The sequence below is a fragment of the Thermobia domestica genome, chromosome 14, assembly GCF_964235325.1.
Source record: "Thermobia domestica chromosome 14, izTheDome1.hap1.1, whole genome shotgun sequence".
Taxonomy (NCBI): Eukaryota; Metazoa; Arthropoda; class Insecta; order Zygentoma; family Lepismatidae; genus Thermobia; species Thermobia domestica.
In genome coordinates, this window is record NC_137467.1 from 27,154,928 (window position 1) to 27,227,016 (window position 72,089).

General features: G+C 36.4%; 1 protein-coding gene across 2 annotated transcripts; it reads left to right on the top strand.

Annotated features, from left to right (window-relative positions):
- Window positions 1-29,192: 29,192 nt before the first annotated feature.
- LOC145670583 (uncharacterized) lies at window positions 29,193-43,830 on the top strand. Of its 2 annotated transcripts, none has more exons than XM_081739382.1 (2): window positions 29,193-29,478; window positions 42,238-43,830. In XM_081739382.1, the coding sequence occupies exon 2, from the start codon at window positions 42,276-42,278 to the stop codon at window positions 43,752-43,754; it is 1,479 nt and encodes a 492-aa protein (XP_081595508.1). In that variant the 5' UTR covers window positions 29,193-29,478; window positions 42,238-42,275; the 3' UTR covers window positions 43,755-43,830. The 2 variants fall into 2 exon arrangements, with proteins under 2 accessions (XP_081595508.1, XP_081595507.1); XM_081739381.1 differs by lacking the exon at window positions 29,193-29,478 and adding an exon at window positions 35,520-35,613.
- Window positions 43,831-72,089: the final 28,259 nt, after the last annotated feature.

Sequence of the window (72,089 nt, forward strand, 5' to 3'; positions counted from 1 at the left end):
TATAAACGGATTGAATTCAGAATTCTTTTTTAAAGTCGGTTGAGAATTTTCAGGAATATTGTTTTACTTCACTTTCATTTGTTATATTTATAACATAAATTTTAAACATTTTTTTTTTACATTTTCTACTGGAATGAGTTTAAATAAAATTTCCTGTATCGATTATTTTTCGTTTCTTTGTTTGTTTTGTTTTATTCACGTACGCTTTGAACATCAATATAATTTTTGACGGATGATTCGTCAAACAGACAAATACTCAATTCAGTACAGATTTGGCCAACCAGTGTTTTTTTTTTTTTTTTTTTTTAATCTTTTACAACCACTGCTATTCGAGCTCCTGTAAATAAGTGGGGGGGAAGGGATCGTTCATCCGTCTCACCCTCCGTTTCCCTTTGTATTTAGACTAGTAATGAACCCATTAATTCATGCATTTATGCACCACTGACTTTAATTAATATTAGTTGCTACTCGCTACATACACAGAGAAACATAGTACAAACGATCTCTTCTCCAATGAAACATTCCTACATAAACGCTTCATCGTACGTAGATAAACGCAGTATCGTATGACGTACGCATATGCGTAAAGAGAGCGAGAGAGAGGCTCTTACGATCGGAGCTTACTCTATTTAACTCTCTAAACAGTACAGATGGAGCCAAAGAAACAACACAGTATACGTGCGGTCTGCAGATTTAGCCTACTTACTCCTATGATTTGCAATAGTTTCTGAACTGCAGTTACTTTACTTTCTTCAATTTGGTTATAGGTCTATCATTTATAACATTTATTCTTAACTTTTTTAACTCTTTTTTTCTACATTTATAACAACAATTTATACATAATACAACACAGGGCCGGCCCTAAGCAATTTGTCTCCCCCCTCCCCGAATTTCCCCAGAAAGAACAAATTTTAAAAGCTACCATTTTAAGTATGCTACCCCAACATGAACAACGAAGGGGAGAGAAAACACACTCGCACTTTGAAAGGCCTAAACACTACAAATACAATTTCGTCATGTCTATTTTTTTCTTTAAATAATAATAATCTTATTACTTTAGTAGAAGATAAAGCAAACATACCTGCAGAGGAAAGATGGTATATATAATTCAATATCGAGCTTCAGTTTCAATATCAGTTTGCAATTCCAGTGCAACTTGCTCTTTTATCTTTATTTCTTGATTTTCTTTCTACACCTGTTTAAAAAAAAAAAAAAACTTGTTTCTTCCACCTTCAATGATAAGTAGGGCAACCAACTTTATACAGCTGTATATTATGCTTTATTTTTCCTTACATTATGCTTTATTATGCTTTTTCCTAAATTATGCCTTAATATGCTGTTCCTTGAATTATACTTCATTTCTAAGGATTTCTATTAAAAAGTATATGAAACTATTAATTTTTCCTGCTAAAATTACATCAATAAGTACTATATTTTGTGTAGTTTTCCTTAAGCGATGTTTCCAAGAAGAAACCTGTAGCTGCACAGTAGACTTCTCATATTTAATGAATTCAGAACAAAGAGTACAAAGTAGATTACCGCCTTGTACTTTGAAATTGTCAGTTGGGAATTCTCTTACTCTGAGATTGCATAAACTCTTGATTTTGGCATCTTGGAATAAGCACAACCAGTCTTGCCTGCCTTTTAACACAAAGTGAGGAAACAAAAAATCCTTTTGAGAGGAAGGTGCACAGAGAGAGGAATTCAAAGTTCCCATTGTTACGTGTAAAGGCAATTGGCAATTGATTCCCATTGTTCAAAACATTGATAACAGTCTTTATTGATCATGTTTTTTCCTTTGGTACAAAATATATTAACATATTTTTTTTTATTGTACACATACACTGGGTTCTAGAATAAAAAGCATTAAGCATTATGCTTTATGCTTTATTGCTGTAAATTATACTTTATTATGCTTATAAAATTAGCAAATTTGGATATGTAAAGCAGTCAAAATCACAGATATGGTACCAACTATACGTGAAAAATTCCATTATGCTTTTACTGCTTTTTATGTTTTATGGTTGTCCTAATGATAAACAAGGGCGTCGATTTCTCTGTAAATTTGGGGGGCCCACTCAGGCGCAGAAGGTATATATATATGAGAATGTTAAGACAAATTGCATTAAATTATGACAAATATTGTATATTCATAAATACACTAGGGGGCCCACATGAGCTTTGGGGGGCCGGGCCCCCGGCGCCCTTGATGATAAGGAACTTGTTAGTGACAAAGATGAGACTACTTTTCATATCAAAACTATGATAACTAAATGGAAGTTTTTTTTTTTTTTTTTTAAGTGTTTGAGAATTGAGATCTTGTATTTGACAACTAAGCAATTCATGCTGGGATTTTTTTTACCATTTGCTAGATTGTGCATGTGGTCTTAAACTAATGCGAACTAAACACGATTTTTAAAAGTAGTATTCAAATAGAAGGTCAGCTTATTAAATTTAACTACCATCATCATGAAATCTGTTTCCAACAAAAAGTATTTATATTAAATAATATAATTATGACAGATTTTGCCGCCCCTCGAAGCTTGTAGCCCCGTGCAAATGCACGTGTTGCACATGGGAGTAGAGCCGGCCCTGATATAACATTCACTGCACATCATTCTGTGGCAATTGCCTGTATGAACAACTTCATTTTCTGATCGCGGATAATGTCCTGTAATTAACCCTACAACGGACGGGTGAAAAAATGTTACTTGAACGGACGGGTTGGGTCTACGGGACCCAGAAAAAATTATTTACACATACATACACAGTTAAATTTATTTATTTATTGAACTGAACTGTACATTGTACTTTTCTTTTTCCCAAAATGATATATAAAATAATTTTAAGCTGAGAGTTATTGTTTATATCGTAAATTTACAAACACTTAGGTATGTGACGTAATGTTTCCCATTATTACAAATATCTAGAAAATTCTAAAAAGTATACAGGAATTTCTGACCTAATGAATTTCAGAATTTTCTTACTTAAATTTATACTGTATTCTGTGTTTTAGTTTTTAAGTTCAACACATTTTCCATATAAAATCTGTGTGTTTCAGACATACCCATACTTTGCAATATTTGCAAAAATATTTAGTTTTGCTGTCTCGACACTTGTAACGTCCCCTTTTTGGGGATCATAAGTTTCACTTGCGTGTCTGATGTTAACACATGCACCACTAATCCTTCAGGCCAATTCCCTAATATGCATTGGCAGTCTTTCATGTTGAGCCCTTGTCGCCATTTGAGTTCTAATTAACAGCAATGCAAGTTCTTTGATGAATTTACGACGTGTGACTTACTCAGGATCCAGTGCTTTGTTTGCTTTCAAAACGACGTATGCATGCAAATGAGTGACAATATTGTGATTTCTGGTTCGACAATTCATAGGTAAAACTATTTTGTTCCATTTTTTCGTTTATCTCATCCAATATATTTTGCTGCTGAATCACAGCTCTCAAAACCGACTTGATTTTCACCATCACTAACATGCAACATTTGTCCAGGCGAAGAAAAATATTACGACTATCAGATAACACTTCAACAGAATCATCTTCTAAATCACTATCCGTGTTATGTTCAATCTCCAACTGGAAATCTAGATTTGCATCACTCATCGAATTCACTATATTCTCTTTCCAATTCGTGTTGTTTTTCATCATTTGCAAGAACTTCAGCCATTTTCAAACAATCAAATACGTTGCAAACAATATCCACATACAGATTTTTTTTGTGAAAGGCGAAGAGAGAAATGGCTTCTTATAAGGATGATGTTTTTCAAAAAATGTATTACTTCTCCAGCCTCTCAGAGGGTTACGCCCTCTCTTTGGCATGTGGTTCTCTAAACAAAAATACAATTTGGAAAATAATTTGTTGGGCTAAGGGAAGTTTGGGTAATGTCATCAGTTGAGAAAGGAGGTTATATCATCATTTTGTTTTCCTTAAATTATGTTAATTAAACATAGCTTTATTATAAGGTACACAAGAAGAGTCAGTGCAATAAAGGTGCGAAAAGTGAAATATAATGAATTATAAATATAAGGTAAGAAAAGGATAAATACTGTATTATATGATAACTTGTCATGTGAAGAGACATATAAATTGAAAAATAAGTGCAAATGTGCGATAAGACAAAAACTGTGAGATAATTGTGGCGGTGAGCAAAAACAAAAGATAATAATGATGTAATATGAGATGAAATGCCATCACATCACAAACACAAAGAAGTTAGTCAGACAGATGTAGGTTAAATCTTCTGTCCCGGGGCGACTCGGGACTAATGATCACAAGGGGAAGCCCTTGTTAGTTGTGAGGATATCTGTGCTAAGATGGAAAAACATGAGGAATATGAGCATGAATGATATAAATTGCATAGATGTCGCGTTATGCTACTGTGAGGTTTGCATGGTGGACATATAAGGAAATGGGTATATTCAAAGGGGTATGCTTGTAACGATATGCGGCATCAGTGAGAGCATCAGTTCGAAGAATATCCAAGAAAAGTGGATGACCCATTTCAATGCGAGATGTAATGTACCGATTACGAAGTTGTGCAATGTGCTCTGTGATCTTCGGAAAGTTGATGTATTCATACGTGAGCCACGTAGGATACGGAAGTTTAAGTTGGTGGGCTAGTCGAATAGCGTGACGCTCCAATATACAAAGTTTTTCGTAGAAGGAAACAGAGGCATTGCACCAGGCAGTATGTCCAAAGGTGAGAATAGGACGGAGAAACATCTTGTAAGTATGGAGTAGAACATCGGGTTGGAGGTCCCACGTAGTGCCTGTGAGACGACGTAAAAGATTTAAACGAGTAGTCGCCTTAGTTTTGAGTTTTTGCAGGTGTGCACTCCAAGTTAGTTTGGAATCAAAAACAACGCCCAAGTACGTAGCAGTGGTGGTAGTGCATATTTGGTATCTATCAACAGTTATTCGTAACAGTTTCGGGTTACGGTAGACTCTGGAACGTCTATTAGGTGGTATGAAAACCAGTGCTTGCGTTTTGTCGTTGTTAATGGTTAAATGCCATTTCTTGCACCAGGTGATGAAATTAGCCAGAGTTGCTTGTAGTAAAGCGCTGATTTGATGGATAGTGTTACCAAGTGCAAGAAAAGCTGTGTCGTCTGCATATTGGAAAGTAAAGACATTACGTGGTACTGATGGAATGTCAGAAGCATAAAGAATATACAATAATGGACTTAGGGCTGACCCCTGTGGAACTCCAGTAAGCGGAAATATTGGCCAGGAGAGTGCTTTACCAACTGTGACATATCCAATGCGATTTGTAATGAACGAGTAAATGAGCCTGAGATAGCATGTGGGAAATTTGAATGATTGTAGTTTTGTAATAAGACCATAGTGCCATACCTTATCGAAAGCCTTTTCCAAATCCATAAGAATGAGGCATGATGGAAACCCTTTGTTAAACTGATTTGTAAGTATGGTGCTGAGACGAAGAAGCTGGTCATTTATGGAGAATCGAGGCCGAAAACCTGCTTGGTGAATAGGCAGTAGAATAGTAGTTTCAAGATACTTATGAAGTCGAGATACAAGAATTTTTTCCAGAATCTTGCTTAATACTTATGTAAGTTGGATTGGTCTGTAAAAGCAAACAGAATGAGCAGGCTTATTTGGTTTAGGAAACACAAATTTTAGAGACTTTCCAGTCAGAAGGATAGAATCCAGTTTGAAGTATGAAATTATATATTGTTGCCAGTATCAGTAGAAATGAGTATGGTGCTTCTTTGATATGCCTATAAGAGATGTTGTCAATCCCAGGTGTTGTGTTCCTTTTCCGTTTCAGAGCCAATTGGAGTTCGTTGGTAGTAATAGGTGCAGTGAGTGGGTGTTCCGGGTCAATCACATGTTCTGTGGAAGGTTGTAGAACAGGAATACAAGACAGATCTTTCCGTTCAGAGCGTTTCGAGGCAGCTGTTGGCGTAAAAACGATCTGTAGTTGTGTAGCAAAGGCGTTGGCTTTTTCTTCGTCAGAAAACAGAGGAATGTCATCTGCAACTAACGGGTAGGTTATCGTGGTGGTCTTGCCAGTAAGTTGATGAAATCGCTTCCAGTAGCGAGAAGAATGTGCTTCCTCGGATAAGATGTTACAGGTCTTGATCCAATTACGGCGTTTATAAGCGACAAGATAGTTATGAACAGCTCTTTGCCATTGGCGATGTTGATGAAGACATGCATCATTCCCGGTTCGATAATATTCTCGAAGATGCTGTCGGGCTTTCTGGATGAGCGTAAGATATGTCGGTGGTAAAGCCGGTTTGTGGGAATGCACTTGTTGCATCGGGATATTCTGATGGGCACTGGTTTGAATTGCCGTAGTAATAGCTGTAAGACAGGTAGTAAGTTCGGCTTCAGTATTTGGAGGCGTAATGCTAGAAAGCGAATGTTCCGGGTCTTCCCGAAAATGAGCCCAGTTCGCCTTATCGTACCTCGGAACCCGACGAGGTGTAAGTATAGGACGTGGGTGTTTTCCTCGAGTTAATGTTAATTTAACTGAATGGTGATCACTACCAATGGAATCTAGAACTGCAAACTGACAGTCATTAAGAAGATTGATAGAGGTGATGACGACATCTTGTGTAGTCTGGCTGATAGGTCTGGTATGTGCAGGAAGAACATGAAGATAAAGCTGAAGATTATTAGTTATGTACTCCTGAAACTCTGTTTTTTCGCGATCAGTACGACTATGGATATTAATATCCGCCATGATGAGAATATTTCGATGGTTAGTGGCTATGTATCGAAAATATTCTAATGGTATAGGTTGTCGTGGTCGAATGTATATCGTACTGAAATTGATTATGATCGATGGAAAGTATAAAGTGACTAACAGGTATTCCGGGAGATGCCCTAAGGCTTGCGGAGTATATGTACGAACTGGATATTTTGGATAATATCCGATTGCAACTCCCCCTTGGGCACGAGCACCTTGATCTTGAAAGTCGCAGCGTTGTAATTGATATCCAGTAATACGAGCACATATATTCGGTTTCAAGGCGGTTTCATTTAGAGCAAAAGCACTAATATGCTCCTCTAATAACAGAGTTTCAAAAAATAGTTTATGTTGCTTAAAGCATCGAATATTGACAAATAGAAAACTAATCCCCATTATAAAGAAGACGGTGTATATGGTTTTAAACCGTGGTTTCCAGCGATCCAATATGAAAATGAACATAACTTTAGAATAAGTGGCATGAAGATTAATGTTAAAAAGTGATTTGGCTGCAGAAATTATATGTTGTATGACATGAGCTCGCTGAAACGGAAATATGTTTTGTAACACTAGACTAACATAGCGTATGAGATCTTCAACTGTGAGCGAGGGTAATACTGATTGTGTAGGTGGTGTAGTTTTGTCTGCTGTTTTCAATGGAACAGTAAGTTCTGGATGCTCAGGCGTAGGTGCTGATTTAGCCTTACACCGATAGCTATATGTGGGGTGAAGCCCACTGCCACATGTGTTGCATTTAGGTGGTCCTTTTAAGTTGGGGCAAGTTTTGGTTTCATGAAGGCCGGAGCAGTAACCACATTTAGGTTGATTACGACAATTGCCCGTAATGTGGTCGTTGTACAGCTGACACTTTTCGCAACGGATTGGTAGCAGACCCTGAGTTTTAGATGGTTCGACGCGATAAATTTTCTTATAGATAGGTGCCCCAAATCTGAGAAGATAGTCGATAGTATCTTGCCGTTGCGATAGAATTCTTACCATATATGTAGGACCAGTATTATTGCGAATGCGAATACATTTGTCCACTGGAATGCCTTCTTGTGCTAATTCCTCTTGGATTTCGGCATCAGTTAGATCGGGAGAGACACTTCTGATGACTACCGACAGAAACGGCGGTTTTCTAGGAGGTAGCTGTTGTTTCGGTCGCTTGTCCGTGAGTTTCGTGAGTTTCGCGTTCTTACCAAAAATTTCATAAGAAGCTTTATTACGGATTGTAATTCCAAAATTTATATCATTAGATTTTAAGATGTAACCATTTTTGGTTTTAACGATTTGAACTAGGGTGTCTCGAACCCGAGTAACATATTTAGCAATTTTTAGAAATATCATTTTAGGGTTTGTGTACTTAGTGTCATAATCAGTAAGTATGAAATGGAAGAGAGAAGCGTGATTTGATGAAACTGCAGAATTTTGTCGTTCAACCTCGATATCCATGGATGTTATTGGTGAGCGAGACCGTATGCGTTTCGCGGATTGCGTAGATTCGCTTGATGGGTGTCTATCTCTAGATGCACTTATCGGATCATGGCCCCAAGAAAAATGTCGGGTGCGAGTGGATGGTTATGCTACTGAAGTGCTGGGGATTGAAGGAGATAAAGATGGTAAGCCCGAATGTCTGCCAAGATTTATATGTCCAGTGGTGTTGCCTGAGTCCGCCATCGTTGGCACGTAGTCTAGGGCCGAAGCCCAAATGAAGATAAAGATGAAAGGAAGTATGGTAAGATGAAGTCCAAAAAAGCAAGCTGTCCTCCGGAAGTGAAAACTTTCGTCAACCCTCTAAATGCAGTATGTGTGCTTTGCTCACAAATGCGTATTACAACACTTGATCCTCGCTCGCACATTAACTCACATAAGAGAGGTTAGGCCTCTTGATTCAGTATGTTATACATACAGATATACAACATATGTAAATTATTCGGTAAACTAGTTGAAGCTTTTACGAGAAACGTTGCTCAATATGCCACAAGAAAAGGTTTTTCCTGGTAATTAACATTGATTTCAAACGACTGACGTAAACGGACGGGTTGGGTCTCATGGACCCAGAGCAACTTTAAACCTTTGATGTACACAGCCTAATGACAACTGAAATGACATGTGCATACCACTGACATCTAGTGACATTACTTGAAAGGTATAGAGAAGCACTTGATTTTAGCTTAAAAATTCTTCAGAAATGCAGCACTTTTACGTATGTATGGGTCTGAGAGACCCAACCAGTCCGTTGTTGTAGGGTTAACGAGAATAATATCCTGTAATATATAGAGTGTCTATAACTTCTTGGGTCAAATTTATACAGGTAATAGAGGAGTCCATATATGTTTACTAGGAAGGCCGCCACCAGCAACAACTCAGAGAAAAATTAAGTCATAAAGTCTTGGCTCCACGGGAGCACATGCGCCGTCTGCATAAATCTTTGCTGAGGTCTTATAGACCCCACGTATATTGTCTAGGGTCAATACAATAACATACATAAATAAACTGGAAGGCAGGAGATGCCAAACTTTTTTTTATTCAGTGATCTACCTCAAACTATGAAACCTTTTAGCGATCTACCTTAGTCCTTTAATTATTTATCTAGGCGCTATGTACAATTGTCATTAGCACTGTGAAGTTTTGCAAAGTATAGTAATGCCTTCCAAATTGTTTGTTTCTGTCACAGCAACACAACCGTTGCACAAAAAACACACTCATTTATCCCTTGACATAACAAAGGAGAAATAGTTTCCCCATTCTTTATGGAAATGGTATGTTTTCATCATTTCATTTGAACTCATTTTTCCTAAGTTGAAACTAACTTTTTGAAAACGACGATATTATCTGATATAAATTATATTATCTGAAAAGATTTGTTTTCAGATAATATCATTTTTTCTCTAAAACGTTTCACAATCTACCCGATATTCGATACAATATCTCACAATATTCTGTTAACTAAATTAAAAAATTATAAAGTAAAAAATATAATACTCTTATGGTTCACTAGTTACTTAATTAATAGATTACATGCTGTCAGAATTGGAAATTTCGTGAGTGAATTTACAAAGGCTGGCTTTGGGGTACCACAAGGAACAGTATTAGGCACAATTTTGATTAGGTATAATTTATCTAAACGATTTGTGCAATTTAAAAATCAATGGGAATACTTTATCATTTGCAGATGATATTACAATAACTACTGTTGATAAACAAAATGGAGAGAAACTTATAGAAAACCAAAAATAATATTAAATAATGTAAAACAATGGCATGAGCAAAATTCTTTGGTTCTAAATTTAACAAAAAACCAATTATATTGCGTTTTCCCTAACAACAACAGGCCAACCCCAAAACTTGATTTTAAAATATCATAATTGTGTTAATACTATGTAACCGTAGTCAGATTAACGTCAAATTAACGAAGTTACTACTCAGAGTTATTCAGGTGTAAATATTGACGATGACTTAAAGTGGATACCGTACAAAGTTGGAGTGGGTCAGTGGGTCAACTGGATCAAGTTTTCTGAGTGCATCGTGGGTCAACAGCATGTAACCCACCGTGAGCCACCTCCCGCCATGACCCACTGCGACCCACCGACTCAGTCTGACCTACCAACCCACTCTGCTCGCTGTATTGTAGACAGCATCTCCTGAACACTGATGGATTTGGCTGAACTTTAGTTTTAAGCCCTCCATTTCCCTTTCTTTTTTATTTGTTTCTGTTTAGTTACCTGACAATATCTGTTTCTGTTTGTAAGATGAGTATATCTAAGTAAAAAAAAAAAAAAAAAAAAAAAAAAAGAACTTCAGGCACTTTTGGACATTGATATTTGTAATTGTAATAATAGCAATAGGACTTATACTACAACTTGGCTTTCGAAACACACACCCTGTGAGTTTTTACAGGAGCTAACTACTGGAAAAAATACATTTTTGAATCACTGTAATATATAAATTATTATATAAAAAAATGAATGTAACTATGTGCGCTTGATCATCCTGGTCAAATTGCAAAGTCAAATGAAATCACTTGTGTTATATAGTTAGGCCTTAACCCAAACTGGGACATTATCATATCGCTTTCATTATACAGTAACACATATCCTAGTGAGGTAGTGGGAATCCGAATTTTTGTGAAGAAAATTGAGTATCTCGCAAGCCGTTAAAGTTTGGGAGCTGAAATTCAGTATATAAACTCTTAATCGAAACTAAACAGAACCTGTCCTAGCATTTTTTTTTTAATTTTCCTTTATAAGCGGGTAGTTCGTTGGTTTGTACAAATAATCGAAAATGATCGATATTAGTTGGAAACAAATTCAGAAACAATTACTAATTGAAAAACAAAAAATACAGTGCTTCGCTTCATGTATCCACTGCTTTCTACTATAGTAATTGCTGAAGTTAATGTTTATTATATGGAGCGCTTACAGCACAGGGCAATCAGCTCATAAAGTTGTGAGACAAATAGACATAAAATTTGTATTGTAAGCTTTATTACACGGAAATTTTAACTTTGGACTGTACGCATAATTATATGGAAAATTTTACTCTTTTTTTCTTTACGTTGGTCTACTTACTTTCATTTGGGACTTTCAAATTTCATTTTTTTTTTCCACTGAAAAGTATTAATAATTCAACAAGGAAATAATTCTATCATGATAATTTAATTGAAATTCATCGAAATTTGGATCATGACAAAACCTTTACCATTTTATATCGTAAAGGTCAGATCCACTATTATTGTAACAGAGCGGTGCTTGAGCGATTGATCGTAGAAATTCAAACTCCGATTAGTTAGAATTTCACAGCCTGGTTTATTACAAGTGTAAACTCTTTAGTCAGTAGAGAAGAGGTCGTGGATCATGTATCAGAGTCGTTCATGGTGGGTGGTGGGTCAGAGTGGGTCATGGTGGGTCGTATATCAAAGGGGTCACGGTGGGTGGTGGGTCAGTATGTTGTGGATCACGATGGGTGGTGGGTCAGTGGGTCGTGGGTCAAGTTTCCATAGACTCAAGACATCTCTGAACTGTGTATTCAACATATAACAAAAATATTAAGACAGTTATTGTATAAATGTGTACAATTAAGAGGCTGTTTAGAATTAAAGGTTTTTACATATGGTGTATTACGCAATTATTCAGAATATTCAACAATATGGTATTTTAAGTTGGAGATGCCTATGAAACACATATGAAATCTTTACAAATTCAGCAAAACAATATAATCAGAATTTGCTTAAATAAAAATAAAGAAAACAGATTAGAAGACCTATATAGAGAGAATTTTCAGTTTTAATATTTGAAAAACTATATATAAAAACTGTACTTTTATATGTAGAAAAAGCATGAAAACGAATTGAATAACTATGGATATGGAACCAGGAAAATAACTCGAAAAAATTTTAAAACAATAAGAGTGAACAAACGATTAATTACAAAATCAAAATATTTTTTGGCTCCAAAACTTTATAATAATACTCCAAATAAAATTAAGGAGAAAAGAAATTATGAATAATTTCAAAAGAAGAAATAACTAATTGGTTAATAGAAGTGATGAGTTAAAATGTATACTGTTTTAAGAAAATATTCGGCTAAAACTCACTCAAACAATGCATATTGTCAATCACTGTTGTGTTTTAATTAAGAAAATACTAGGCTAAAATATAATTTAAAAAGTACTTACAATTAGTAGGGATGGAGTTCACCCACAAGTGAAAGTTCCTGTGCAGAAACCACCTACTCTATGATTAAGATTATAAAGATTTGTGTGATGAATGGTGCACATTTATATGTCATGTGTTAGTAAAAATAGAAATATATGGACTAGGTAAATGTATTAAAACAAGAATCTCCGCCAATGGCTGAAAATGAGCTTCCTGCATTTCCGGAGAACACCGGCCATAAATTGACAGGATGCTAATTAATTATTGTAACTTGAAGAAAAATATACATGATTATGTGTGTGTGCATATGTTGCTAATGTGTTTCTATGTGTATAAATATGTGCATGTATTTTTTGTCATAATTGCTAAAATTAAATATCTATAGAATTATAATGCATTAAGAAAATTATTCGTGCACTGAGAAAAATCCGTTCTCCGGACAGCGGTACATTGTACAAATATACGGAATCCTCTTGCTTACTACAGTAATCAGTACGGATCATACGTTATCCGTATGCTACAAAGGCACTGCCTTTAGATGTTACATCATGCCGTTGCAGGATGTCGGACAACTAACAGTTTTCCGTATATCACATGCATATACTTATGTTACAATCCTCAGCTCTATGTTATATACGTCCATTTGTATGTGAGATCCTGATCGCCTACATTGTTTTATATGGAAAGTATGTATAGATGGAACACTTATACAGAAAGTATTATAAAACATGCGTTTTCAGTTATACTTCTGATGTACGTTAAGCCCAAAAACTACAGGAATTACGCATCTTTTTAAGTACGCAACCTACAATTTTTTTTCTTAGTGTGTCGAAGCCTGGAAATGGCCTCCTGGAATTCCAGAGTCTTGCTGGCCATAAATTGACAGATTTCCAATTCAAATTGTATATCTAGAAACATTATACTTAGACCTTTATGTTCTTGTATTATTACCATTATATTATTTGTATAACTATGTGTGTAAATAAATAAAATAAAGTTAAACTTAATGGCGATCAACCGTTTAGCTACGGTCAGTTCTACAATGAGGGTTGAGTAATTTACCGGACAACCTTGTTTCTAATAGTATTAATTACTAATGATATCATACATTGTAAAAGCGAACAACTTTTTGTCGTGATGGAGATTTTTATTACCTTACGTTGCGCCACTTTTAACTTCAATCATCGAAGTTATTCTACACTTTCAAGAAAATAGAAGCCTTGTTTAGCGATTTATTTTAAAAGCAAAAATTAAACTGAAGTAAGTTCTTCGTGTTGGGGGTGAATTTGCACCTATTCGAAGCATGATCTACACTCATGTCCAAAATTATTGCCCCATGTCTATAAATATGTTGTTGTAGGAATATAATTTGATAACGAATTTGCCCGGTATTTCTTATAATGCTAGTATGTGTATAATCGGCAAATACATGTATATGGAAAATTTCATGTCAAAAGAGCAGTAAATAAGAACAATAAAACAAAAATAAAACTTTATTGTCCATTTAGCAACATTTTATTTCACTCATTCTAATTTTCGTATTTATAATTCTTTTTCTATAAAATTTACCACAGATATGCATTTCCCGATTACATCAGCATTAAAAGTACCCTGCAAAATCATTATCAAATTATATTCTTACAAGAAGACAGTTATAGATATGCGACAATCATTTTGAACATGAGTGTACATGTTCCCATGGAAGCAGGCAAAAAAATGTTTCTAGTCTAAGATCTGTTTTGTGCTTGCAAATGTTTGATTTATTTTCTATTCTTATGTTGGCTGCCACCTCTATTCGAAAAGTAAACAAAGAGAGTGCAGAGACATGGTCCTACCTGCTGTACTTATTCTAAATTCAATTAAATACTAGATGAACCTGCGCTCTCTACACAGTGCATCATTCATATTTGAGCAAGAATCTCCTTGTCATTCCTCACAACATATGTATATGTCCCTTTACAGACACAAGTAAAGGACGTCTTGATAAAAATCAGCAAGGACTATCATAAAAGGGAGATTTTTCAATTAATTTTTAAATATCTCGCACCGTTTGCAAGATTGAGCCTACTTCCAGTTGGAGTTTCTAATACATGTATGATAAGCAGTGGCGTATTTACGATTTTCTTTCGGGGGGGGCTTTGCTAACTTTCGGGGAGGGCTTTGCCTGAAAATGTGAAAATTCTGCAAGATATTTCATATACTTTACTATAGTAAGTAAGATTTCGGGGGGGCTTAAGCCCGGAAGCCCCCCCCCCTAAATACGCCACTGATGATAAGTATTTTCTTTCTTATTGTGTGCAGTGGGATACGGACAAAATCTCGCGGCCGAAACATCGCCGCCCAAAATCTCGCCGGCCAAAATCTCGCCGGCCAAAATCTCGCCGGCCAAAACCTCGCGGGACAAAATCTCGCCGGGCCAAAACCTCGCGTGGCCAAAACCTCGCCGCCCAAAACCTCGCGTGGCCAAAACCTCGCCGCCCAAAATCTCGCGGGACAAAATCTCGGCGGGGCAAAACCTCGCGTGGCCAAAACCTCGCCGCCCAAAACCTCGCTGGACAAAATCTCGCCGGGCCAAAACTTCGCCACCCAAAATCTCGCCGGGCCAAAACCTCGCCGCGAATGAAAGTTTTTTTAAAAAAAAAATTACCCAATGTGTTTCTTAATATGCAATTCCACATTACAAATAATAATAATAATAATAATAAGAATAAGAAGAAGAAGAAGAAGGAGGAGGAGGAGGAGGAGGAGGAGGAGGAGGAGGTACAAAACATCGTGTGCGTGGGCTTTCTCGGCTTATTCCCGTTTCCTCCCACTTTCTTTATTCGATCATTTCCTTCATCCTGGTCATCTACGTCTCCTTTAACCTATAGGACATAATCAAGGGACGTCGTAAAAACTCATATATTATTTCATACTTTCATAAATATTATTCGATTTTTGTTGAAATTTTAAGTTTTTGGATGTTCCAAACTTCACGAAACTAACCTCGTTAGTTGTCATTACTTTCCTTATGCAGACTTTCTTTTTCCTATAACCAGTTTAAAAACATCCTGTCGCCCTACCTTCACATTGAAATCCTCTAATACAGAAATAGAATTTTCATATGGTATCGCGGGACTTGGTCAAATACCCGTGATACTTCTTCTGAAACAGCGTCTTTTATATCGTCATCCTTATCATCTGTTGGAACATTTACATTTTGGTCAGGCGAGATTTTGGGTATGGCGATATTTTGGGGCGCAAGGTTTTGGCCCGGCGAGATTTTGGCCCGCGAGGTTTTGGGTGGCGAGGTTTCGGCCAGGCGAGGTTTTGGCCCCGCGAGATTTTGGCCCGCGACGTTTTGGGCGGCGAGGTTTTGGCCAGGCGGGGTGTTGGCCCGGCGAGATTTTGTCCCGCGAGGTTTTGGGCGGCGAGGTTTTGGCCAGGCGAAGATTCGACCTGGCGAGATTTTGGGCCGCGAGGTTTTGGGAGCCGAGGTTGTCGCCGTGAGGTTCTGGCCGCGAGGTTTTGTACCCAAACCGTGTGCAGTATGTAATCAGCAAATACATTGCACGCACAATTAATTATAATTTCAATGATACCTGTTGTTCATTGGTCAGAACACTCCGAACAATAAAGATTCATCTTAGACTGGAGAAATTATTATCCTTCGTTTTTCATTATTATTAGAGCATGAAACAAACGCCGGATAGATATGCAACCTCTATATACAAATATATAGTGTTGGAATGTATAACTCGTGGAATATGATGCTTTACTTTTACATTTTCAATATTTCTAGTGAATCCCTAAAAAAATGTATTATAAAATAGCCGCTTTTTTTAAATATTTAATTAGAACTGAACAATCTAACAAAATGTGTAATCGATCAGTGAAAGTGGTATCTTTCTAGAGTCTATGGTTCCCGAGAACTCACTGTTGAAAGAATTGGCTACAAACATATATATTGGTAATCAATTTTATTTAATTTTCAAAATTGTTTTTTTTTTATTATTTGAATGTTGTAAGCTTATTCTAAAGTATAGGTCATTCAACATTAAAATAGAAATATTAAATTAAAATAATATGTTCTATGATTCAAAGTTGGTTAAGTATTTGGTTCAGAAACAAATAACCTAGAGTAGCATAAACCTTGCGTTTTCCATGTCATTTTTGAAAATTTAGAACTTTGAAAAATATTCACAGTCAATTATTGAAGTCGAAATTTCTACTATAGCTTTCTCTTATATACCTAGGTGTATATATAATATGTCAAACACCAAATATTGCAATAATCACAACATTTCAAATTTTAAAAAAATCATCATAAATTTTGTGTCAGTGCTGTTAGTCTAGCTATAGTAGAATCTATATATTAAAATTCTAGGTTTATATGTTTGTGGTCAATAAAATTTATGTTGGTGGACGTTTATATGTTTGTTGCCAATTCTTTTGACGATGGTATCTCAGAAACCACAAGCTCTAGAAAGATGCCGTTTTCACTGACTGATTGCAAATTTAGTGTAGATTGTTTAGTTCTAATTGAATACTTAAAAATGGCCGTTATTTCTTTATTGCATTTTTAAGGGTACACTGGAAATATTGAAATTTTAAAAAGTAAAGCATCATATCCTACGAGTTATATATCCCAACACCACAAATTTGTATACAGGGCTAGTATATTTCTCCAGCGTTAGTTTCATGTCCAAATGATAATGAAAAACGAAGAATAACCATTTCTCCAATCTAAGATGAATCTTTGTTTTTGGAGTATTTTTCCCAATGAATACCATATATCATTGACATTATAAGTAATTGTGTGTGTAATGTATTTACTTATTACATGCTGCATACGGGAAGAAAGAAAACACTGATCATACATGAATTAGAATTTCCAACCGGAAGTAGGCTCAAATCTTGGAAATTCTGCGAGATATTGAAAAAAATCTCTCCTTTGTGGTTCCTCTTTCCAATTTTTATCAAGACTCCTTTACTTGTGTCTGTAAAGGGACATATACATACGTTGTGAGGAATGACAAGGAGATTCATGTTCATATGTGGATGGTGCGCTGTGTAGAAAGCCCACGTTCGGCTAATATGAAATTATAATAAGAAATCAATTTTGAATCTCATCCCTTCATTTTAAACCTCAGCTCTAAAAGTAGAATTTGTCAAATTTTGATACTAAACTTAGGAAGTAATTTTCACTTATTAGAGTTCAATTAGGACTTTTCAAGTTAAGGAACAAAATTAAAGAAGAGAAGGTATTGAAGAAAATGGTGTTTCCTGCAATTGTTTTTCAATAGTCCAGTCCTAAGATATATAAGTTTACGCTAACGTTTGTAAAATCACTTATTGGCACACAGTGCTCAACAAAAATGACTGCCACTTACAAACTGGCTGGAAATAATATTTTTAAGAAAACATATTTGTGTTGTCAATGTACGTATATGGTAATAATATATTTTTAAAAAACTTTAAAATTAAAAGTAGTGATGCAACCCTCACTGATACCGAGCAACTTCATATGGATTTACCCATTTTGAAAGCATTTATTCTAGTATTTGAAACGTTGGATAAGGTAGACGGTTTTAATTTTATTTGCACAGATTAAGAACTTACCATCACACAAAACTATGGCTGCAAAGTAGTGTTTATTCTTGGCCAAACAAGTCTCTTCATACTTGAAATACATTTATTATATTAGCAGATTGACGTTTCGCTAAACATAATGGGTATATTGTTTTACAACACAAAGGAAGGTGCAGGGGTTGTAGAAGCAAAAGCAAGCGAGTGGCATAATGTAAAGGCGTCGAAGTCACACAGCTTTACAATACTTCAGACACGTGCTTATTAGATGACGGGGTACATAAGATGTGTGGAATGGTTCTGTTGTGGAAGCACATACGGAGGTCACGTTCTACGTTATTGCTGTAATTGTAAATTTGCTTATTGTATAAATGAGTTCCTTGCACATTCTTTGTAAAGTAATATATTTTTCCTAATATTTTCAATTGTAATTCAGGCCATTTTCAATCTGCACTATTGTAAATATTTTTAGGTACTCAATCATTAGAGGGCGTTTTCCTTATGTTGAGCGTACCAAGGAAAAATAAACATGAGTTCATTGTGATCCTTTTACAAAGCTAGAGTTTGAGTTCTCTTTTTTTTTTTTTTTTTTTTTACACTGAATTTGAGCTAAGCTAAGCTCGTTTCAAAAGTGAGCGTTCGCAGCCTTGATGTTAAGTAAATAAAATAACACTGAGATTGCTCTCTGTGATTGTCAAAGCTAGGTCTATTGAGACTTCTCGGACACCCTGTAGTTGTATCTTTAAAAGAAGCGAAGAAGGCACAGTGACTCAATACCATTAAAAGTATCGCATCGAATGGAGCAAGATTGAAGTATCATGGACTTTTAATGGTCTTTATGCATATACGTAGAACCCAGAACAAATAATTATTAAATACATCACAGAACACTTTGTATCATCATTTAACTGTTTCTGCATGTAAATGAGAGCGTGCGTGAACAATCAATGTAAACATCAAAACAACAGAGAGGAGGAGGAGTTATTTTTTTTTTATTATTGAACAAAAATTCGTGGAAACCGAATAATAAATTCACACACAATGACATCACTCTGTCTCAGCAATTAAATACCAAAGCGATCTCTATTTTCTGTTACAATAAACATTCACCTATCTAATTATTTACCTCTAATTTCCAAAATGTTTCAATAACTGCATTGTTTCCCACAAATTAACATTTTTAAACAAATACTTCTTTAACATATCAGGTCAAATTCCGTTATCCACAGGTATTAACGTTTTGCAGGTTATATTGAACTTTTTTTTTTTTTTCATGCATAACATAAAACCTCTAATGATGATATTAGTTGCCAATTTAGCACTTTAAGGTTCAAGAAAACACAAGAATTTTATTTAAAATACTTCTAAACACTATTAACGTATTTAGATCTTATAATAAACTGTGGTTACCTTTTCTGAACAGCCACCAAAATAAAACAGAGTTTCGATAATTATGTTAGCTATCTTTTTCTCTGTTTTTAACCCTACAATCAATATGAAGTGCGAACCTATTTTATGACAGTTTATCAGGGCTGCATTAACCCACCTGGAGGCCCGAAGCTAGAAAAATATGTGGCCCCTGCTGACCTCATCTAATATATTTCTGTGAAAGTAATGGAGCGTTTACACTTGGTCGATTTAGCCGCACGACTAAATCGACTCGCTGCATTTGCCACTAAATCGAAGCAACTAGGCCGAATCAGATCGATGGATGTGTTCAATTATTTCAACCACAGAAAATAGAACGTCTTTCAATTCAGTTGCCAGTCGATTAGTCGCCTTCGATCAACAAGCGATTAAGTTGAAGTCCCGTTTACACGGTCGATTAAGTTGAAAGTGACGTCAAATTCAACTGAATCGAACGCAAATCGACTAAGTGTAAACGCCCCATAAAGTAGGAAAGTTAAGGGAACATGTTTCATACTTTTGGTCATATTTTATTTTATAATGATGATTATATCCTCCGTGATTCTTCTGAGATAGCCAGTTGATATTTTGATGAGAGTGGAGGCCCCCTGTTCACCTGAAGGCCCGGGGCTATAGCCCATCTAAGCCCCTCCCTTAATCCGGCCCTGCAATTTATTAGTTACGAAAAACAAAGTAAAACAATTTGCTCTAAAATTAGTTGAATATATTGAATTATTACTACTATGCCTAGAAATCTGCATTTGGGGAAATTTTAAGTCAGTAGGCATGTTTTCCATTAATTTCGTGTTTCTGTTCGCATGAATTTTATTGTTTACAATAGGAAGAAATAGTATTGAATGTTTAGCTTTAATTTTATTGATATCATAAGATTCACGAAACTAAGTATAAATGAGATATTCAGGATTGCTATAGTAGGAATTACTCTGGAAATTGTAATTGTCATAAAAGAAACCAGGCGTATATATTGTAATATCTTACACATGGTCTATATTTATGTATATTCTAACACATGCCTCAGCCTCGTTATCAATTGGTCATGTGATAGAAGAGGAACGCCAGCCCATCGCTGCTCAGAAGAAGAAGCTCCATGCATCGCCTCAATGGACATCAGTATCGACTGGTCAACTCACCTCTCTTGCTTTATCGTCTATTTCGACATCAGTATCGGCTGGTCAACTCACCTCTCTTGCGTTATCGCCTATATCGACATCAATATCGGCTGGTCAACTCACCTCTCTTGCGTTATCGCCTATATCGACATCAGTATCGGCTGGTCAACTCACCTCTCTTGCGTTATCGCCTATATCGACATCAGTATCGGCTGGTCAACTCACCTCTCTTGCGTTATCGCCTATATCGACATCAGTATCGGCTGGACAAATCACCTCTCTTGCGTTAGCTTGCTCTGAGAAATTCTAACCTAACCCAAGCCTTCTAGCTTGCGTGCAGCTTTGAGGCCTTCTACCAACTCAGCTTGTTTGAAGCTTTGTGGGAACTCAACCCCTTTTGTTAGTTTGCTTGGAGCTCTGAGAGTTTCCTACCCGCAACCACCTAGCTTGCGTGGAGCTTTGTGGTTTTTCCTTCCCACCTAGCTTCCTGGAGTTTAACGGGACTTCAATCTCCCTTTGCTTGCATGGAACACTGAGAAACCTAATCCACCTCCTCTCAGCTTGCCTGGAGCTTTATAGGAATCTTTCCCTTGGCTGCCTCGGCTTTGGGACACCTATTTACACTAACTAGTTAGTGGATTTTATTGGTCTTAGAATCACTGTGATTCTGTGTTATATTGTTTTATGAAAGAAACTTTTATAATAAAAAAAGGTTGTGAGAGAGGACCGAACCCCGTATGGAATTTTCTCTGCCTTCTAACTTAAACAAGGTAATTTAACAATATTTATTACCTCATTATTTATTATCTGTGGATTTGGATGGAGATTTTGTGGGGATATTGAGGATGCGGATGAGATTTTTTTTTCATATCAGCGCAGATCTCCATAAGTATATAGGACTTGTGATACTTATAGCATAAATACGTATATGTAAGTTTATAGCATAATATTCATCCAAATCTCAGTAAATGAGAAAATCCAAGACATTAGAGATATAAGAAACAAAAGATAAGGTAAGTGAAATTCATTCCTCACATATTGTGAATAGAAAATGTGAAAGTGCTTCATGGAGAATAGTGTGGTTTTAAAGGAGAGACCCTCTTGAATTAAAAAGATATAAAAGCTATAGTTTTTATCGGATTTTCTTGGATGGTAATGGTAAAAGAACCCACCTTATCTTCAGCTTACGTTAGAAAAATATAAGATCTTGTATATACATACCGGAAACTTAAAAACTTCATTTCGTATTCCAGTAAAGTATATGAATATTTCATAGAAAAGTTTTTCCAACACTGTTTTTAGAGGAATGATAGAGAAAAGAGAGAAAAAAATGAAGAATTCCCGAAAGATATAGCTTTAAGAAAAAGCACGGTTTCTTATAAGGATAAGAATTCGCACCCATATAGAAAAGAATCCATTTTCTCGTTCATATAAGGATGAAGGAAATATGTTTTAGAGTTAGATGGGATAGCTTTTTACATCTCTCATCGTCTGGGAGTCCTGATAGAAACTTGTTTCAAGACGAGGAACATTATTTAAAAGAACGTATTGGTGGGAAGAAAAAGAAAAAAATGTTCGGAAGAACCTATGGAAGGAAGCGAGAATAAAAAAAATCGATAATAATTCAAAGACACCGACAAGTCACCCATTTCTTCGTTGTTCTCTCTTCAGCGTCGTATATACTGCAAGAACCGAAGAGATTATGTTTTTCCAATATCATTTTCTTTGATTAAACTTTGTCTTCACATTACCCTGTTCTGCTTTTCTTATTTGTTAGTGTATCAAGAATGGAATGTGTGGTTTGAGCACACTGATAGAATTATCAGGGCTACGTTATGTGAATTATCCCATTTCATTCCATTTTCTGTACTCTCACAGAAGATAGAATGGTGAGAGTTAGGGTTACGCACAAGACGAGAGTGAAGCAGAACCGTCTCAAAAAATGTACTATTTCTATTGAAAAATCTATGTCTCGTCTCGAGAAATGTATCTATTTCTATTAGAAGAGCTCTGTCACGTGTCGAAAAATGTATCTATTTTTATTAAAATCTGTCTCGTCTCGAAAAAAATATATATATTTCTATTGGAAGACCTCTAACAGGTCTCGAGAAATGTGTCTATTTCAATTGGAAGAACTCTGATTCGTCTCTAAAAATGAATCTATTTTTATTGGAAGAGCTCTGTCTCGTCTCTAAAAACGAATCTATTTTTATTGGAAGACCTCTGTCAGGTCGAGCTCCTCCGTGGCTAAGCGGTTAGCGTAACGCGCCTTTGGCGCGGGAGACCCGAGTTCGATTCCCGGCGGGAGCTCATGTGGTTCGGATTCCATGTTAATCAGTAGGTCCACGTCTCATATAGCCTCGCTGCTGAACGGGACGATAAACTCAAAATCAGCTCAGCTCAGACCTCTGTCAGGTCTTGAGAAATGAATCTATTTCTATTGAAAGAGCTCTGTTACGTCTCGAAAAATGAATCTATTTCCATTGGAAGACCTCTGTCAGGTCTCGAAAAATGAATCTATTTCTATTGAAAGAGCTCTGTTACTATTTTTATTGAAAGAGCTCTGTTACTATTTTTATTGAAAGAGCTCTGTTACGTCACGAAAAACATTTATATTTCTATTTTTAAAAAACTCTGTCAGGTCTCTAAAAAGTATATATTTCTATTGGAAGAGTTCTTTGCAGTTTTAGAAAATGTATATACAGTGAACTCTCTCTCTTAACCATTCATCTTCCAAAAAATAAGCCATTTCCTTTATCAGTCCTGATCAGTGCACCACAAAATTATAAACATTCACACAAATATAATAGAATACAGTATTTTACTTCATTCGGTATGGTACTCTCAATCTTATTTTTTGTGTTTTTCTTCAGACACATACTTCGTAAATAAGTGTGTGGCTTGTGTTATGGTCTAGAGTGCTATATTCAGTATAGACCTACAGCATTTCGTTAATTTGAGTCACTGGAGCAATTTATGATCGATTTTTTTTTTATTTTCTTAACTCAAGTTCATTAAATTAATATACAATAGTCCTTTTATTAACCATTATAAAAATGTTACATACTTTATTCGCTATGAAATGGTGATTTTTCGTTTTAATCTACTTTTTTCGTTATCCAACGAGAGACCGAGATTATCCCCGGAGGGTCTCAGAAATGATCCACCTCACAATTTTCAAATGGTAAGAGGAGGGGTCGAGTAGTATATCGTTTGAAGATATTGTGAAAAGAAACGAGATGAAGGAAGTCCTGAGTCTCTACGCTCACTCTGTACAAAATGGTAGGCAGTCAAAATGTCAACACAATTGTCATGAAAGAGTTTGTGACCACCATTTTGCATAGGGTGCTCATACAGACTCGGGACTTGTTGCAGCTTGTTTCTTTTCAAAATATCTTTCAAACGATATACTACTTGGCCCCCTTATCACTTGAAAATTATGAGGAGGACCCTGTCTGGGGACCCTGGCACAATACGTTTTCATTCAGCATGGGTGCCTCGAAAAATAATGGGATAGCGTGCTGCAATGTTTCCATTCACCAACCATTTCTGCAAAAATGGCCCATGGCTATACTTTATAGACACCCTGTCAGTATGGCACGTGCTCTTGCGGACGTTTACAGCAGCTTGCAGGAAAACGGACATTGCTGTTTACTTCAGGGATGCTAACATTACACATGTTTTCATGTTTGTGTGTAGGCTATTTTCCGTCCAGGAAAGTACGTGAGCTCGACCGAACAAATACGCATAGAAATAAGAGTATGAATAGTGTTAGTGCCCCTAAAGCGATAGGTGATGTCGATTTGTCTGCAAAATGTGCAAACTTGTACCAATAGCTGGCGCTACCTAGTGGAGAGAGAGCCCACCTCATGTCTACCGCTACAAACAAAGATGGCGGACTGTGAAGCTGCAAACGCTTGTTCTTCGCATGAGGAAAGATTGAATATGTAGTGAGACGTCAAATGGTGCGGAGAGTGATGATCAATCCAATGATCCAATCCAATCCAATCAACCAATCCAATCCGATTGGTTGGACTGAAAGTGCGACACAAGGCACGTCATGAGGAAGGAATTGGTCTGGAAGCAAAGATATGGGAATCAGTTAGAAACCTAAAGTCTCCGAACGTTAGAGCGCAGTGGTGAAGATTGTGAAAAGAATGAAGCAGAAGAAGTGAGAACGTGTAATGACACTCTGTGAGTCTTGCAAGAGACAATGAAAATAGCCACAGTGAATACGAACCGTCGCCGAAAAGATGCAATGTCGACAGTGTGATCAAACAGTTTACTGATGTCACACTAGAGAACACATTCGAGGATTATCATGTACGCGGACTCAACTCATATATATACAGGGTGTTAATGAACTATACCGACAAACTGTAGAGATGATTCCATACATAAAAATAAGAGAAAAAGTTCATATGGACTTATGAGGAAAAATGCTAGGCTGTCAGAGACCTAGGCCCAGTTTCAGAGCTAGGCTGCCCAAAATCGCGAAAAAGACAAATTTGAAGAGGACCTATTTCGAATTCGAGAAACTATAGATGGTGGTCCTTATCAGCGTAAAGGAAGTCACGCATACGCAGTCCAAAAATGGATATTTCATTAATGTTCAACGGATGTACAGAGTATTCCGTGCAGGGTGAAATTCACAGACATGCCATTGACCGAATTTTGAGAAATGCTCTGATTTTATGGTTGGTTCAAAGTAGGCAAACGATAAGCTTTGATAGGAGTGAACACGGAATCCTTTGGCGCGATGTGGGAAGTGTTAAGAATCGTCAGCAGCACGGTCTCTCGTACTCGGGAAAACAAATGCTGTGATGTTTTCTTTCACGCTTATAAGTAAAGAAAATGTAAAATATACCGCGACGAAATACATGGCATCACACGTTATTCCGAACACAAAAAACATGGAGCTGCCGGTTTCTAACACTTCCAACTTCCCTCCGGAGCATTGGATGTCCATTGTTGCCAAGGCTTACCTTCTGCCTACTTTGGAGTCATCTTGAAATTAGGGTAGATCTGAAAACTCTATTGACAGCATATGTAAGAATTACACCCTATAGGGAATACGCTGTACGCCTATTGAAAATTGACGAAATATGCACTTTTGGATTATGCATGCGTGGCCTCATTTACACTGAAAAAGACCACCATCCACAGTTTCTGGAATTCGAAATAGGGCCTGTTGAAATTTGTTTTTTTTTTTTTTTTTTTTCATGATTTAAGACAACCCTATCTCTGAAACTATGTACTTTTCGCCATAGGTCCATATGAAATTTTTTCCCTTATTTTGATGTGAGGAATCACCTCTTACAGTTTGTCGGTAGAGTTCATTAACACCCTGTATATTGTAAAACTTTGTCCCATATAGATTAAAGGTAAAGAGTTAATAAAAAGTGTCCAGAATCGACTCCCACTACCGGCTTTTATTATAAAAGTTTTACTATAAAAGTATTTTTACAAAATACTGTACAAATAATCTCTCTAGTATACAGGGTTAGTTAAAGGTAGTCTTTGACAGTAAGGTCGCAGACAGGATCTCTACAGAGCCCCGTAGCAGGCTAAGCAGCTGTGGTTAGGATTCCCAGACAGAGCCCCGTAGCAGGCTATGATAGGCGTAATCCCGTAGCAGACTAGAGGCCTGGGATTAGATTACTCCTAATGTTCTGTGGCAAACATTAGGAGGGTCACCAGAAAACTGGTACAGAATTGCCGTCGTCCAGCAAATTTATAGGGTTCCTTGGATGGCGGTGGCGTTGCTGCTTCGTTGTCGTCTTCTGCTCCGTGGGAGGGGCCAGAAGTCCGTCGTCTGGTGTGGAATCCTATTGCCAAACGACGTGGTGGTGTTTGTAAACACTGGCGTGTAGAATTGTTTATTCACTACATCACGTATGACATTACAATATATATATATATATATATATATATATATATAGTGGCGGATCCAAGGGGGGGCTATAGGGGCTATAGCAACCCCTTTGACGCTCGGGTATACACTGAATAAAGTGGACTTCAATCCTGCTTTACACTGGATAAAACGACAAAATTTGGTTTAGCCTCTCCCTTGATCATATCCTGGATTCGCCCCTATATATATATATATATATATATATATATATATATATATATATATATATATATATATATATATATATATATATATATATATATATATATATATATATACTCCTGCAACGATACCCGAAACTGAAGACAAAAAACAATATTAAATGTGTGTTACAATATATAGTACAATATGTACCAAAGAAGCGGCAAAACACGGCTGCGTTCAAAGGAAATCGTACACTATGGTTAAACACAATCAAGTAAGGTACCATAGCAGAATTTCATGAAACGGGAGATATGGGAACTAGCGTCCATTATGGGCACTTACAACTTTGAACAGTGGAAATAGGCACAAATATTAGACTGTCGAATTTCACGGCTTCAGTAGGATTTATTACAAATTTGAAGCGACAGTATGGAATAACATCCAGTCGAATCACTGTGTTACAATCACGGAAAGAACATGGCAAGTCAGGAGAATTAACAAACATTGCGAAACCATTTGTGACGGAAGTAAATGAGCATATCAGGACTGAAAACGTATCAACAGAATTTGTGTGGATCTGTGATCAAAGTCAGTTCAACTATGAACTATCGTCAGACCGTACATTGTCGAAAAAGGGAGAGAAAGAAACTATCTCGATGTTGCAGTCAATGCATAGTGTAACACATAGCTACACTATTGATGTTGTCATCTCGTTGAATGGACGTCTAACTGACAAACTGTATATATGCTTTCAAGAATCCAATGGTAAATTCGGTCCTCGTGTTGCACAGGACACAGAAGAAAGGTGGCCTCCTAATGTAGTAATGTACGCAAGTGTGAGTGGGAAGGTGACGAAAGAACATCTTACCAAGTCTTTTTGTGTCAGTATTAAACCCACATTTATCTGACAACGATATATAGCTCGTAATGTGTGACTCTTGGTCGAGACACAAAGGTGAACATATCCTCCTGGTTGCCTGTATAGAAAAACGTGTCGATATGAAACTATTTCCACCAAATAACTATAAAATATGCTCAACCTTTGGACGTAAATTTCTTTCGGCAATAGAAATTGTACGCCAAGAGAATTACTGGCTACCTCTAATTATGTTCCCGTGTGCAACTGTCGAATTTACAAGATCGGTTCTCTCTCCTGAAATTACATTCGGTCATCTACATTCAGTTCTTGGTGGATATCTATCGACCAATACTTCGTTGCGTGTGGTTGAAAGTTGGTTATGACAATAGTGAAACTACGCAAGTTTTAAAAAGTTGACGTGGCTTTCCATACGGACATTACACAGTGTGCAATGTTGATATGTGACAATTGTTCTTTTTTTTTTTTTTTTTTTTTGTTACCTGTGCGTTCTGTAGTCTTCCGTACTACTACAAAATTGTTGATAATTTTATTGAGAATCCTCATGTGCAGTTATAATTACGTCAAGTTATCTACGTGCGCATCCTACTGTGACTTCTCGTGGAGGTTTCCAACATCTTGCAGACAAATGAACGTCACTATTGGCTTGAAGGTAAGGGGATTTGTTTCATCTTGTTTCTTTTCACAATACCTTTCCAACGATCTACCACTTGACCCCCCTTACTATTTGAAAATTATGAGGTGAACCATTTCTGGGACCCTCCGGGGAACCGTGGGACACAGCTTTTTCATTCAAAATGTGTATCCCAAAAACAGTTGGGTATGTATGCCCCGATCTTTTCCATCCATCCGTTTCCGCAAAAACTGCCCTGATCAGACTGTAGATGTCCTGAAATTATGCCACGTGCTCTACTTTGCCCTGCTTTTGCGGACGTTTACACCATCTTGCAGAAAAATGGACATCACTGTTTGCTTCCGGGGTGCTAACATTACACATGCTTTCCTTTTTACGCGTATTCACTCGTTCGAGCACAAGTACTTTCCTTGTTAGTAAATTTTAGCTGCAAATTAGGGGTCGCGGTGGTTCAATGGTGGAGCGTTCACTTTTGGTGCATGGGGTCTTTCGTTCGATCCCAGCTCGCGCCAAGTGGACTTTGTGGTAGATAAACACCGTGTGCGTGGGTTTTCTCGAGGTTGTTCCGTTTCCTCTCACTTTCTGCATACCACCAGTTACTTGATTTCTCATCATGACTGTCTCCTTTAACCTAGCCGCCATAAACGTAGGACGTAAAACTTAAAGATTTAAGAGTTTTAGCTGCAAATTTTTCAAACATCTTTGAAATGGTTAGCTCTACCTAAGATGGCTTCGGACTAAGTTCTAATATATATTAATATATCACGTACCTAATTAATATACCATGTAACAAAACATAGTAATAGTACTTTGTCGGAGCACAAACGGATTTTTATATTAAGGACAGATACTCATGCAAGCTTGCGTTGCGTTCTTTGCGTTGCGATTTATATGGGTAAAGTTGCGTTACACGTCGACAGGTACTTAAATTTCTCAATTGGCTATTCAGCCAAAACGCAAGCAAAGAACGCAACGCAAGCTTGCATTTAATCCCTCCTAAATTTCATTGCAGTCTCTTTTCTTTGTTTTAAACTTAGACTGTAACATCTGTTTACTTTATAATCTATTGCACTCAGCAACGCTTAAGAAGAAAATTTCAAAGAAAGACAAAAGTAGGAATGAGACAAGGAGAAGGGAAAGAACCAACGGCAGGGTTAACAGGTGGCTAATGGGAAAATGTTCAAATATATTGGGAATAGTTTGTCATTTTAATGTTCTGTTTCAACTTGGATATAGAGAAGCTTTACATCGTTCCGAATGTCTTCTGCCGGTGGAGTAAATCACTCGAGGAGCTAAACCATTCATTTATATCCAATATTTAAAAAGAAATGTATGTTGAGTTTCCTCTATCTACTCGTTTCGTGCACAGCCAATCCATTACTCTAAAATAACCACCATTTTCGTTTGCTCGAGTAGGTAAGATACTTTAAAAAAAAATGACATGAAATAAATTTTACACGTCCATCATGGATGTGGTAACAAAAGCAAGGCAATTTCAGTGAAATATGAAGGAGCAAACTTTTACCATTAGTCATATGTAAGATAGATGTTAGACTATAAAACTCGAGCATTTAGGGAAACTTCCTTAGTATTAAGAAAAGTTTTCATACTTTGATGAAAGAAAAGAAATGAAATTATTCTTAAAGACAGAAACATAAGCAGGTCTTTTTCTTAATATTTCTACGAGATTTATTAAAATGACGTAGACAATAGTTCATATGAGTTGTTTATTTATTTATTTAGGAGTATGTTTAGTACAAGGGGTCCAGAAGCACTTAAAAAACACAAAATTTACAGGAGAAATGAGTGATGCAAGTACTTAGACGTAACATAACATAACCAAATCTAACCTAACCTAACATAAACTAACGTAATATTAGAAGAAATAAGCGAAATTCTATCATTTTTTTGGAAAATTATGCGGGACTCCTATACTAATATAACATAAACTAACCTAACGTAACCTAAACTAGCCTAACCTAACTTAAACTAACCAACCCTACCCTAAACTAACCGAATGTGAACAGAAATTACCAAAATAGTAACATTTTTTAGAGAAAAGAGCTGGACCCCTTCTGCTAAACATAGGCCTTTATTTATTTATTTTAACACAACAGGCATGTTGCCCAATTACAGTGTTGGACATGAACTATAATTACGAGGACAAGTCAAAAATTATCCGCAATGTAGCTATAACTCTTACATTGTTCAGACTGACCTCTGTGCTCGTTTATTTTATTGTTATGCTGTTGTGGTCATGCCATACAAGTTTGATTCCAATTCCTCCATTTGTCTTCCTTTTGTTGCAGATAGATCATAGCAGCTCCATTAGAAATTTGCACCAACGAGGGACAACGAGTAGTGATGATCCACTTTTGTGGTCGGAAGGTGTATGAGGGGCCGCAATCCATCAAAGACTTTCCGCATAATAAAGGAACAGTATCTTGTCCCAACGGAGTGTCTACGAATGGATTGAAATAATAATTAAAAAAATAGTCGCACAAGTATTACGCACGAGGAAGGAGCCGGGAAAGTTTTGTAATACGATCTTATTTCTTATATTTTTTCAAAGTGCTCTACCACCACATATTACACATATTTCTATCCTTCGAAACCAGTCGTCAAAGAAACTGCCATCTTTCGGCAGAGATCTGTGCACACTAATCGTATCAAGTTTTTTGTAGGGCACCGTCATTTGTAAACGCCTTCCTCTCAGCCTGATCTTCACATGGGTAACAGCACGAAGTCACGGGAAACGGGAACTGGACTGAACGGAGGGTGCTCTAACAGTTTTAGTCCAGTAATGGCCAAATGCTCTGAACAAACTTTTGAACGGTACGCTGGAGCGTTGTCGTGGTGAAGTAACCATGTGTCCATCCTTGAGTTTGGGCGCAACTGTTTGAGAGCTGTAAGTACGTTAGGCAGACATTCTTCGGTATACCACTTCCCGATGACTATCTTCTGTGTTTCAAAGACAACTAGCTCGATAATTCCACGCACACTAAAAAAAATACCGCCACAATTCTCTTCTTCACTTATGTCGACTTTCGAACAGCTACGGGGGTCTCGTCATCTTCGAACACCCACACTTTTTTTTCGGGACGTCATAGCAATAAAGCCAAGTTTCGTCACCTGTCACAATAGTATTCACAGAGGCAGAATTTCCATTTTTAAATTTTTTCAACATTTCAAGGCATCATGAAACACGGTGTGCCATCTACTCGTCGGTCAAGTCCTGTTGTACCCAGAGGGTACAAAGCTTTTTAACTCGAAGGAGATGGCGGAGAATAAAACGAACTGGTGATGTATTAATGCCCAAACATATATCTATTTCATGGTGTGTACCTTGTCTATTTGTCTCAAGCATTTTCCTTACTGCAGCAACGTTTTGTTCAGTCACAGATGAAGATGGCAGACCTGACCTTGGAGCGTCCTCAAGGTTGCAATTTCCTTTTTGAAACTCTCGGTACCACCTAAATATCGTTGTACCATGAGAACAATCCAATCCAAGCACAGGAGTCATTTCCTCTAAACATTGATAAACACTTAAACATGTGCAAAATTGTAGCGCACAATTGCCCGGTATTCAGTTCTTGGCCACCACGACATCTCCACCTCTTTTCACTAACACAACTGTAAATCAACTGACACTGAGACACAGTCAGCGTCAATCCACAGTGCAAGTTTGGATATATCTAAACACGTGCTAAGTTGCAAACTTCTGTGATGATCCGTTCTGTTCTATTGGAAAACAATTCATAGTGCCCTTTGTACGGCCACAAATGATAACAACACTGAGTGTGCACGTGACATGATTATGTTAGACAGACGAGTGACTTCTGATGAAATGGCACATCGTCTGGAAATTAGTTATGGTTCCTGATACACCAACCGATCACAAAAACCGGATCACTGCTCGTTGTTCCTCTTTGGTGCAGACTTCTAATGGAGCAGCCATGATCTATCTGCAACAAAAGGAAGACAAATGGAGGAATTAGGATCAAACTTTCACAGCATAGCAATAAAATACACGAGGACTGAGGTCAGTCTGAACAACCTCTGCGGATAATTCTTGAATTACCTTCGTATTATATAGAAATACAATACAAGTGTAGTTTAATTGCTGCTATTGCTAGTTCTAGTTTAGTTTGTCGAAACATGCATACTAAATTAGAATACAACTCGACAGAATCGATATTATCATTCACAATTTTATGAAGAAACACCACAGAGATTTCTTTGTTTCAATTTTACGATATTGAAGTTATTTATCAATTTGTGTATGACGTATATGCAGGATATATTAATAATTTTTAAAATTTACACTGAACACTTTCTATCATTATAAATATTTTTCAACATTCATATCCCAAATGGCACTAGCATATCCTAACTGAGATCTAACATAGGAATAACATAACTTTAAAAAAGTGTCGATTGATTTTGAAAATCCTTATTAAAACTATAGCTGAAACCAAAATTTTTCTACGCACTATTCGTAATGTTTTCTATATGACGAGTAAATGTTAACTTTGAGTTAAAAAATCACTCTTAAATCTTTAACCACTAATAGTTATAAGAAATAGCAAAGGTCCAAGGTTTGAGCTTTGTGGAATGCCTGATACTGTTTCAACAGATATATTGACAAGGAACGGACATGAACGTGTCATCCGAACATCCGAATCAAACCTAGTCCATTCGATAAGCAAAACAAAGATATGTTCATGCTCAAAAAATTAGGTGCCACGGACAACGGAAATGATTGTACCACGTTTCGTTGTCATAGACAGAATAGGTATTCGGGGAAAGCGTGTATTGGTATGCAACCTTTTCCCTCAAATGTATTCCGTCTATCAATACAAAACTTGATACAATCATTTCGTATCTCCTATATTATTTTTGCGAGATACATTTGGATTGTGTGCTTTTACCCGGGATCACTCCAAAGGGGTCCAAAGTTGATGGGAGGGATTTCTGGAGAAAATTTTCCCGACATTCTCTCAATTTTCCCTGTTCAAGTACGTTATGGGCCCCAACACATAGCACCTCTGGAAAGTTTGTTTCATGCAGAAGAGAATGAACTATAAACCATGACTTTCCCATGAATAGTGTTAATGCAATAGCTATTTCACTGCGAGTCTACGATTTTCTTTATATTAACAGGGTCAATGGGCCCCAGGAACTTACTCTGTTGTTCATGGCACCTAATTTTTTGTGCATGAACATATCTTTGTTATGTTTATTGAATGGACTAGGTTTGGTTCGGATGTCCGGATGACACGTTCTTGTCCGTTCCTTGAGAATTCGGGACCTCACGTGCTCGTGGATTTTCCCGGGGTTCTCCCGTTTCCTCCCACTTTCTTCATTCCACCATTTCATTCATCTCTCATCATCACCGTCTCCTTTAGCCTAACCGGCATAACCGTGGGACGTAAAATTTAAAGATTTCATTTCATTTTCATTTTTGGGACCTCAGTTGCTTTATAATGAAATCCAATACTTTTCAATTGGAAACAGATTGTGATGTGAGGATGAAAAAGAGATTGAAGAGTAAGAGACGCAGGCCCGTAGCCAGCCCAAAAAATGTAGGGGGGCCCGGCTGAAGTTAGGGGGGCCCGATCCAACCATATGATAGTTCATCACCATATTATAGATCTTTTGCAAGCCTACTGTAAAACTTTTAGGGGGCCAGCAAAAATTTAGGGGGAGCCGGCCCCCCTAGACCCCCCTTGGATACGCGCCTGAAGGGACGAATTTAGGATAGGTAAAGATCTACACAACATTTGCCTGATGCTTTCAGCGGTTCTCCTGTGATATTTGTCCGTACGTTGTTACTCTCCTTCAGGTACACGATGTCCAGGCAAAGAGCGGTCAAACGGCTCAAACAGAAGTTCGGCGCAGATCCAATAGAAATCAAATCAAATGACGGCGTTGAATAATTTGGATATTATTCTGTTATTATGTGGAACCATTATATCTGTGTCTTTCTAAATGTAGATTCTGAATATCACACATATATACCTCCTTTTCCTTTCTAAATATCGTAAAAACTTTTATTTTTCTTTCTGAAAAATCTCGCTACCAGTGGCAAATCTAGTCCAGCCGGGGGGCCTAGCCCCCTCCCCCAGTGTTTTGATTGACAAAAATAATTGAAATTATTTATATATTTTTGAAAGATTATAGTAAGCGTTGCCTTTTATTCTTTATTAGATTTTTTTTTAAATTTTATACAGGGTATAACAAAAAGGTGCGGCAAAATTTCAGGGGCGGATTCCTTATGGGTAGACAAGCAAAAAAGTCCATATGGCCATATGTCGGGAAATGCACCGTTACAGAGTTACGGCCATTGAGCCACCTAATGGTGTGAAATAGTCATATTCCGGTTCGCTCCTTAATGTGACTCAATTTAAACCTTTAAAACTCAGCCCCTAATTAAACTAGGAAGATAATTTTGGTATCTATGTACTCCTAAAGAACGATGCTTACCGCTGATATGTATTTTTTGTATGTGGGAGGTACCACGGCTGATAGGGGAGGGTAATTACGTGTTTTTGTTTTTGTTTGTTTTTGTCTCAGAATTTTGGCGATGGCATTCCTTTCCCCTTAGAGGTACACTCATAAAATGCATATCGGCGAAAAACTTCATCCTTCAGGAACATATTGCTACGAAAAATTATCTTCTAGCTTAATTAGGGTCTGAGTTATTGAGGTTTAAATTGAGTCACATTAAGGAGTGACCAGAATGTGACTATTTCACACCATTAGGCGGCTCAATGGCCGTAACTCTGTAACGATACATTTCCCGACATACGAGTATGGTCATATGAACTTTTGTGCTTGTCTACCCATAAGGAATCCACCCCTGATGTTGTCATACCTTTCTGTTACACCCTGTATAGTTAGTTGCAGCTTTCCTGTTATGCAATGTGTAAAGCAGTACTTGAGGTCCACAATGCCAATGTCCAACCTCTAGGCATAATATCCGTAGTGAGATAGTTCAGTTAGAAGCTTCTGTAGGACCCACGAAAAATTGTAAACTCATGACATATCTATCATAGTTTGGGTTCTGGCTTCCTCCTCCCCTAGTTTTCACCTTCTAGATCCGCCACTGCTGGTAACCCTAGTTTCTCTGATAAAGAATAACATTACTCCATTTTGCAAAAAAAAAAAAAATCCGATTTCCTTCGTAAAAGTGAATTAATGGAAATGAAAGTGCAATGTTATTGGCAATTGCATGTAAGTAATGTGATAGATGCGGCAAAGGAATGAGGTAGATAGTCGAAGGTTTTCATACTCTGAAATAGATCACTGAACCAAAGAGTGTGGTCACTTCTGTCCTACATAATAGGCGTTGTTAGACCAATGGTAGCAATGCAAACAATAAGACCAAAAGTTAATGAAAAATTCTTGAACTAATACAAACGAATAAGCTATTGGTTGACACTTAGCATTGTTGAACTATATCTATGGAAAGCTTTAAGTTTTACGATTATCTAACGAATAAAATTACGTTTGACATTCAACTAAAAGCCACAATAACGGCTAGAATTGGTACGTACTATAGAAATTAGTTTTCCTGTTTTTAGAAAGTACCTGATAAACGTATAGATTATTGAAAAAGAGAAGAAATACCAATTGGTTTTAGTACAGGACTACAGCTGTCAAAAAGAATGCAAGGAAAGTTGCCATAACAGTTGAAACACTTTTGATGAGTGAAAGTATCTGTTTTGTAGCGAGCATCAATCCTGATGGCATTTTCGCGGATCCCAAGAGTTTCAAATATTCTCTGATCTGATTGGCCGATACAGATATGACATCACAAGTCATGACCTACATATAGCACAAAGTAAGCGCCAGCTGTTGGTCCTCATAGCCCAAAGACTTAGCGCTACATGCTAGTAAGGGAAATCGTTTCTGGTGTGCGTTCAAATCCTGCCTAAGGAATTTTTTTATTATTTTTAATTTTTTTATAACACTTCTTTTGTTAAAATAATATTTAAAAAGTGATTTAACGATTATTTTTTAAAATTTTCATTAAACTTCCTTCATTAAAATAAGATTGCCCTTGTACTATACAGATCCATAGCAAAAGTAGTAGTAGTAGTAGTAGTAGTAGTAGTAGTAGTAGTAGTAGTAGTAGTAGTAGTAGTAGTAGTAGTAGTAGTAGTAGGTGTCGTCATCGGTACGTGGCCAATAAGAATGCTACTTCAGCCATGTATTGGATGAACCTCTTGGGATCGGCGAAAATGCATCCTATTGTGTGTATGTGTGGTGAAGGAGACGGAAGTTCGGACTTCCAGCCGGTATCAGCAGTTGCTGTATAGGGATATTTACGATTCTGATCAAAGTTAACTTTTATTTGTAAAGCTGAAATAGGACATTTTCAGGCATTCAGTTAGTGAATAGATACACAGTCTCAACTATTACACAAACACAATATGTTGTCTCGTACTAAAGACGAGAACGTTAGCGACTACGCTACGCGTAGGCACAGATCTGATTTATTAATATTAACAATGTGCTCTAATGTTTAAGCAAGTTAGCGTCTATGTGCATGGAAAATATCTTCATGCTTTTGGCACACGTTACATGCTGTAACCGTTCAAATATCCCCCTGTCTAAGAGTGAGTTTCAAAGCGTCCCGACATGGAAGGAGGCAGGCTGACTGCTGGAAGGAAAGATGTGATTGGTTTCCTACGTTGTTTATCAGGACTGCAAAGGAACAGATGAGGTGTTAGTCCATTGAAAATACTAAAAACTCACAGCAAAATTTCGATGTCTTTCAGTGTCGGACTGGAGCCCCGGCTGGAAAAGCAGTTTAGGGCCCCACGGTGGGAGTGTATACATCTCGTAGCAAAATGTATGATTATCCTAGGCCTACTGATAATATAAATTCAATTACTTGTAATGTAGAAAAGGGGCCCCATTCTATTTGGTTTATTGTAAATTTAGGCTATAATGATGATCATAATTGAATAAAAACTGATGGATGTTCCATGTTTCCTAAATGCTATTTCTGTTGTAGATCGTAGTAACCTTCGGAAAGGAGGAGCCCGTAAGGTATTAATGTCCTTTTGAGTGTTGTTAGATCTACAGTTATCTTTCTGATGCCTGTTTGAATACTCAGTGACGTACAGTACATCTGATGTACGCCCGAATTTCGTGGTTCTTTTTGTTATGTTGTAGATACTTACATAAGGATTGAAATTTTAGATATATATATAAAGAAACGAAGTTGACGGTGGGACCCAGTTAGGATTCCAGCCTTCCGGCCCTGGCCATCCGAGACTGATGTCTTTATTTGATATCCCAAATCAATTTGAAAAAAAGAGTTTGTCGCTATGTATTACCGTTTCTGTTCTGTGGCGATCAATGTTGAAACCGGAAATGGTAAATTTATTCACTTCCGATTTAAATAAATAGTTAAGGGAGAAGACAAAACCTATTGAGACACTAAACCCCAAAAAAGCTTCTCGTTATCTCTTACTGTTTTTATTCTATGGAGATTAATCTCGAAACTGGAAGAGTAGTGACCACTTCCGGTTTCAGTAGAGACATACGGGTGAAGATCGTAAGTTTTCTTGAAACACCAAATATTAAAAAAAAAATTCTTGTCACTAACTATTAACGGTTTTGTTCTACGGTTATGAATGTTGGAACCAGAAATTGTTAATTTCTACCACTTCCGGTTTGAATAGAGCGTTCAGGGATAAGATAAACTACGCAGAGACAGTGAACGCCTTGATGTATATATAGTGATAAACTTGCCAAAGGGAGCAACGTCATTTGTGACAATTTTTTCTTGCTCTCGATGTGAAAACCTGTAAAAGAAATGGTCATGTTTTGTTAAGACTGTTAATAAGTCTAGTAGAGAGCAAAACATATGAGGTGCCTAGAATCAAACCCCGCCAAATCCTCTTACACACTTTTGTGGAAAAGTCACAAAACCCGTCACAAACAAACCCTTGGGAATACAAACACAATTTTTGTACCAACGAGTTGTTCATTGTATTGTGTCATAGTGACAAAATATGAATACAATCCAATAATAATTTAAAATATAAGGAAAAATAGTTTTAGGAAATTCGGATATGGAGGGTTTCGATAATGAATGATTTGGCTGGATTTTATACCGAGAGGATTTGGCTAGTATTGAAAATTAGAACTAAATTTTTAATGCTTTTGATTCTAAGTAGTTTTAAAGCTAAGTACGATTTAACAATAACCAGTTGAAAATGCTCCAAGAATATTGGTAGGACGAACTTAAAAAGAATGGAGATATGAAGTGGGAAAAGGATAACTGTCATTGTTCGTAGATGTAAAAGTAAATCTTTTTTATCCGCATCTTGTCTTTCTAGCAAAAATTAGCAAAATATCATCTCTTTATAACTTACAGTTCTCGAGATATGGCTGCTTAAATATCTAAAAATTCGAACTTTTTTCGCCAATAGCTGGGGAACGGTGGCCAGTTGGCCAGTAGACATTTAATCAGTGGCCACCGGTTACTATTTGGTACCAAAATATTTACCATCCTCTTAGATATTGAACGACATCAATATCATCTCTCTACAACTTATGGTTCCCGAGCTATGGAACCTTAAATATCTAGAAATTAGCCATATTTGGCCAATATCACGGGGACGGTAAGTCATAGAGAGATGGCATTGGTGTTAATCATTACCTTAGAGGATGGTAAACATTTTGGTACCAATAATAATTGGTGGCCACTGACCTAACCAGTGGCCAGTTAGACAGTGGCCACCGGTTAAAATATTTACCATCATCTTAGGTATTGATCTACATCAATATCATCTCTCCACAACTTATTGTTCCCGAGGTATAGCTTCTTAAATATCTAGAAATTGGCCATTGTTGGCCAATATCACGATAACGGTAAGTCATAGAAAGATGATATTGGTGTTAATCAAGAGGATGGTAAACATTTTGGTACCGATATTAATTGGTGGCCACTGGCCAACTGGCCATTGGCCAAACCAAATCCAGCTGGACACTGGATACTGGTTACTATTTGGTACCAAAATAGTTACCATCCTTTTAGATATTAATCCACACCAATATGATCTCTCTATAACTTACGGTTCCCGAGATATGGCTCCTTAAATCTCTGGAAATCGGCCATTTTTTGGCCAATATCTCGGGAACGGTAAGAGTGGCGAAAAAAATTTAATCACTTTCTCTGATAGTTTTCGATGCTTTATCGAATGCAGGGTTCAAAATTGAAAACATCGCAAATAACAGACGGACGGAGAGACAAACAGAGAATTCAGTAAGCAACTTTTAAAATTAGTTGAAAAGAGGGAAACCCAATAATTTATGACGTTATAGGATATCAATAACAAAAATGTAAAGTTGAAAAACTATTGTCTTGTCAAAATTAGATTACACAGACATTTGCAATATTAAAACTGTCTCGGTTTGAGAACGTTATGTGGCTAAACCTTAGGAAGAATGGCTTGTTACATTATTTTCCTAAACAATAACAAAATTATCATCTTCTTCTTCCTCAACTACGTAGGAACACATGATTTCTTTTGATTTTGCTTCAAAATTATTCGCTTGGATGAGTTGAATTTGAAATCCAGTTACCTGGCTTTTTTAGTACCTTTTCTACTTCTATTTTCCAATATTTAGCTAGTATTGTTACACCTACCTTATGAGTAGTACCATGCTTATCAAGGATGTTCTGATATTGTTCTGGTCTCAGAATCGTGTCTTTCTGTTTCAAGTCTTTTTCTATTAACCCAAAATCGCTGAGCATTCTAGAAAGCCACATAACTGAGTAGAGCAGTCTCATTAGCTGCCTTGGATGTGGCGGAATTTGAAACCAAACATGGCCTAGCTCTGTTCAGATCTGGCGGACTTTGAAACCAAGCCACATTTTCAACTTTATTTTACAGTGTGATGTGGCGGCTTTAGCTATGAAATAATATTTTCTTTGAATTCAGCATGTTTAAAACTATAGGATAGGATGTATAAGTCAATTTGTATGAAAAATGGATTTGGCGGGGTTTTATTCTAGGCGCCTCAAATAATAAGTTATATATTTTCGAAAGACATATATGTAAACAGTGCACAGCAAAAAGACATTTTACATGTGTTCTCACTGTAACACCAAGAAAGTAACTATTGCAAACAAATGACTCAAAATGCACATGGGTGTGAAATCTTTGCATTTAAGTAAATTTATGAGTCTAAAGTAGTTTTTTTATCACAGATTTTAAGTTTGTAATTTTCTTTACTTCTTACACTTTGTATTTCCTAGTTAGGAATATGATAATTTCATTATGTCCCATTTTATAAAGGGAAACACACATGAAAACAAGAATTTTAGGATTGAAAAATGCATAAAAAGATTCCGATCTTGGCCAACAATTGAAGGGTTGGATGCAAGAACCTGGTAAATCCACTTTTAGAATTATTTCGAAAGCTGCCTGTTTCTTGTTCTAACTTCAAGATGAACACTTATGCAGATATCTCCTTTGCATTAGAACACAGAATATAATCATCGGATCAGGACTAGCTCGAGAGAGTAAATGCTTCCGGAAGTAGGAACGAAATTCACGGTTTTGATTGGTTGGTGTTTTCCGTTTCTTGCCACGTAGCATTCATATAGCAGAAATCAAACATTTGCTGTTGTCGGTCCTGAGTGTGGTAGCGCTATCTGCTAGTAATGGAAATCGCTTCTGGCGAGGGTTCAAACCCAGTCCGAGGAAAGTTTTATTTTAAAAAAAATTTCATAACACCTTTTTAATTAAAATAAGATGAAAATAATACTCAGAAAAGTGATTTACTTACTTTTGTGCAGATAAGTAGTAGTAGTAGTAGGGGTAGGAATAGTAGTAGGAGGAGGAGTACTAGTAGGAATGGGTTAGAAGCCCCGCAGGGCTCGTTTTGTTCCACCTTGACCCCCATAATATATTTTTTATGACCAACTTAAAACAACTGGCTAGGATAGCGCGTAAAACAGCTGGCTAGAGTAGTGCGGGAGTAACGCACTTCCGGGAGTATTACTCTCCCGAGCGGGTCGTATCGGATCTACATGAATCTTGCACACAGTGTAGAATGATCTCTTCTTACTGGAACATATGAAAATCTCAAATTCGCTAGCATCCAACCCTTCAATTAGTTTTTGGATCAGCACAAAATTTTTGAAAGATCTCTAATTCGAGTTTTTTTTTTTTTTTTTTTTTGTATTTCGTACGGAATAAGCACATCGTACTGAGATCAGTGATAGTTTGGGTTTGACTATGTAGTTCTCCAGATATAAGACCTACAAGAAAATTTTTTGATTGAAATGTGTTGAATTTTTTAATCCAAAAATATAAGTATTCCAGTGAATGAATGTAAACAAGTTTATGTAGACTTTAGTCGTCTGTTTGATAGTAGACAAAATAGCTATAAACTCAATTATTGTGTCACAATAAAATATTTATCGAAGCATCTGAAATAAATCAAGGACGTGCGGCATAATACTTGACTTGTGCAAAAAGTACGTGGGTCGTTCATGATCCAACCGCTGTTGAAAGGTGAACACACTTTCAACGGTTCTAGTGTTAATAAGTACAAGAATCCACAAACTTCGTATCGAAAAGAAAGGGACTATATATAGTATGAAATCTTAGTAAGTGCTTTCAGGCTATCACACAGGTAAATGTATTGATCAAGAATGTTATAAAATAAAGGATCTGCCCATACGACAAAATCGTGAAGCCATACGTCACAGCTTCGCCACACCTACTCTGCCCACAGCGCGCCACTAAGATCGCAATGTTTCGAGCCAACAATCGTGGCGGAAACGAGAGTAGCCAATCAGACGTGCCGGTTTAGGCGATGCTCGGTTGTTTTTTTTTGGCTTCATTGAGTTCACATGATGAAGATACATATGGGCAGATCCTCTATTTTATAACATCCTTGGTATTGATATCCGATGTTTCGAAAGCAGACATTGCATTCATCTTCAGTGGTTGTAATGAAACGTCGACGTCAATACATTTACCTGGCTGATAGCCCGAGAAGACTTAACTAAAGTCACATCGCCAGGAAAAATTCAATTCTTTGTTCATAGTATGAAATGTTACTTTAAAAGTTATAATTTCTCTATAGTAATTACAGGAAAAGTATTTGTTTGTATTTGCAAATTCAATATATTTTCAGAGGAACTTTGAAGACTTGTAACAAGTGAAGAAGCAAGAATGAACACGGAGGAAGATAAGTCACTGTCCATTTCATCATCTCGGCCATCTATCTCGGAGAGTAGGACAAGCCAGATTACAAGTAGTAGCATCACAGGAATCTATCCATCTACATATGATGTATCAATGACACGTAGCTTCTCTTTTCCGTCAGAAGACAACATTCCATCCTACTCGTTAACTTGGATTAGGCCCAAAGATTGGAACTGTAAAGATTCTAAAAACTCCGACTCTATCTTTGATTTGCTCAGCAGGGACGTTATGATAAAAGTCCTGTCCTCTTTCACAGAAAAGGAGTTAACTTCTACAATAGCTCCAGTATGTAGGAAATGGTACTCACTATCTAAAGAGCCTGTACTTTGGAAGCAACTCAGCTTTAGTGGCACTAAAGTCCCTGTTAACTATATCCGCAAAAAGATCAGAGAGTCTCCACAAGTTAAGAAGATAATATTTGTGTGTGTACCGTATATAACTGTCATTCTGCGTCAAGTGTGTCGATCTGTTGAAAATCTCCAATCGCTTACCATTAAATTTTGCACTGCTAGCGATCGAGTGAAAGAGGGCTATCCACAAGTAATTCCAGAGGCTGCTATGTTAAATATTTTGTACACATTCCCTAACTTGGAGTATTTAAACTTGAAAGGGACTCAAGTATATTCACGTAAATTTTACCAACAAATTCCTAATTTATCTAAACTCAAGTCGTTGAATCTTGGCTACGGTCGATTTATTCACTCGCAAGATCTTACATCGCTTATTGTCAACTTGAAACATTTGCAAGACCTACGACTGGTCCCGCGTTGTACTTTCGATGATAAGCCTGTACTAACAGATGATGAGTGTGTAATCATATTCAACGTATTGCGTGATACTTTGCAAAAATTGAGAATTGATGCTGATAATCTGGGAGATACCACTTTTGAATGTATATTCAATTGTCACAAGTTACGGTGTCTGGACATTGAAAATGCCAATCTTCTGTCGCCTGACTTTTTGCCTCTCATAGCAAAACTTCAAGATTTGAAACTTCTCAGAATAACCAATGCTTATAACGTAAATACTAAAGGATTTATTAATTTATTCCAAATTCCAGAGATGAAACGAATACAGTATTTGAGTCTTTGTACTTGCACTCACGTGGACGATGCGGTAATAATTGCTATGGCGAAAACATGCACTAACTTAACCCATTTAAATATTCAAAGTTGTAAACTTACCAGCGATAAAGGAATTGAATATATAATTAAATACTGTCCTAATCTACAAACTCTGAATATTTCATACCTAACCCGAGTATCTGGGTCTTGTTTTGAACTGATTCCTAAATACCTGCCGAATCTAAGAATATTGTGCCTTGAAACTGTCACCAACCAAGAGAAGAAGGACGCTTTACGGGTACTTCAGAAGAAATGTCCTAAACTGCAAATACGTGAAATTGTGTCCGAATTCGGAACGAATCTCCTTCCATTAACTTCTTAACTGGAAATACTTTCTATGGTTTGTACTTCAGATGTTGAAATCAGTGACTACAGACTATATGTCCTCAATAAATATATTTTTGTTGGCAAGTTCTTGATTGAATTAATGAAAAATAGGCATGCTATAGGATTTTGTGAAAGTAAAAGTTGAGACAGAATGGACACACTCTGTAGGCATTCGAAAATGAAATAATAAGGAATATTTAAGGAGTTGAAAGGGGGCAAAAAAGGGTAAAATAGGGGAAATTAATTAACATGATACGTCACAATACACTCTACCCTGACATGCGATCCCCGATGATCTAATTCTTAGCTTCCGCATCTTTGATGCACGGGGTCCCGGATTCGATTTCCGGAATCTCGGGAGGGACAGCATTGAATTTTAATGAATTACCGTGGTTCAGTCTCATACAGCCTCGGTACTGCAAAATGGCACTAAACTTCGACCAACAAACAACAACAAAAAATACTCTGACATAAGGAAACAGACACTCCGCAAAGCAATACAATTTCATGTAAACACGAAACGAATGCGAAGAGCTTATGAGTATGGCTTAGGTAGTGGTGTGGACATGCGTAAGTGGCACCATTATGCACGGGCGTAGCTGTAAGGAACTGAGGAAATTTACACGAAGCCGTATTATTCGATATTAAAAATTCGACAGAAATCAGTACACCATCAGTGTTGTGTTAGATACACCGTTAATAACTGTTAATAGGAATATACTGCAGTTCACAAATTACAGAAAGAGGTTCTTAGGTCGCCTTCACATTAGGATCTTGCGGGTCGATCATGTGAACCTGTAATGTAAAGGCACTGAATACTTCTGAGCCGCTCAAAAGGTTATGATTCCAAAATGGCAGCCGTACTAGAGCCAGAAGAAGCTACAGCTTTGATCTTGGCGATAAATTGCATGCAAAAAGGAAAGGAAGATACAGATGGATTCATCCTATAGTCGATCAAGACTGGAAGAATGTTCATTTTACAGTCTGTTTCCTAAACTGAGAGAAGATGAAAGAAAATTTTTCAGTTACTTCAGGATGTCTATATCTTCGCTTGACTAACTGTATAATAGTATAAACTTTGCATTTCATCAGAATAACACCAAAATGAGAAAATTTTCAACATCAAATATTCGTACACTCTTCTGAGTTCACGCTCACATGTGAAGGGCTCTCGTAAGGCTGCGTGTTATTTTCTCCCCCGCCAGCAGCCCGCTCGAGCCAGCTACTGGCGGAGTGATCTTCACAGCAGCTCAGATCCGCGGCTCACTTGTACCGAAGCGCGTGTATGAAAGCGTGTACATTTAAGACAATGTAAAGCTAGTAGCTGCAGCTCATGCGAGCGGCTCACAGGATCCTAGTGTGAAGGCTACCTTAGACTTATGAGCCAGTCGAACCAAATCAACGCCACAGCAGGATGCAACTTTGCTCGTACGGAGTGCAAATACCCACTCTTCCGAATCTGCCAATGATATCGCAGCCGCGGTTGGCAGATCAGCAGCAAGATCAGCAGTACAAACAATCTAATGGTAATTGCATAGTGTGAGAATGTATCGGCAAGTGGCCAAAAAGAACCCTGTGCTTGCAAATCCACAAGTGACACGGAGAACAATAGTGTCACTGCTATCTTTAAAAAATGACAACACTTCGGAAACCACGTTGCATTTTCCCATGAAAATTGGTTTTGTCAATTCTTGGATAGCGATCGACAATAGATGTGAAAGCTCTTGGCAGACCACGTTTCACCACAATTTCTATTTTCTAAGATGAAATGTGGTGTTGTAAAAGTGTCATGATGTGACATACAATTTAGAAAATTGGTTGCAGCTTTTTTTCTTTCTTTTGCACGATGTACACATCAATGCTATAAGGCCACATTGCCACATTAAATGAATCTTGTAGCTGTCATAAAGAAAACCTTGCAACCCGATCTTTCTATTTACTGTGTACATATTACAACTTCTTGAAAGCAAGAAAGGTATTTCCATCTATGCAGCACTGCACTCTAGTGGACAAACAGTGAACCTCGTCATTAAAAACGTGTATTTTGGCGCACTCCCCCTCCCTGTCCAAAAGAATCCGTTGTTTCGGAAGCGGCGAAACTGGTATTTTCTTTATGTCAACGGGAGGGCGATAGCAGGTAGCAAGCAAGACGTCCCAGAAAGTTGCACGCTGTTTGACTCCTTGCAAGATGGAAAAAATGTTTTATGACGCTTTCAAGACTATGTGACATGGTGAAATATGGTAGGGTTTCACGATTTCTTTTTATGACAGCTAGAAGTTCTTCTAACGTGGCAACCCCCTTGAAGGTACATAGATGTATTTTGATTGGATCAAGATGGATCGCTACCAGTGTTTCTTTCAGAAACAATGTTCGGGTCACACTCAGTATTCCAGGGGAGACACTGCTGGTACTATTCTATTTATTATATATTATAGACGTATTATTTTGATCTCCTCATGGGAGGTACTCTTAGAGCTCCGGAGGCAGTGGCCCCCTAAAAACATGTCTGGAAGAAACACTGATCGATATCATTCTCTGAAACAGGCCATAACTGTCGCGGCACCCCACGTAATTCATGTGTGACGGATCACCATACCAAAGCAAAAAACATTCCACCCGCTAGACGAGATAAAATGAAGTTCAAACTTCACCATGACTCGGACAATCCCCCAACATGAATCCTATAGAACATGTTTGGTGTCTTATGAACCTATCAATAAAATTCTTGTTCGTCTTGTCTCGATTCTTGGAAAGCTTTCGTAGTCTCGTCTCGTTTTATTAATTTATGTACAAAACTTATGCTCCGACTTTTCCCTTAATATAATCTAGAACAGAGGTGTCCAAATGGCGGCCCGCGGACCGCATGCAGCCCGGCAAACCATTTCCTGCGGCCCACAAAACTCTCACGATTTACGATTGTTATTACTGATAATATTTTCATTTATATTTATTCATTCTTTCAATGTTTCCACTCTTTCTAAATAAGGCATCCATTTAGCGCTTCTGTACAACAAAAAGGCGCGGGAATCCACGGCAACACTGCAGTCCGTAATGTAACTACAGGCAAAATATCGTTGCTGAAAGGGACGATTACTTCAATAACCAATACATCTGGTCTAGCTTAAACAAGGAAAACCTTTCTTCCTATAACTCTGCCTAAAACCCATAAGGCGCAAGAAATACACCACTTCCTGTCACAAACACATAATAATAATAATAATAATAATAATAATAATAATAATAATAATAATAATAGTTGCGATCCTCCACCTTACTAGTAAAGACGGCTATGGACCTCAGGCTCATTATACTTGGACACCACTGATCTAGAATATACCAGAATCCTTCCGTCTCGAGAGGCTGCGAAGGGTGTGATGTATCATTATTGGAGTATATTGTGTAATGACTTTCGTATCTTTAAACGTTGATAAACACTCTTCATTATGTTCGGACAATCCATTTATCAATTTAAACTCTTTATTCTATGAATGATGCAACACTAGAACAGGTGTCTCTGATCTACGACTTGGGTGAATAGGAATGCGCACGAGACGAGTCGAGATAGGATTTTCCTGACAAAATACGAGTCGAGACGGGATTTTCCTGACAAAATTCGAGTCGAGACACGGCTCTTCCAATAGAGAAATATACATTTTTCGAGTCGAGACATCACTTTTACAGCACATTTTCGAGACGAGACAGCCACAGGTCTTGTCTCGTGCGCATCTCTATGGGTGAACTAGAGTTGCTTACAAGACTCGACAAATTTCTGGTCTCAAAACTGTTAAGAGAATTTTTTTTTTATATTTCCATGTCGTCTCAAATTTCAAAAGACACTCGTCGTCTCATTTTCGGGACGAGAAGAGAAATTTCTCGACATATTTTTTTCGTTTTTTTTTTCCCCAACATAATGACAGAACTTTAATAACTATCTTCTGAAATTAACAGGTAGCGTATTCTTGTCTAAAACACCACATACAGGATGTTTCAAAACAACACCGACAACGTTTGGGAAGTGATTCCTAACACCAAGATTAGAAGTATACACCAACCTGGGTGCAGTTATAGGCTGCCGAAAACATTTAAAAAAATGAACTTTAACAGTTCATAGCTCCAATGCTATGGGATCTACCGTCAGACTTCACTTAGGAACTAGTATGTGCCATATCCAAATATCCATGTTTTAGAATCTTGCGGTACTCTCACAACAATTTATATAGAGGTAGTTGCTGAGTACTTCAAATTAAATGCCCGTAGCCAAACTCCCTTTGTACCAAATTATTGTTTGAGTACCACAGGATTCTTGAAACATTATTTTTGGATAGCACACATATTAGTTCCTAAGTGAAGTCTTGACCAAACTACGGTAGGTCCCATTGTGTTGGAGCTATGGACCTTTAAACTTTATTTTTTCATGTTTTCGGTAGGCTATAACTCCGAGATGACGGATTTCTGCACCCAGGTTGGTCTAAACTTTTTGTCTTATCTTGATGTCAGGAATCATCTCTCAAACGTTGTCGGTGCTGTTTTGAAACACCATGTATAATGACGTTGAAAGTCGATCACGCATCTTCTTGTTGAATGTGAGCTGCGGCAAGCCGTAGCTGTTCCTAAGTAGTAGCACCAGAAAATTTAGTTGTTTCGAAAAGAAGAAGAAGAAGAAGAAGCAGAAGAAAGAAAAGAAAATGTGCAATTAGTTAATGCGTTGCTTCTGAAGTAAAGGAAAAATTAACGAATTTTCGTTTATCCGGTTAATTCTTTTATTTATCAGGTTAAGAAGTTCTTTTGTATTTTTTAGTAATTATACCATTATTTCACATTACTTATAATAAGTTCTGGCCTCAAATTAGATTTTCTTCTTGTTACGAAGCTCAGATATAATTAGATCTGCTCCTTACATAAACAAATAACAGGAAAGAAAAACTAGAGTGGAAAAAAATTTAGATTAAATTTTAAGAAAAACTAAAAGTTAAAAGAAAAAAAAGATCAGTTTCAAATATTCGTTTTTTTTTTTTATCTTCTTTATTCCGACACAACAAATTTCTAATCACATTACAAAGGAAAATCGATTTAGCTCTGAGTAATTAGTTTAACCGAGATAGAAAGAAGAGGAGAGGAAAGGTGCCTCGGAAAGATTAATACGTAAGAAACACTTTTCCATCTTTCACGTACATTATCTGTTCTATTTCATTCTTTGTTCCATTTTCTTTTTTCTTATTTTTATGTTACCGAAAAGATTGAACAGGTGAACTAATCATTGTATGCTGGAAAAGAAATTATATGCTCTTCTTTTAAAGAATACAAACAAATAAAACATTCTATACTACTACTAACTCTAAGTTTATGGGAAAGAAATTTGCAAACATTGTGCATATATTAGTAGACAGTGACGGATCCAGGATATGATCAAGGGAGGGGCTAAACCATAGTTTGCCGCTTTATCCTGTGTAAAGAAGGATTTAAGCCAGTTTATTCTGTGTATACCTGAGCGTCAACGGGGGAGGGGTTTATAGCCCCTATAGTCCCCATTGGGTCCGCCCCTGCCAGTAGACATATCTCATTGAGCAGAACAAAATTATGAGGATGAGTCTAAATCCTCATGCGTAGTTTTTTTAAACACCTCAAAAATATCCTATGAACTACTTTTTAAATAACATTATCATTTAATTTTAATAACTATATGTTAAAAGTATTTTATTTATTACAAACTAAATACAACTATTATATTTAGAAAGTAATTCACGGGATTCCAAGACAACATGAGACGTAATCAAATGCAGTTGAGTTCGATCCTCTAGTCCCTGTCTTAACTTAGATTTTAGGGGAAACTTTATTGTGGCCACACTGTAATTTCTATGGATTGCAACACTGAAAATTCTTCAGGTTCATATTTTCTGTAGCAGAATAACATTAACTATGATTGTGGTAAGTTGCATTTCATTATCTCCTTTCACTTATCATAAACAAGCAAAAGAAAAATGGCAAATTTTATATTATTTTTAGTATGTCAGGCTCTTAATTCGAATAATTGTTATAGTTATTTACAACATTGTTTTGTGTAGTTTTTCTTTTCTTTTTCTTTTTCTTTCTTTACTCATTCACAATGTCTTCAAAGATTTGTAACATGTGTGTGTGTGTTTGTGTGTGTGTGTGAAAACTGCTATTTGGAGTTTTCTCAAAAGTGTGTTCAGAAGGCAGTTCCACGAACTGTACTGTGTCCATAGGCGCCCGAAAGGGAGGGCAGGGTGGGGCCCGGGCCCTCCTCTGGCTCACGAAAATGTATGCATAATATAGCAAACCACATATGTTAAATACCAGACGCAATATACAACCACAGAGATGGGCCCCCCCCTCTAGAAAATTTTCTTCGGACGCCCCTGCTGAGATCTCCTGATGTATTACAGATAAGGGAAAATATTTCTATGACTAGTATAGAACGCAGACTTAACTAGTCGTCGTAGTCATTCACTATAGTCGTCAGTTCTCAAACAATTTGCCTTAATGTGTCTATGTGGATACAATTATCCTTGTTTACCAGAGTCACATTTTACGTTCAATATTTTGAAGTTTTTATTATAGAGCGTTTTTTTTTGGGGGGGCACACAGTATTGTTTTCGTTTTTTTTTTTAATTTAACTTTATTATAGTGATTAATACTCTTACAAGATCCTTTTTTTAACTAAATATGCAGTGGTGCCCACCCCCCCTTATGTCTATGACGCATCCCCCCCCAATTGTCTATCCGTATGTGTTCTTCCATGAAAAAATCTTCTTTTCGAATAATTTTACCCCCCCTCATCAAACATATTTATATAGATTTTAACCCCCCCAAATATTTCAATGACGCAGTTTGCGTCATAGCCCCCCCTTGTGGGCACCCCTGAAATATGTATGCTAGCCACTAACCACCAAACTTGGGCAAAGATCATTATAGAACTGTCATTCAAGCTGTGTTTTCCAAAAGTTGTTAAATGACAGATATGCGGAGGGGGTCGTACATTCATCATTCCAACAAGCAACCAGCTAACCACTTCAACGTCCTCCAGCTTGTCATTTGCGGTGAGAGTTTTTTTTTTTTTTTTCAGTAAAAAGCATTCACCCATTTACTCCCCTTCTCGTAGTCATTGGTTCCCACAAGAACAACGTGATGTCACCGCCTTTCACAAGCTTATATTCGAGAGGCACGAAAGAAAACAAATGTTGAACGACGACAAACTAGCAAAACCCATTTCCCATTTTACCATATACCAGAGTTTTTTTTTTCTAATACTTTTTTTTCTCTTTATTTTTACGCTGCCATTTGCAAATAAAGCTTCATTACGTGTATTGGGGGGGAAAAAAGAAAAGAAAAAATATATCTCGCTTTCCCAAATTACCGTAATAAAGTTTTTTATCTTTTTCATTCCGTAAGAAGTAATCAATACCACATTTAATCACAATGAAATATCCAATTTAAATAGTATTTTGTAGTAGCAGTTTTTTCCACTCTGTTTCGTAAAGGACTGGTGCGTTTTTTTTTTTGTTTTTTTCTGCGTTCACGGTCATTGAATCATAATTCTAACCCCTATAAAAGATCGAAATATGAATGGCAAATAAAATAAAATAAAATAAAATAAAGAGAAATTACAAAAATATGGTAATAATTTACTTTACAGGAGAATATGTAATATTCATTTGAAAATGCAATCTTTTAAGTTTTACGTCACACGCTTATGCCGGCTAGGCTAAAGAAAATGGTAACGATGAGAAATGAAGCAAATGGTGGAATGAACAAAGTATTGAAATTTCATTTCTTATCGATAGTATGAAACGTTGTAAATAGTTGCATTTCCATAACTGTTCTCCAAGTGGATTTTGTGTACAAGCGAAGGTAGTTTTGTCAAGTTTGAACAAAAAGTCCAAAATAAGCCTTTTGAAAACAGCTCGTACACATAATGGTCTATCGAAGCAACTTGATGAAAATTCAGCGTAGCGTAACAACTAAAGCTGTTTCTCTTATTTAGTATTGTGTTCTATAGCGCATTAGTAACCTAGAATTATAATATTTCTTGAATTTTTCTGTTTGCTTTTTTTTTTCTTACACACATCGACTCTCTTACTATGTACTATATGGTGTAATAAGTTTATACTGAAGAAAAATGCATTTTTAATGTTTCCTATACACAGTGTGTGTATTTAATCTTTACTCGTAAAATGTCTCGGGCTTTTCCCCTAGTCAAGAATATTTTTGGTGGGCTTTTGTCCTACTTTTGAAAATTTAAAGTAGGCTTTTGTCTGGAAGCAGTGGCGGATGCAAGGGGGCAATCGCCCCCCCCCCAGAAGACGAAACTTTCTTATTTTATATATACAAATAAAACCCATCCCAGAATTTGAAGCTGTTAAAAGTAGCTCTAAGTAGCACTATGACAACCCACCGCCCCTCCCCAGAAGTCGGTCCTGGATCCGCCCCTGTCTGGAAGTCTATTGTCTGCGCCCCGGACTGTCCTTATGCTAGTGTAGTTATGAAAGGCTGGATAATGTGTGTTTTGGTAAAAGTTTCAATTTAATTATTAAACCTGTTAATGTGTTCCATGAATGACATATTTTTTGCACCATAAAAATTTACTTTTATCCAGTGGTGCTATTCACCCGGTTCGCATCGGATCCCTAGAACCGGTTGTTAAAAAATTTCGAGTTCGCAGAACCGTTTGTTATATATATATATTAAAAAAACATAACAATAAATTTTACCCAGTTATACTCAGGAACAGTAAATTTTAGTTTAACTATCTTTGTTTCTCTTAGAAACTCTTACAGCTACAGGGATAAACATATGATCTCTCACTGTCAGAACAAGATATAAGCGTTTATTTCTTAATCTCGAATGCTCAGATATGAAGAATGAGAACTGGGATCACATGAGTGTAGTGGTGAGGGTTATTTATATTTGTAACCCATACATACCATTATCAACAATTGTCGATCCATTGCTGGATTAAGGTTTTTCCAATACTTTTTTGACAATCATTTATCTTGGATGATTCTTTTCCAAGATATTCGCATCAGAGATGGAGTGAGTCAGTGGGTCAAGTTTTCTGAGTGGGTCAGTGGGTCGTGGGTCAACATGTGACCTTTTGACTCACCACCCACCGTGACCCACTGCGACCCACCACCCATCATGACCCACCGAGTCAGTCTGATCTACCGACCCACTCTGCTCACTGTATTGTAGACAGTATCTTCTGAAGACTGGTAAATTTGTCTTCGTTTTACTTTCAAGACCTTCATTTCCCTTCCTTTTCCATTTGTTTCTGTCTACTTACCTGAGGTGAGTATATCTAACAAAGTGAAAAAAGAACTTCAGGCACTTTTGTATATGATATTGGTAATTGTAATAATAGCAATAGGGCTTATACTACTACTTGGCTTTCGAGCAGGGGCGTTATTTAGGGGAACAGGGAGAGGCATTTGCCCCCTTCATGAGTTTGAGATGTATATAGATTTTATCAATAGAATAGTAGTAAATCAGTGAGAAACGCGGAAATTTTACTAATATCAAGGGGTCTTGCCCCCCCCCCCAAGCAAAATGTGAAATGACGCTCCTGCTTTCGAGACCTGTGAGTTTTTAGAGGAGGTAACTACTGGAAAAAGTACATTTTTGAATCACTGTAATATATAAATTATTATATAAAAAATGAATGTAACTATATGTGCCAGATCATCACGGTCAAATTGCAAAGTCAAATGAAGTTACTTTTGGTATATAGTTAGGCCTTAATCCAAACTGGGATGTTATATTGCTTTCATTATAATACATAATATTCTAAGGAAGTAATGAAGATCCGAATTTTTGCGGGGAAAAAAATGAGTATCTCGCAAGCCGTTAAACTTTCGGAGCTGAAATTCAGTGTATTAACTCTTTATTGAAAATAAACAGAATGTGTCCCAACATTTTTTTAAAATTCTCCTTTATGGAGGGGGGGGGGCACTTTCTATATATGGAAAATTGGTAGTGAGTTGGTTTGTAAAAATTCGAAAACGATCGATATTAGTTAAGAAAAAAATCAGAAACAAAAAATACAGTGCTTGGCTTCATATATCCATTGCTTTCTACTATAATAATTGCTGAAGCTTACGTTTATTATATGGAGCGCTTACAGCACAGGGCAATCAACCCATAAAGTTGTGAGAACAATAGACATAAAATTTGTACTGTAAGCTTAATTACGCAGAAATTTTAAGTTTGGATTGTACGTATAATTATATGGAAAATGTTACTCTTTTTTCTTCCTTTACGTTGGTCTACTTACCTTGATTTGGGACTTTCAAATTTCATCACTTTTTCCACTGAAAAGTATCGATAATCCATCAAGGAAATAATTATACTATGATAATTTAATTCAAATTTATCGTAATTTGTCCTATGGCAAACAGCAGTGTGGTAATTGAAGGGAAAGAAGGAGGTAAATTCCCATTCACCTCTGAACACTTTGCAGGAACCTCGTTCCCTTTCGCTTTCTAAAGAGAGTTCTAGAAACTTGGTAATGACATCAAACCTTCATGTGTAATTACAAAAATTAAATTTATAAACAAATCAAAATCATCAGTTTATCAGGCTTTAATTGATAATTTGTACACAAGATTTCCAATCGAAGGTGTGGTAGACACAAGATTTCCTATCGAAGGTGTGGTAGATGAAGTTTCTGTTCTCCATGAGTCGACATTGCCAACTGACATGGTCAATATGGAAAAGATGTTATATGGTGATACAGAGATGATACTTCTTGCTGAGTATTTCAAAACTGACCGAGAAAAATCGTTATCAGACTTAAGTCTAACAAGCAGATTGTCGATGAGGAGTTGCAAAATCGGGTAGAAGTATTATCAGTTTCCACGACAGGGTGCGAACGGGGATTTCCCCTTATGAATTTACAAATGACTGATATTAGAAATACACTAAGTGCTCAAACATTGTGTAACTTGTTGTTCATCAATGTTAATGGTCCACTAAATTAGACGAGCTAGTTATTTCTTGGCTGAAGGACGGACATCATTCCGCTGCGGATGATTTACTACAAAAAAGTTCTGGAGGCCAACAGGAAATAAACCCAATTTCAGATTTGTTTTAAGATGGCAAATTACGAGTTATGAAAAATGTATACTTGTATTACTAATGGCTTCTAATTTTTAATAAGTCTCTTCTTTCCTTTAGGTAAACTACTTTGAATAAATATTCATAATAATTGCAATTATGCATATTTGTAACTTAAATTTAACATGATGTTTTAGTGATTACACAAACTACAATTATGAGCATACTTTATGGAGATGCTCTCATAGAGGGTACCCGAGCACCTTTATACACTATGAAAAACTGATTTTTCAAGTCTTTTGTGAGAAAAATACTGTGAACTGAGAAACCATAACCTTTTCCATATTGTACAGGGGTATTTTCCTGTGAATAGAAGTTTCTTTCGGAATGCGTTGAGAAATTAACACTTGCAAGAGTACTCTCTTAAAGTATATTTTAGGCACACACTAATTTCCACCCACCTCGAAGTGCTTCAATTTTCTCACTGATAAACACTTTACCATTCGATATTTAAAGGTCAGGTCCACCGTTATTGTAAGAGAGTGGTGCTTGAGCGATTGACTAGAAATTCAAACTCCGATTAATGACAATTTCACAGTCTTGTTTCATTACAAGTGTAAACTCTTTAGTCAGTACAGAAAAGGCCGTGGATCGTGTTCAGAGTTGATGACGATGGATTTTGGTGAGTCAGAATAGGTCACAGTGGATGAGAGTAGTTCATGGTGGGTGGTGGGTCACGGTGGGTGGTGGGCAATGGTTAGTGGTGAGTCAGAGTGGATCATGGTGGGTCATGGGTCATGGTGGGTGGTGGGTCAGTAGGTCGTGGGTCAAGTTTTCATTGACCCACGCCAACTCTGATTTGCAGTGCTACCTAATTTCGTCATACCATCTTGTATTAGGTTCCTGTACTTGTCACTTCTAGTATCCAGGAGCTTCTTCGTGGCTAAGCGGTTAGTGTACGCGCTTTTGGCGTGGGAGACCCGGGTTCGATTCCCGGCGAGAGTTTATATAGTTCGGATTCCATGTTAATCAGTAGGTAACGTCTCATAGCCTCGCTGCTGAAAGGGACGTTAAACTCAAAATCAACTCAACTCAATTCTAGTATCCAGTAAAAATTTTGCTTTTGTCTATCTTGTATGGTTGGTTTCTTTGTTTTCTACCTTGTTATATTTATTTATCTACCTATCCATTACTCTCTCTCTCTCTCTCTTTCTATATATATATATATATATATATATATATATATATATATATATATATATATACAGGGTTTTCATAAAGTCTGGACGGATTTAATTCGCTTATAATTTACATAAAAAATGCTCATATTGAAATCAAATAAAGTGCAAACGGTAGCAGAAGGATTAAATTTTTACCTGTAATCTGCACCAGCTCAGTTCATTCACCGCCACACCTCCAACTGGGCGCCATTTACGTCCACACATTCGCATAGGCGGCGCTGGAATCCACTCACAGCGTTCCGCCGTGTTTGATCCGAAATGCCAGCCACAGACGCCCTGATTTTGTCCTTTAAGTTCTCCAAACCACTTGGCTTCTTTGCATAAACTTCCATTTTCACATGACCCCAAAGCCAGAAGTCGCAGGGGGTAAGGTCGGGTGATCTTGGCGGCCAAGCGGTCAGGCCACCGCGGCCAATCCATCGGTTAGGGAATTTCTCGTCAAGGAACTGTCTCACCTTGATTGCATAGTGAGGGGGTGCCCCGTCCTGTTGGAACACGATGTCGTTCTGGATTCCACGTGCCTCCAGTTCCGGAATAAGGTATTTCTGCAACATATCCAGGTACGAATCTCCATTCACGGTCTCTTCAAAAAAGAACGGTCCAATCAGATGATCATAGGACACAGCGCACCAAACGTTCACTTTAGGGCTATCTCTCTCATGTGTCTCAAATTCCTTTGGGTTTTCCGTGCCCCAAACGTGACAGTTGTGTCGGTTAACCTTCCCGGAGACATGGAAGGTTGCCTCATCTGAGAACATGATGGCTGAAAGGAGAACGTCGCCATGTTCCAACTGCTTGAGCATGGCGTCAGAGAAGTTGAACCTGATGTTCAAATCTTCATCATGCAGATCCTGGGCTATCTTGATTTTGTAACCTTTGGCCTTGATCGTCTTCTTGGCTATCTTAAACACGGTTGTCTGTGGAATTCCAAGTTCCATGGACCGTCTAGGAATCGACTTCTGTGGGCTGTTGATGATGCTTTCCCTTACCCTGCTCACTGTTGCAGGCGATGTTGGCGGCCTCCCACTTCGAGGACGGTCTAGGACGCTTCCTGTCTCCAAGAACTTAGCATGCCACTTTCGGATTGCACTCTCAGTCGGTGCCGGCTTTTTGAACTCTTTGGTGAACTTTCGACACACCAGAATTGGTGATTTTAGCTCTGCGTACCACAGAACACATTGCGCTTTCTCTTTCACCGACGCCATCTTTGATACGGTAAAAAAATAGTCTTCTCAGAGGAGTTTTTCATTTATTTATTTCTTTAAAAGACACACACACCAATAGAGCTTAGAACTTACTTTTAACAGTCAACATTGAAACAACAATGAAAACAACAATGGAGGAATTTGGTAAGAAACTGACCCTTGCCCTCCCTCTCCCTCTCTCAACGTGTTCAGAGTTGCCGCTTATCTAACAGTGTTGCCAACTAAAAATTTAATCCTTCCGCTACCATTTGCACTTTATTTGATTTCATTATGAGCATTTTTATGAAAATTATAAGCAAATTAAATCCGTCCAGACTTTATGAAAACCCTTTATGTATATATGTGTGCGTGTGTGTGTGTCTGTTCAAAGCAGCGTAATTTCCACAAATTGTTGGCTGTTCTTTTTTTTAAGTGAAGGATTTTTTTTTTACAATAAGAAGGAAAACAACTCAAATGTGATTGATACTTCCTTTAATATAACTAAATTAATTTTATCAGAATTTTCGTCATAGGAATTGAATACTCAACAAACTAGAGGGAATTTGATAAGAAAAGGGAAAATTTTGTGTCAGTCGAGGGAAATTTTCTTAATGAAACACAAGGATGTTATAAAATACCATCCTATTTTATAGCATCTTTGATGAAACCTACAAACATGGGCGGCGATTAGGGGGGGCAAAGGGGGGCAGTTGCCCCCCACTTTTTTCAATGACCCATTACTGTATATTATTTCATTTGGAAATTTAAAGTTTTTGTATGTATTAATGGTTCATAGAATAAAAATGGTGCCATAAAATATTTGCCGTTGCGAGAGTACGTATTGGTTGTCTTCCCGTACAGTGAAGAAAGCTACATGAATTGCGTTTTAATTGCCACGAAAAATGGCCCAAAAATTAACCTATTGCAGTGCCACAATTCGAGTGTACTTTCATTTCTTTTTACAAGGGCTCGATATGTTAGTCAGTCGCTTTAGAAATAATTGAGATAACATTTCGCAAAAAAAAAAAAAAAAAAAAAAAATTCTTCATAACACAAGCAGTGTTTCTTTCAGACTTAGTATTTCGGGGGGAGCACTGCAGGTACTATTCTATTTATTATTATATTATAGACGTTTATTTTGGTCTTCTTCGGTAGGTGGGATACTCTCAGTGCTTTGGAGGGGGGCAGTGCCTCCCAAAAGCATGTCTGGAAGAAACACTATTCACAAACTATTCTTTAATTGCACAAAAATCGACAGTTCCTAAAATATCTTTTCTTCTTCCTAATGGTAAGGAATATTTTGATTTGATTTTTTTAGTTTAACATCCTATTCATCAGTGGACCTATATGAGACGTGGATCTACTGATTAACGTGGAATACAAACCACATGAGCTCCCGCCAGGAATCGAGCCCGGGTCTCCCACGTCAAAGGCGCGGCATTGTTTTGCAGTGTAATATATGAATGTAGGGCTATACATACTATACACAATTTTGTATATACAATTAAATTTAGTGAATTCAACATAATTCTAGGTTTTAGAATTATTTTGCATAACTGGAGTGTGGAGTGATTCTAAGTATTGTTGAGTTTTGATGTATTCCAAGAAGGTAAAACGGTATTAATGGTAACGGACATTTTTCGGGAAGCTGCAAAAGTATTTCTTTAAATGTCGCAGCATATGCTTGTAGTATTTACTGTTTTTCTAAGAGTAATAACATGTAATAACATGCATGGAATTAAAAATATAAGTTGTTCATTAAATCCAGGTTTCAATATAACTTTTGCGAAACAAGCCTCATTTTTCATTACTATTCTATTAATATTGTCCTTTCTGTTCGTTTTGCGAATTCGTTATCAAATAAGAACCTAATCTGACAACACAATTTTCCAGACAGAATTTTAAGATGTTCATGAGCAAGGAATCAAATCTCTTCTTACACCTTCGTTGTTTAAGAGTACAAAGGGCATCTACTTGCGTTGTTCTTGTCAATTTACTTAGTAAAATATGAAGCAGGATATACGGTATTTTAACTGGAAAATGCAGTATCCTAATAGTTATACAACCTTTAGTCAAACAAAATGTTAGAAGCAACCAAAAAACTAACATTGATATACGAATATTGAGATCATGTCTTGCCCCCCCACTTTTGACGTCCAACCGCCGCCACTGCCTACAAACATTACTTCTTTAGAACTTGCAAATAACTCACCCTCAAGAGCACTGTACTAGACACTAAGTCCCAAAATACATGTATGCAAACATTGAAAAATAGCATTGTATGCAAAGCTATAGCAACCAACACTGGAAAAAATTCTTGTCACAGCATAAAATAATATTTGTTGTGAATTTGAAGAGGTTTTAAAAAAGAAGAAGAAGAAGAATAGTCTTTTGTTAATGGATATCGATTCTCATTAGAGATGTTATATTATCGAAGAGAACGAAAACGTAACGCTCATTATTTCTCTCTGGAACAAGAGGTAAAGGAGGTGGGGTTTCTGGTTATGTACTAAACTTAATACGACTAATGAGCAGGGCAAAATTAAAAATAGTAATAAAACTTGGAATAATACGAGTTCAATGAAGACGGAAAGATCATCGTAGAAAGAAAATAGGAAAAGATCATCGTAGGACTAAACTAAGGGCTCTCCAGTATTTTATTATCGAAATCAAGTTAATCCTTCAGAAGTCGCGTCCTAGTTTCGTAACTGAGAGATCGCGCACGGTTTTTTCCACCGTGCTGCTAAAGCTAAACTTAAAACAAAACATATTTAGAAAATACTATTTATATTATCTTGACATTATTTTTTGATGCATTCGAAGTATTTTAAATGATTTATTTTCCTTTCATACAAGAAAAAATAGTAATTACAGTTTTCAATAATACGTGAAGACAACCGCCGGTATTTTCTATCTTTTGTAGTATGGAGCACAGAAATAAAATTCAGTATTTATAAACGTTTGTATGCGAGTATTGTATTAATTTTCGTTAGTATGTTGGACTTGAATGCTCAATATTCTCATTAATAATGAGAATATATTTCAAAATATACGCACTTAAAATTGATTAGGTTATTTGAAAAGAAAGTCAATAATATAATGATTCCATATTACTATTCCCTCAATAAACAAACAACTAAAGGGAAATGATGAGTAGCGCTGGCTCAATAGAAGAATATTTAGCTCTGGCAAGTGGGCTCGCTAGTTCGATCCCAGCTCCTGGCAATAAGGCTTGGTGGTTTGTAAAATCGTGTGCTCGCGCTCCCGAGTTTTTCTCTTTTTCTCCCACTTCCATTATTCCACCATTATCATTCATCTCATCATCACCACCTTCTTAAGGCTCGGTTCATAATTGTAACACGTTAAACTCAGAAAATAAATAAATATAGAAAGTAATCATCATCATCATCATAGGTATTCTGCCTTTATTGGCTGGTCACTTGCCGCAGCTGAGAAGCTTCCATGCTCCACGGTCCTCCGCTAACTTCTTCGTCTTCGCGTATTATCTTTCTGTTTTTTATATCATCCATTAATTGTAGTCTCCTTCGCCCCCTCCCTCTCTTTCCCGACACCATACCCTCTAGGACGTCCCTCATGATACAATCTCTTCTCAGGCAATGTCCCAACCAGTTTCTTTTCCTCTTCCTAATAATATCTAAAAGTGTTCTTTTCTCACCACCACTTCTAACACTCTCTCATTCGTTTTCCGCTCGACCCAACTAATTCTTTCCATTCTTCTCCACACCCACATTTCGAAGGCTTCCAGTCAATTTTCATCATCTTTACGTAATGTCCACGTTTCCGCCCCATACAGTACAACACTCCACACGAAGCATTTTATGAGTCTTTTTCTCAACTCTTTGTTCAAGGTCCCACAAAACAGACTTTTCTTTCTTTTAAAGGCTCCTTTCACCATTCCTATCCTTGCTTTTATTTCACGTTCGCATTTCATGTCCTTACTAAGAACACTACCCAGGTATCGAAAACTATTCACTTGTTCTATTTTCTCCCCTCCTACTTTTATATTTGACACAGACCCCTTCGTTCCAATCACCATGGCTTTTGTCTTTCTAACATTTATTTTCATCCCATATTCTTCAAAGCCCTTTCTCATTTTTTCTAACATTTTATTGCTTTTCTTTTCAGATTCTGCAACAAGCGCCATATCGTCTGCAAATCTTATACATCATTCTACCTCCTACCGAAATGCCATCATCATCATGTAGGCTCTTTTTTCACTATTTCTTCTAGATAGACATTAAATAGTGTTGGCGAGAGGCAGCATCCTTGTCGAACTCCCCTTCCAATAGAAAGTAATAGTAAGCACAAAAAACAGTAGTAGTGGATATATATATATATTGATAACAAATCTTAAATTTGGTTTTATTTTACTGGTGGCCAGTTTCAACTTCAGAATCAAGATTTTCAGACTTTTTACTCGTTGGCAATTATGATTTCAGGCCTTTGCATGACAAATAAATGTCCCCAGGAGAAGTTAATTTAACCCGGATTGAAAATGGATCTCCAGTACTTTTGTAGTGCTACTTTCACCCCTTGTTTATTCAAAGTTACTACCTGCGTAAATATTTTGAAATTACAATTCCACGTGGAGGTTGTGTGCTCTCTACAGTTCTAATACCAATGTAACTGGCCAGTTATAAACATTTTATTTGTGTTGTACTTTGGTTCTAAATTCAACTCTTAAAGATGAACAAAACAGGAAAAGATTCCTTTATCTAAATACAGATTAAAACTCTATAATAAAATGTTAAGAATTCGTTTTATGTGCTGAAGACAGTTTGACTTACATAATGAACTTCCTCATTATGTAAATCTTGCGTTGACAGATTTCTTCGTCTGAACCAAATTCCGACTTGTACATGAACCCGAGTTTCTGGGTCATGCCATGGATTTACGTCACTTTGGGTAACAACCTCAGCAAAAGAAATAGTATATAACCTCACGATATTTCCGGGATAGAGAGAGAGAGCGACCAGAGATGACATCGTTGATAGTCTCAATGTAACTGAGTTATTTGAAACAATTTTGTCTTGAGACTTCGAACATTAAATTCTACATCACATAAAATTTGGAAAGTCACTGTTGTGTCAATAAGGACTTGGGCTGAGATTGGACCTGGAGGGACTGTCGTGGGACAATAATCTTCAACAAGAAAATCAGGTATGTGCTTAAGAAATCTGTCAACTGCCAAAATGTCTCTACACATAAACCAATTCACAAACATCTCATGACTTCACTAAAAATTAAAATCAATCACACATTTGAGGCTTGTATCTTTTATTCACGCCTAGAATTTCCTAGTTTATTTAATGTTACGTAACACTTCTATCAGGAGTATAGGACGGAGTTAGTTATGTTTAAGAAAGTAAACCTCTCGCAATGTACCCCCATTAGGATAAACCTTAAGCATAACCACATGGTGGAAGACGCGTTAGGCTTACGCCTTTTCAAAGATCCTAGGTTATTGTAAGATCTTTAAAAAAAGTGAAATGAATTTCAATCTTTAATAATGAAACAATAATATAGGTATAGGTATAATTTATAAGTTACTTTAACATGTAGGTGATTATTAATAATGTTAAAATGGTATAAGGGATTGACTCGTATTTTAGATATACAGGTTTATAGGTTCAAGGTTCTTATTTTATTAATGTTCTTAGGTGAATGGTATGTCTTTTAGACAAGTTATAAGGAAACAAAATGAAGCAATAGACGAATTAGACAGTAGATTAGATCAGATTCTTCAGTGTGTTACTCCTCCTAGACAGAGAAAATACGTAATTACTCAGGTAACTGATACACGATTAACGTTTAGAAGTACGAACAATTCTGGCAATATTAGTAGCGATCAAGGTCACTCAAACATGCAGGCTAATCCAGTAACGGTAAACATACAAGCAGATTTATGCAAGCTACCGCGTTTTGATATAAAGTCAGGAAATGACATAGTTGCATTCTTTGAGGAATTTGACGACGCATGCCAAATCAATGGTTACGATGATAATAAGAAGAAATTGTTATTGCCAGCTGTTTTCAAAGGTCAGTGTAGGCAATGGATAAAAATATTCCTAGACAGGAAGGATGTTGACAATGCACAGTATAATAACTTGAAAAAGGAGTTAATAGAAGAATTTCGAAATTCAAATTTTGCATTAGACATTGAAGAAAGAATTAGGGATAGGTTGCAGAAGGAAGCAGAGCCTATAATAAATTTTGTATATGACATGTTAGCCCTTATAGAGAAATTTGACAAAGACATGGACGATACGAAGAAAATAGGGTTAATAGCATCAGGGTTGCTACCTTACTATATAGACAAAGTAGGAAGAAAGACATACGACACTATTGATGAGTTTATAGAAGATTTGTTAAAGGTAGAGAAAAATAAATGTAAAATAGAAAGAAGGAAGAAGCGTGAAAAGGGAAAAGAGAAAAAAGAGTCAGTTTCGGTACAGGAATTAATAACTAGAATTAAGAAACCAGTACGAATAGGAGATTCATCAGATAGTGATACAGATGATGATAAAGTAGTGATGGCTAAGGAATCAAAGAAGTCTCAGAGTAGTCAAAAAGACTCAGTAGAAAATAAAGAAATGAAGGTAGAACCATCATCTAGTACGCAAATGGCGCGAATAGAAAAAACACTAGAAGAGTTAAAACTAACAATGATTAGTCAGGCACAAACAGTAAACAATACAGAGAAAGAAAATAATTCGTCTCAAAATTTTCGAGGTGGAAAGCAAAAGAATTTTAGAGGCCAAAATAAGCAAAATGGTCAGAACTCGAATAATGGTAGAAATTCGAATAACAGAGGAAATTTTTATCAGAATAAAGGGAACTGTTCTCAGAATAGAGGTAATTTTAATCAGAATAGAGGTCGTGGTAAAAGACGTTATGAAAATAATTACAATAATAGGCAGGGTTCGAATCAATGGAACGGACCACCACAACAGTATCCTGTGTATTATCAGCCAGTACAACCACAGGGGCATAACAGTAATTTAAATTACAATGCTGTACCTTTTGTACCATATGGCCAGGGTTGTTCCACATGTAAAAACTGTCAGAATAATTCAATGCAGGGAGTTCAGCAAGCTTTAAACTAGAAAAGACTGTAAATGGTAGGGGCGCATTTATAGGTTGTATGGTTAATAAGAAAAAACAAATATTAGCCTCCATTCAATGTGAGAATGAAATGATATTCTTACCAGTTTATATAGAAAATAGACGAATGAAAGCTGTCATAAATTCTGCATCCCAATTGTCCAAAATAAATGAAAGTCTAATTCCACCCGATGCAGCAGTTAGGAATATTGAGACTAGGATTAAGGGAATAACTCAGAATTCTATTTCAGTAAAAAAAAATAGCAATTGTTCGGTTTTCCATTGCTGGGAAAAATTTTCACCATAGCTTTCGAGTAATAAAAGGATTTCCTCACGATTTGTTACTAGGCAATGATTTCTTACATCCGCACGAAATGAAATTAGATTATGGAAACAAAACTTTGACTTTACACAGATTTGGGAGACCACCCAAGAAAATAACAAAAAGTGACAAAACACCACTTCCGGTTTCTGAGAAAGTACATAATATCTTAAAAACATGTATAGTGCCAAAATTTGTTTTGAGTAAAACAGTGTATTTTCCACCTAGAAGTAAAGTACATGTTCCGGTAAAATTAGTAGATTCATGGTCAGGAAACGAATATTTGTTGGAGCCAAACAGAAAGCTAGAACATGACTATAAGATATTAATACCGAGAACTCTACTATCTAAAGAACAGAATTTGCTAGAAATTACAAATCCTTTAGAGAGGAAAGTAGTTTTGAAAGCGAATACAGTAGTAGGTTATGGAGAAGACTATGTTAGGGAAGAAAAATGTTATACAGTAAATAGTGAAGACTCAGAAAATGAAATAGAAAAAGAAAGGCCAAAATTTGATGAGAAAAAACTAGTGATAGGAGAAAAAGCAGATCCTGAAGTTAGAAAGAAATTAGTAGATCTCTGTTATGAGTTTAGTGACATATTTGCATGGGATTCTAGTACTATTGGAAGGGTAAAAAACTATGAACATCACATAGAACTTAAAACAAAAACACCTTTTCACCGTCCCCAATATCCCTTACCGGCAGCATGTCAGTCATTGGTTCGTGACCAGATTAACACACTTTTAGAACAAAACATAATAGAACCTGCGTCTAGCCCGCATAATAGCCCAATGCTATTTATAAAGAAGCCAGATAACTCGCTCCGGTGTGTTTTGGATGCCAGGGTTCTCAATAAACATGCAGTTTTTCATTCAACGTCATGACCGCCTATACATAATATTTGTCAACAATGGGAGGACATCTTTGGTACTCAGTCTGTGACGTAAAATCAGCCTATTTTCAAATCCCAATTACTAAAGAATCTAGAGATTGTACAGCATTTAATATACCAGGCTTAGGGAGTTACCGTCATTTAGTTCTACCACAGGGACATCTATCAGCGCCCGCGATCTATACCAGAATTATGTCTATAACGTTAGCAAATGTTGCCCCAGAGAACGTATCGTTCTATATGGATGACATTTTTGTATATTGTAACAATCAGGAGCAAATGGTGGCCATCTTGCGTAGTGTATTTGAAAGATTAAGGAAAGCAGGTTTGAAATTATCAGTAGAAAAATGTAAATTCTTGCAAAATCAAATAATTGCTCTCGGGCATATTGTTAGTCCTATGGGTTTTCAAATCAGTGACAAAATTATTAATGCTATCAAGTGTTTTCAAACACCAAAGACACCCAAACATTTAAAATCATTTCTTGGGTTGTGTAATTATGTAAGAAAATACTGTAAGGATTATGCCTCTTTGGTGGAGCCATTACAAATTATGCTTAGACGAGGAAAAAATTCGAGTGGAAGGAAGAGCACGAAACCGCATTTCAAAATTTAAAAAAGTACTCATGGAAGCTCCGATTCTCTCACCTTACGTAGAGGGAAGACCCCCTACGATTATGTACAGATGCATGTCAAAAATCGATCGGAAGTTGTTTGCTACAAAAGCAAGAAAATGGTCAATGGACACCACTGGGGTATTACAGCAGATTATTAAGACCAACGGAACAGAAACGCCACATAGTAGAGCTTGAATTATTATCAATTTTATCAGCTTGTAAAGCGTTTAATTTTTATTTATACGGGAACGAATTTGAACTTTACACAGACTGTAAATGTTTGACCTACCTTAAAACCGCCCCCAAATTATCCCCAAAATTGGTTAGATGGGCATTACATTTAGAAGATTATAAATACATACCAGTGCACGTGAGAGGCGATCACAATCCTAGTGATATATTAAGTAGGGACACGAATATAAAACCAACAAAGGAAGACTTTGATTTTGACGAGTTAAATACATTCATGTCATTTGAGGAAGGAATAGATGTAGGAAAACTACAAGAAAGTGATCCTCACTTTGGGCCAATATTTCGAGCTCTCGAAAAACCAGAAGAATGTGACGGACGGATGGAAAGACAGGCATCTGAATTTGAAATTAGGGACGTCCGATTGTTCAGAAAGCATCGTTTCGCAAATAAAGTGAAATACTTGCTTTGCATTCCTTATTCATTACGCGAATATGTTTTTCAAAAACTTCACACAGACCATTACGGGGATGTCATTTTTCTTTCACAAAATGTTATAATAATGCATTAAAAAAGATCTACATGCCAAACATGAAAAAGTTTTTGCATGATAAATGCGCAACTTGCATCACATGTCAGGTTAATAAGAGAAGACCGGGGAGAACACCATTGCACCCCCAAACTTATCCGCAATACGCGCCAATGGAGTCAATTTGTATTGACGAATTTGGCCCTCTCCCATTATCAAGCACCTACAGGCATAAGTATGTGTGTGTAATGGTCGACATGGCTACGCGCTTTACCATTGTTAAATCGATACCAGACTTAAGCGCCGATTCCATTAGTCAAGTTATTTATGATGAAATAATTTTAAAATATGGTATACCAAAGCAAATAGTATTAGATAGGCTATCTGCACATAAAGGAAAATTGATGGAAGAAATGGCTGAAAAGTTCGGTATTCACCTAAATTTTGCAAATACAGGGGCACACTATTCTGCAAGTCTAGCTGAACGCATGAATGACGTAGTACAGAATTGGCTAAAGCACTATGTAGACAAAAAGATGACGAACTGGGACATTTTATTACCGTCTATTATTTTTACATTGAACTCTCATGTTCATGAAGGAACGAAACACACTCCGTTTTTCTTACTGCACGGTTTCGAACCGAGGACACAATTAGATTCTTCTTTAGATATTTCATGCGAATATGAAGAGAACGAAATGCGACTTGAAAACTTAAAGGATGCACGAGATTTAGCATACAGGAATCTTCAGCGAAGATTCAAAACCCAGAAAAAATATATCGAACAAAATTTCAAATCACAACAATTTGAACCGGGTCAACAGGTTCTCATTCAAGATATTGCACAGAAGCCGGGTGTTCCTGCATGTTTCGGACAGAAATTTAAAACGCGAGGTGAAATTTTAGAAAAAATAAACGAGAATTCGTATCGAATCAAATATCTAACAGACAAAAATGAACAGAAGGTTGATACATTCGACATAAGAAGAATAAAACCATTCAATGTTGCACACGCTGAAAACGTAAGATAATTTCATTTAAAAAAGGTGTACTAAAATAATTGATGTATTAATTTATTGGTATAACTAAACATATAGTTTCATAAAATAAAATAAATAGTTTCATTATAGTGAGGATAGTATTTTCTACTTTTCAGGGAAAATGCGAGTATTAGAAATTCTATTCTACTGCAACATGGTAATGTATACTACTGCCAGTCCACAACAGTTTACTATGGAAAAATTAGGGATAGCCGTATCGCAAAATTATTTTGCAGTGCACACAACAGAAGACATTTACACTACTTTAAAAATACGCATAAACTTTCATGAGGCAATACCGGTAGTTTCAGAATGTCCTGGCCTAAAAAATATACAAGAGGGAATTCGGAAAAATGAAAGACTTTTTAGGGAAAAAAATATGAATACAATTCCATGTGCGTTTCAATATCAAAACGGTAAAGCATCTTGTATACATCCTAATAGAAACAAAAGATCAATATTTTCCTGGATTTTAGGACTTGGTTCAATTGGGTTATCTACATACAACTTAATACAACAACAAAAATTATCGTCTTCAATAGAGGCATTAAGGAAACATGATGAATTATTAACTGGAGAAATCCAAACTTTAAAGAACCGATTTAATGATCAAATAAAAATAATTCATAATGTAGTAATAACAGTTAAACATGTTCTTTTAGATTTTAGAAATCAATTGGACTATATTTTTTGTAGAATATCTGCTATTCAACAACAATTGCTTTCTAATTTTTTGATGCATACGGCGCAACAACATATTCTGGAAATGTTTTCAAATATTATGGCTAATGAATTTACATTCCATATTTTAAATAATAATCAGGCGCTCAGATTTTTAGAGGAACACGATATTTTGAAATCAACACTTTATATTCATGATTTAGGCCTATTTTATAAACTGTCTAGTATATGTTTAGTACGCTTCGATTTGGAATCAAATAATCTAGATTTGTTATTACGAACACCAATTATCTATTCATCAAGCATATCAAAAATGTACGAAGTAAAATCTTTAGGTTTTCTCATTGGCAACAAAAAGTATCATTATGATTTACCAACAACAGCTTATTTGTCAAATGGAAAGTTTCATAGTCTAGAAAAAGGGTTATGTGAATGGAAATCTTTTCTTTATTTTTGTCATACTACAACTATTACTATAACACCTCAATCAGAATGCTTAAATAATATTGTACTGAATAAGACCTTAGAAGGATGCACATTGTTATCCGAAACATATAAAGCTAAGCTGATTTTTCAATATACGAATGCAGGAATATTATATTCATCTCATATTCCAGGATATAAAACAATAAGACTAGATAATCATATATTAGAATCGAAACAATAGGAATATGGAAAAAACCAATCTTATTTTCTAGCATATCATGAATTTGATAGCTTAATATTTAATAATACAGTCTTACCGACACGAAAATTAGTTGAAGTTAAAAATAGTAAAATTAATTTAGTGGGAAATTGGTCAATGTTTCATTTAAATCTTACAAATTCGACCTATATTTTAGATAAGTTGGCGAATGATTTATTAAATTTACAGATCAATTCAACAATAGTGGCATTACAAATGTCTCATTCAACTATGACGTTTACTATTATAATAATATTAGTTTTGGTAGTGTTGTTGATAGTGGCATCAATCCTTACTTATATAAAAGTAGTCAGACTTATAAACAAATACAAAGTAAATCATATAGAATAATTGGCACTTACTAGACAATAAAGTGCAAGGTAGTATTAATCTAAGTTGATGGAACAACTGTAGTAAATATGTAAAAGTAAAAAAAATAAGAAAATCCTAGTTCATGATAAGTAACAGCAATTTTTATATTAATAAATTAGAAAATTATGTTAAGGCACGTTAGCTTCCTGAACTGATTGTCAATTAATGCAATATTTTAACATAATAGTCTAACATTATGAAACTAGTCAAGTTCAACATCTAGGTCATCAACGAGAGAAGTATTTTGCATTTTGGTTTGGGCAGCAAGACGGCCCGCTGCTTTATCTACGAAAGGGCCATCGAGATTAGACTAAATCCTAATCTCCTCATTTCTTGAAAATCAAAATGTAAAATACACATATGTTATTATGTACAAAAAAAGACTACTACCGCCACCGTAAAATGAAAATAGAAAAATAGCACTAGACTTGAATACTAGGGAGAAACTAGAGAGGAAAAGAATAGAAACACCTGAGTTACCTTTTAATTATGTACGCGTACACAAAGTAACTTACTTTAATAAAGTATATATATATATCAAATAATATTTTAGCATATGCATATGTAATTATTTATCTAGTATTATATACGTATGATTATAGTATTATATTTTAGTAAATCATATTATTTAATGCATATAGACTTAGTATTCATTTAAAAAAAAGAATTTATTATTGACTATAGAATAGGTTAGTATAATTTAATCACTCGTACTTGTACAGTAGATTGATCTCATGTGGTTTAAATAAATATGATTCAAAGAATCATTCAAGAAGTACCACATACCTTAGGTTAATTTTATAGATATGGATTTAATTTACGCAATTCAAAGAATTGAAATGGTTCATCCATATCAAAAGCTGGATAAAGAGGCCGATTTTATTTTAAAAAGTCACTTAAAAAGAGACTACGGATAGGCCATGTAAATATTCATTTAAGAAAAGAATGAAAGAACGAATATATACAAGTTCATACATTCTTCCATTTCTTTTATTTTCAGAATGGAGACTTCAAAGATATTGCTATTTATCTCTCTTGGTCTTGGAGTGTTCGTTTTTATAAAGGTATTAATATATATATTCTGTATATGTAAGTCTAGGCGGAATAATATAACTACAACAAGCTTCAAAGCCACATTCAAAACAAACACTACAAACTGGAAATTCCATCAAACTCGATATAATAGATTCATCGAAAACTAACACGAATACTAATACGCAACACGAGGTTCGAACATCTGACCCTCCATACGCCACTATTACAAAACATATCGACACACACACACAGACAGAGACAGAACATAATACACGTTCACCTACACGTACACATGGCAGTTGTGGACTTGAGCACATGTATATGGATGTGGAATTACCATCACCACCTAAATCTCCAGTTACAACAAATTACAATGCTCAAATAAAGAAGGAACTTCATATTCCTCCTCCTCCTCCTCTTCCAAAAACTGGTATTTCAAAACCTATTAAGTTTGTGGGAACTAAATCGTCAAACACGGACAATGTCAAGGAACAGTATCATGTTTCTTCAACTAAAAATAAACAAATATGTATAGCAAATCTTCCTCTCTTTCGTTAAACAAACAATGAGGAAAAAAATACTTACCTACTTGTGCGTCCCGTGTTCACGAATTGTGTCTACACCACATTGTGTTATTACGGTCAACAGTGTTTAGTGTAGTGAAGTGAATTCTAATTCAGTGTCATCATGATTTAAGTGTTCTTTTTCTTTTGATTTAATATATAAATAAACAAAAATAAATGAAATAATAATTTAACAACATCCTCGCACTCAGCTCACTGTGCACCGACTTTTTGTATTTTTCTCTCTCTGAACGATGTGGAAGCATCCCGGAGACTGTGTATGAAGCTGAGTCAAACTTGATACGAATATGATGCTTACTTAGTCAGCATTCTTGTGTGAACTAAACTGATAAACTTGCTTCTGTCTCTTGTCTCTGAGCACGAATTAAGACGTCTAATAATTTAACATTGGAACTGATTTATTAATGGACAAAGTTATATTTGCCATACTACAAGACTAGCACGCATATTGCTTTGTGCAAGCAGAAACATTTATGATTAAAATTAATAATTTTCAATTCCAGATTTTGTATTAGGGTTTCGCTATTATTATTTTTTTATTTATGTATTACTATTATTGCACATTCTTATTTTTTTATTTCAACTAACCGTTAACTTACTTCTGCTATTAATGTAAACTTATTTATTTCTACTCCTGTATTTAAATATATTCTGTCTTGCGTAGCAACACAGGATTCAGGCCCGGAGTTGTAACTGGCCAGTTATAAACATTTTATTTGTGTTGTACTTTGGTTCTAAATTCAACTCTTAAAGATGAACAAA

Excerpts from the sequence above, each read along its gene's own strand:
- LOC145670583 (XM_081739382.1), top strand. The coding sequence starts at position 42,276 with ATGAACACGGAGGAAGATAAGTCACTGTCCATTTCATCATCTCGGCCA.